The 72,089-nt window shown below is 40.7% G+C and overlaps 2 long non-coding RNA genes across 2 annotated transcripts; one reads left to right on the plus strand and one right to left on the minus strand.

Annotated features, from left to right (window-relative positions):
* Nucleotides 1-5,112: 5,112 nt before the first annotated feature.
* On the minus strand, nucleotides 5,113-41,691 carry LOC119088493. The gene is made up of 3 exons (XR_005092136.1): nucleotides 41,574-41,691; nucleotides 22,136-22,234; nucleotides 5,113-5,370 (listed from the first exon to the last, which is right to left on the minus strand). It is a non-coding gene; the product is annotated as an uncharacterized LOC119088493 (long non-coding RNA).
* On the plus strand, nucleotides 36,694-38,511 carry LOC119088494. Its single transcript, XR_005092137.1, has 2 exons — nucleotides 36,694-37,218; nucleotides 37,333-38,511. It is a non-coding gene; the product is annotated as an uncharacterized LOC119088494 (long non-coding RNA).
* Nucleotides 41,692-72,089: the final 30,398 nt, after the last annotated feature.

The raw sequence follows: 72,089 nt of genomic DNA on the forward strand, positions 1-72,089 counted from the left end.
TTTTTGGTTCTAGGATTGAAAAACTTTAACAATCTGGAAAGGACCTTTTAATCTAGTGAAGTAAATATATTATAGGGAGGGTTTTTTTTTTTTCCATTTTAAGTTTTAGTGGCTCCCCTCCCAAGTTCATTTTCTCACCACACTAAGGGCAAATCTAGGATGGATTCTGTTTCATTAGTGTTGAAATATATATCCCTGAATATTGAAGCCACGGTGCCATATGTCGAATGGGTGCTGCCAAAAGCAGGGAATTACACTTCATAACTTTACTTGGTGAGGAAAATCTTGTGTTTGTAGAAATAAACACAAGATTTAAACTAAGAAATTTTCTTATTTTTCTCTCCTAAATCTTAAAAGTGGACCTAGTAAGGAGGACTTATGTTTCTTTTCCCTGCCTTACTTCTTCCTAAATGAGCCCAATGCGTCTATCATTCTTTTTTTTTTTTTTTTTTTTTTTTTGAGACATACACTGGGCATCTTTGACCCTTTCTTCAGTGACAGCCACCGCAGGACCCTGGCTCCTTTATGCTCCCTTCCACTTAAAACTCTTGTATAATATTAGAGGGACCAGCCTTAATATTATATATCCCAGGGGCTCAGGAGAGAGAACTACTAACAGCGAGGACTATTTTCAGGAAATAGAATCTCAGCACACGGAGCTCTATCGTCCACTTGCTTTAATTCCTCTGGCATAACATCCTTTATACACAGCTTCAGTTCTGTTCTCATGACTAGGTCCTTTCTTGCCTGATTTCTCTCTATATTTATCTACTGTCCCCTCTAGGTTCTATCTTAATTCATTCATCTAGTTCTGTCCCTTCTAGGTTCTCATCTATCTAGTTCTTTCCCCTATCAGCTCCTCTCTCATCTCCTTCTCTCTCATCTGGCTCTTCCTCATCTTGTTCTTCCACATCTGGCTCTTCCTCATCTTCCATCTTATTTCTCTAGTCCTCTCTTTTAGCCCTTCAATCTAGTTCTTCCCCATCTCAGTTCGTTCCTCTCAAGTTCTTACCCATCTAGTTCTTCCATTCTCTTTTCTCTTCTCCTCTCTATGCCCTGGAAGTCCTGGTATATAAAGGGAGGGTCAGAGCTAAATTGTGTAAAGCTATTACTTAACGTCCACCTCTCCTAGGTGGTGTCCCCTTGTGGAATTTACCATAAGTCAGGAGACTTACATGTGGGCTGTTATCATTGTTAGTCCTTGGAAGTTGGGCACCCACCTGGGTGGTGTTTCCTGTAGTCCTTGAAAGTGGCTAAGGGAAATAATCTGATTCCAGAAAGCCTTTCCTAAGGCTGCTCTCCAAATACCTGGAATGTGTATGTCCAGAGAGTGATCAGACCACACTGTTAGCCCTTCTAGGGAAAAGTCAATTGGGAAAGCTATGAAGGCACACATGATTTTCATAACAGAAGAAAGCTGATATATAACAAGCCAAGTAACACCAAAAACTCCTTGGGATTTGGCTTCCTCTGGAGGAATTCCCTGATCCCTCCAGGTAGTGACTTTGCCATAACCAGCTGAGTTCTTATGATATATTCCTGCGGCCCGCAGCATAAAACCTTCCTCTGCTGACATGGTCTTCTTCTGTACTGTGTCCTCATCTTTCTCACTGAGATCAGATTCAGGCATTGGTTCTCTGGACATAGTCTCAGATATGTACATTTATCTGTGACTTAATCTGCTCTCCAGATCCTACATCACATTACTTTCTTTTCATCGCCTACGTCTGTTTCTCCATTCCCCAGCCTGCTTAGAGTTTATGTTCTATTGCTGTATCATCTCTTTAGACAGTATCTGCTCTTTATCCTCATATAATTCAGTTCACATCTACTTGGTAAAACACTAAGCCTGGACAAATCCACCCCCCAGTCTTCCACACCTGAGTTTTGTTTAGAAAATTACTTTACCAAGTGTATGGTTGCCAAAAAGTTTTAATGGGTTCAGATGGCTCCTCAGTCTAGTCACCTGTCACTTTGCAGTGGTGGCATTTTCTAAGAAAGGCGCCATTAGTGATTTTGTTGTTGGTTCATCATAGGATGTATTTATGTAAACATAGATGGAACAGTCCACTGCACACTTAGGCTATGTAATTATTTTTGTTTTGGCTGCCTGGTCGCTATCTATCATCTAGCTATCTTTCTGCCTGTCTATTGTATGACATTATTTTTAGGGCCAGAGTGAACAAAAGAAGATAAAATTAAAGCACAAACAAAATAATGCAAACAAGAGATGTGGGAAACATGAGCTCGATGACCCAGAATAACAAACAGTGAAGCTTTTTCATAAGGAATACACTCTAAAATAATTAAAGTATATTATAGTAAACACGCAGGTAATGTTGTTATCATTATCAAATACTATGTATCATACATAATAATATGTGTTATATTTCTATATATCTGTCAGCCCAGTAAGTCTGTTTAAGCCAATGTCACAACAAACACATGGCTAATATATTGCAATGTGACTTAAGGCAGTGTTTTAGGTAGGGTTACTATTGCTGTGATAAAACACTATGACCAAAGCAACTTGGAGAGGAAAGGGTTTATTCAGCTTACACTTTCACAGCACTTGTTCATCATTGGAGGAAGCCAGCACAGGAACTCAAACAGGGCAGGAACTTGGAAGCAGGAGCTGTTGTAGAGGCCATCATGGAGATGGAGGGGTGCTACTTACTGACTTGTTCCCCATGGCTTGCTCAGCCTGCTTTCTTATAGAACCTGGGACCACCAGCCCCAGGGATGGCACCACCCACAAATGAGATGGTGCCTTCCCCATCAATGACTAATTAAGAAAATACTTGACAACCAGATCTTATGGATGCATTTTCTCAGTTAGGTTCCCTCCCTTTAGATAACTCTAGATCAGCCAGCACAGGTGGTTATGATGTCACTAAGCTGTCAGGAATCTTCAACTAAATTAAAATTAATTTTAAATTTCATATATATGTACTATATTGATATCATTTCTTCCAATTTCCTTGTGTTCTCCTTGCTCTCTCTCAGATTCATGACATCCTCTGTTTCTTTAATCATCATCATTATTACACAAATGAATAAATATATAAATACAGCTGCTGAGTCCACTTAGTGTTGCGTGTAGGTATATGGTTTTAAGGGCTGATCACTTGATATTGGATAACTAATTAAATGGCTCATTCCTGAGGAAGACTGATTTTTCCCCTCTCAGCAGTCTTTACCTATAGCTCTTTATCTAGGGTTGGAACTTGTGAGATTTCTTCTATCCATGTTGGCATGTCAGCTAGTATTGTCATTGGTCAGGTCTTGTTTAGGAAACTGTATTTCAGAGATTTCAAGGGTGCAGTTTCTTTATCATATATAGAAGACACAATCTTGTGGCAGATGTCCTGGTCCTCTTTTAATGTTTCTGTTCCCTGTTTCTGTTCTGAGAGGTTCTCTGAGGGCTTGGTGTAAGGATAGTATTGTACATGTTGCAGTTTGGACTGGACACTTTGTAGTCAGTTTTCGACACATTTTTAACATAATTCAGAACTATTTTTAATCAAATGAGACAAGTGTCACACATGTGCTTTTAAATTTTTTATTATTAGTGTATGTATACATGTGTGTGATGCTTGTGTGAGCCTGTGTGTGTGTGTGTGTGTGTGTGTGTGTGTGTATGTATGTGTATGTGTGTGTATGTTGGGTGTGTGCATGCTACAGTGAACATGTTGAGGTCAGAGGCTAACTTTTGGAGGAGTTGGATTCAGGGATTGAACTCAGACTGTCACACTTGTGTGGCAAGGACCTTTACTGACTGAACCATCTGGCCCTACACATGTCCATGATGATATTCTGTGGGTCTTGACGCCTCTGCCTACCCCAGATTTGATTATTTATTGCCTTGTGTGCTTTTTCGGAAACTGAACTAAATAGTCACTGATTGTACAGAATTATACCTGTTGATTTAATTGTCTGACACAACTAGAAGATCCAGGAGGGCCTGGATGATGGTCTTTTCCCTGTAGTATTCTCAGTATGAGTAGGATGCCAGGCACTTACTAACACAGTCTGCAATGTTTCTGTCTACAATGTTTCCTGCATATGTACTGTGTAGCTAATACATATTGAGTGCTTATCATGTGTTGAACACTGTGCTCAACACTGATTATCTCATTTAACATTCAAAGCAACCCAGTACGTTTCTATTATTAACTTCATATAGATTAACAATGGGGCTTAGAGGAATTAAATAATTGCTAAAATACACAGAGCTAGAAATAGTCAGTTTGTATTAAAATTAATTTGCCTTCCAAGCAGATCAGGCTTACTCTGAAATTCTTACATACTCATTTCAGATTTTTATTATTTCTTGAATTACTTTATTGTTATTTCAATATGCATTTCTTGAAGAATTAGGCTTGACCTTTTAAAGTATATTTTATTTCTTCTTTTTAAGAATTATCTGTACATATGTACTTTGTCTCTTTAATTGTTATGGCAAACAAACAGGAGGATTTGAGTCTAATTCCCAATGCCTATGTAAAAAGATGGATCTGGTAGCAGGAGCTTACTATCCCAGGGCTGAGGAGGCAGAAGCTGAAAGCTTAACCTAATTGGTGAGTCCTGTGCTCTCATACCTATGCTCACACGTATGTACAATCACATACACACACCTGCAACATGAGCGTGTCTGCCCACAAAACCATTTATCTAATATTTATTATGAATATTTTCCCAGTTGGTGATTCATGTTTTACTTTTCCTTACCTCAATGTTAAAATACTAGTCTTTTTCTTTGTGCAAAAAAAAAACTTTTGTTATTGCTCAGTTTTAAAATTCTTCCTTAAAAGTCAGATGTCCTTGTACAGTGCAATCCCTTATACTTTGTGATTTTCTTAAAAATATTTTTACTTAATATTTACAGAGCTTATTTTAATAGGAGGTGCTCAGTAAAAGTTCAAATACTTTCCTCCTATTAGTTTATTTATTTTTATTTTTATACATTACTGATTCTTTCTTTACTTCTCACTCATGGGTGATGTCCTGTACATTGTAAGTCCCCCTCTCTGATGATAAGCTTGATTCTTCTTCTATGACTGATGTGACTTCATGGTATATTTTAAAATCCAATTGAACAAACTCTCTGAAATTTCTTTTTTTTTTTTTTTTTTTTTTTTTTTTGTGAATTTCCTTAGCTCTCCACATGTACTTTACTTCTAGGTAATGTATGCTTACATTTAATCTGTAAATTACCAGAAACTTGGAAAGAGTTGAAAGGTTCATGGTTGCAATATTCTTACCCAGCAATAGAATTTGTCCTCCTTTATTTGGGACTCTTTTCATGCTTGAGGTGTCCGTGTACATGGTCTTCATGTCTCCTCGGGTTATTCTTTGGCATTACCAGTTCTAGATGTAAAGGAAGCAAAGTAAACTGCATGCAGTCTCCAGGCTAGTGGGTGCTCTGCAGGGTGTTGGACTTAAAAGTCTAATGGGAGACAGTTTGATGGTGCTAGAGGTCTCCTTGGTTTATGGTGGAACCCCAGGCAGAAATGGAGTAATGAGGACCTCATAATAATTTGGGAAAGTTGTTTGAGCCCCAGGTGAGAGAATGTATTTAGGAAAAAGATTCAACCATAGTGAAGGAGCATGAAAGTGTCACCAGAAACTGAGTTAGAAGGCCAAGAACAATGTGCTCAGTAAGAGGGTAGGGTAGCATTAGAAAGGCAGCCCAGCTCACGTTCCCAATGCTCATGCAGGCACACTGGAAACTGGTTGTCTTATCAGGACCAACTTAATGCTTGGATAGACACCTCCTCTGTCAATGTTAGCTTGAAGTGTGGGGGTAGCTGAGAGTGCAGGAATGCAGGGTTGATGCAACTCATGGGGTTGAATAAAGAAAAACAATTTGGAGCCAGCATGCAGACAGTGTTGCCAGAGGTTCTATGTGGTAAGCCCTTAGAAAGAGTGACCTAATTGTGGGATCAAATTCAAAGGAAACTGAAAAAATATAAAATGTTCATATTTATCAGTTATATATATATATTATATTGCTATCATTTCACTTATATAAAAATGAGGGAACTTAAAAATAAGAAATCAACTTTTTTTTCACATGAGGGTTATACTTTATGGGAATTTTAGATATGTATATAGCTCCTTGAGTATCATGTGACTTCCTGACTCTTTGGCATATTAATTCTCTGGTTTCAGTACATTCAAGGAAAATAAACCAATTTTTATATTAGACTAATCAAAATACAGGAAAGCATATCCGCTGTAATAGCATAATGCACTATTATTATCTAAAGCTTAATATATTTGTACTGGTGCTTTAGGCAAATTTAATATGCTAAAAGATAGTTACATTAAAAAATCAATTGGATAGTTATTTGCCTTGCAAAATTTTCATTATATGATTTCTACTAAGGAAAAAGAACCCACAATTTCCTCTAGGGCATTTAGAATTTGATTTGGTGAACTAAATCAGATTTGACAAACACACTTATCCTGATTAATAATCAAGGGGTACTAGTTAATGGGATAAATGTATTTTTTTTTTATAGCTTGAGCTTATAAATGTCAGTAGAAGCATAGAGCTTATTTCTCTGGCCTTGGCAGATGAAGAGGCCAGCTTTGTTAACCTCAAGCTAAGCATAAGGTGACAGAATGACATGGATACAAAAATATGAGAACGCAATTTGGACCCTCCATTAATAGAAGTCAAGGGTCCAGAAGATGATTGGCAGGTGCTCCAGACAGACCACATAATGGAGTGAACTGATACAGACATACCTGTGGGGTCTAGTGTGCAGGATAGTGACTAGAGGATGACCAGAGAGTGTTGGGCTTGAAGGAGGGAAGGAGGGAGGGAGCAAAGGAAGGAAGGAGAGAGAGAGAGAGAGAGAGAGAGAGAGAGAGAGAGAGAGAGAGAGAGAGAGAGAGAAAGAGAAACAGTTCTTTAAACTCTGGGACAATGGGACAAGCTGCTGTCTAGAAGACCAACTTGTTGCTGTTTCAGGCTTAGAATTCAAGCCCAGGTTATGGGGAGGCAGTTCCTTGCTCTCACAGTGTCAGGGTGTTGGCGAACTCCTCCAGTGTGAGACAAGAGCTTCAACCAGAGGCTCCCAAGGCCCCTTCTACTGACTGATGAGTCCACACAGCTGTGATTGCCTGTTATTCACACTGCATACCATCTATTGGGTGTCTAGCCCTGTTCTAAGGACTGTATAAATATCGACTCATTTCCCCCATATTTCAGTGATCCTCTAAGATAGATGTTTTCTCCATCTTATTGAGGTGGATACAGAGGCACAGGGGTGTTAAGTTATTTGCTAAATGAGCAAGAACCCACAACTGCCTCCCCACTCTTCATTTTAGGAGGTGACTAGCCGAGCAATTGAATCAGATGTATGGATCCTCCATTCTTGGTATATTATTGAGCTGTTGTGTGCAAATGATGTTTATTGTTATTATAACAATACTTTAAACAGTTCTTCACCAAGGTTATCTGATTCTCCTGGAATTACAGAGGTATATTTTTTTTGCTAGAAAAAAAAATCTTATTTTTTACTATATTGTAACCTGAATAATTTCTAGATAGAAATTTAAATACTTTTACTTTGTCAACCCAACCCTTACTTTTTAAGCTTATAGTACATTTTAAGTACTTTCACATTATTTATTTATTTATTTATTTATTTATTTATTTATTTATTTATTTATTTATTTATATGCCTGCATGCTCATGTAGGGGTGTGTGTGTGTGTGTGTGTGTGTTTGCAGTACACATGTGTAGATGTTTGTAAACCATGGCGTGCGTATGAAGGTCAGAGGGCAACATTCTGGAATTGCTTCTCTTCTTCTACGTGGATCTGAGGGACTGAACTTGGACAGGCCATCAGGCTTTCTGGCAGTCACCTTTCCCTGCTGAGTCACCTTGCTGGCCCTTATAATAAAATAAAAAAAAGATACCTCTTATAATCTATTCCTTCATAATCCATGTAATTCTTTTGTAGTTGCACAATCTTTTCCTGAGCCACAGGGACTCCCTGCAAGAGAGTTTGCAAGAACTCCCTGCCCTCCAAGTTTGAACTCTCTGTCAGGGGTAAACTTGGTACTGGAGTCTATATGGATTATTAAACACACAATCGTGTTTGCCATTCCTTATGTTCACAACCTCAAAAACCTCATCTGGTAGCAGACAGCTGGAACACCCCATAACAGCTTTTCCAGTGTTTATGTGAGTAGTTCCTGAAGCAGGAAATATGACAGGTTCTGTATCACCCCAAATGTTTTTTTTTTCAAACACTACTTAATCCACTGTCTTCCTAAGGCCAACAAAATCTATCTTTTTCTGAGCAGCAGGATGTGTTTATTTTCTGTCTTACATAGAAACTATTTGCTGATACAATTACTTAACCAACATGAATGATTTACATGTTGCAATCAATGGACAAATATACTTCAGGATATGGACTGATTTTTATGAAAAAAAATTAGTCACTATTTCCAAGTTTTAATCTTTTCTTTTTAGTAAAATGACTAAATAATTTTGGGTCTGGAGAAGTACTATCTTAAACAAGTCTGTGATAATTAAAATACATAAATGTGTTTGTTTAAATGAAGTTTGACTATTTAAACAGCAGTACACGTTGGCAGCTGGGAACACTGCTTGGAAAAAATGGTTTACAAATGGCATAGTCTTGACAAGTCAACTATGTATGCAACAGAAACAATGTATCAGTTAAACCACGCAAGGACAGGGGACGGGATAAAGGATGGATTGAGATCTCTTGGAGATGGAAAAATTGGCAAAGATTATGAAACTGATAAGGTAGAGAGATAAAAGTTCAACAGCTAATGGGAAGATAAACACCCCTAAATCGTGTGTGAGGGGCTGGTGCGAGCATGTGACATCTGTTTAGTGGGTAAAAGTTCAAGGGTTGTCTAGGAAAAGGCTTCCTGGCATGCCCTGAGAAAGTATCACTGGAGGTGAGGTCAAGGTTTTTGAGCAAGGAGCTAGACATGGAAAGTTCGGGAAAGAAGTGCTCCATAGATATTTCCTGAACTCTGTTTGGAGAAAGGTGGTCCACTGTTCTCAGAAAGATCTAGCTTTACCCTTGGAGAAGAAATGAGCCATGGGTGGGAAAATATGATGCACACACTCATGGCTCTTGTCTCCTGTGAGTCTTAGGAGCAATGAAGACTCTTTATCAATCAGAAATAATTTGGGCTGTGCACATGGGGAAAACATTAATATGGGCTGGGGGAGATGGCTCTGGTAAAATGTGAGGACTAGAGTCTCAATCCCAGAACCCACATAAAAGCTAGACAGGCATGGCTTTCCTGTAATTCCATCTCTTAAGAGGTAGAGAAGGGCATACTTGAGGCTGGGTACTTATCAAGTAGAGAGATTTATTTGTCTCACAGTTGGCCTTAGGTCAGCTCTGGTGAGGACCCCATGGGAGATGACATCCCAGTGGTGGAATCTTGTACAATGGGGAGAGATCTCATAAGACACATGTACAGGGAGCAGGGCCAGTACGGATTTCTTAGGAGGCCCCAGTTCTTAAAGGTCCTACCACCTCTTACCATTAGCACAGGAGGGACCAAGCTTCTAGCACTTGAGTCTTTGAGAACAAGCATGGCTAAATGTAAGACATAGCCATATATGTGGGAGCCTAATTTTAGGTTCCTCGTGGCTTTACCCAGCAGGTCTGCATAGAGAGGAGGATTAGACCACGGGCCTGAGTGCAGGTGTCTGAGATGGTCTGCACTTGGCTGTGCTGGGGGGAGATCTTTTGCTCCACCCCTTGGTGTCTCTATAAATACTCTGGGGCAGAGACAGCTGGGGGCCATTGGAAAAGGTTCCAGGCCCTCTCGAGGCTATCCTTTATTTTCTATCTGTTTATCTCCACAATAAATCCTTCTATGTAATATTTCCTGCTGTTCCCACTCAAGAAAACTCTGGGGGAACTGTGGGGTTGGTGGGTAGCCACCTCGCACATATATAAATTACTCTAAAGAAAGTTGTCAACAATATTATAAGGCAGGACTGAGTCCATTGAATAAATAAATGGCCTAGCCAAGGTCTCTTCTCTAGCAAGTGGGAAACTTTTGTCATGTCTAGTTGCTTCAATATTGCTCTTTCCCACATTTTCTTCTTAAGTTATTATGCTTTATCACACTCAGCTTCTTAACATCATGTTTTATTATCATTATTTTTTCCTCAAATGATAATTTATTGATCCATTCTTTCCCAGACTAACAAATTTACTCAACACAAGGGGGGGTATATTTGGAGAAACAGTATAGTCTGTTGGACAATGAAGCTGCCCAGGATAGAGAAGAGGCAGGCTGTACTCTCAGCTGGCTTTCAGTTCGGCACTTTTACTCTCTTTGTTTTACTAGTACACCTTGGTAACACTGTGGCATTGATCCTACTATATAGGACAGTTATATGGCTCCAATCTGTTACTTGGCTGCGCATTGGGACTAAAAAGATAGACTCATGCCCTGAAGGGATTTACCTCAGAGATCATTTCCTCCAGCACCATCAGTAAAGATGACCCATGGAATAGTTGAAGCCATGTTGAAGTAGAGATGTTGACTAGGATTCCATTGCATTTAATGTAGTCATGGTTCTTGCAGGATCACAGCTCTTCTTACTTCCTATATTTGACCATGAAAATTATACTATTTTTCCAAACCTGGAAATGCTGTTTTGGCCTTTAAGATAAAGTCTAGGTCTTTTGTTCCCAACCTTTGCATCTAGCAGAAGGTCCTACTTCTGTGGAAGACTCCTCATCATGTGTCACTTCAATCAGGACCCTACAGTCTCCTTCCACTTATGATGCTGTGACTCGTTTCCTGTCTGTTAGGCTTCCCCCTAGTGTAAATATCCATTAGTCCTTTGCTCCTCTCACTTATTTGCCCATTTGAATTCAGCTTCCTCCAATGGGCTCTCTTTGCTGTCAGTTGAACTTGTCAGCCCTTCCTTATGGTTCTCTAATATGGTGCATATTCTGGGGTGCTCTAGTGTTAGCAGATAGCATACGAGTCCTGTACTTTTCATACCATGTTAAAATGACCTTTAGGGTATTCTCCCATGGAGACGGAGCAGCTTCAAGGTGGGAGTGACATGTTGATTATTTTCAGATTTCCAAGTCCTAGTAGAGGACATATAGTTAATTCTCAATAAACATTTATAAAGCCTATGAAACCACTAAAAGGAAGTTCAAAAATACACTCCCACATATTCAAGTTGCAATGGATGGGATTTCTCTAGCCAGGACAGGGCTATCTGTATGCTGATGGCGGTAGCCCTATTATGGAAGCCTCTATTTCCTTTCCCTCCCCTTTATCTTTTATGTACAACCTAGCTCTGAAATTAGCAGCTAGTGAGTTTTGGCCAGTGGCAGCCATTGGTAATGTAACTGAGGATTATAATGGAATATAAATAAGGATTTGATTAGTTGTCTTTATTGACAAGGATATGATTTGTGTCCATGTGCCTTGCCTGGTGATGCCCGCTGTCACGTTGTCTGTCTTTCATCTCTGACATTTATTTTCTTCAGTGACTATAGTCCAGATCTGTTTATGCAGTACGTTACTCTGCAACTCAGTGAGAAGCACATTGAAAGTTTTAATACCAGTGAAGCTTAGCGGTTGTAAGTTTTTTTTTTTTAGTAGTGTCTAGACACAGACTTAAAAGTTTTATGTGTTATATAGTTTGCCATCAGAAATCTAAGTCAAAGCCAAACACCAGGTCTTTATGGAATCTATTATGGGAAAAGTGCCACATCGAGAAGAAAGGCAGGTAAGGGATGGACTAGTGTGGGCAGTTAGGTGGGGGCAGGATGGAAGATGAGGGAGAGGGATTGAATGGAGGGCTATGGGCAAGTAGAGTCAAATAATAAAACACAAGTGGCCTTAACTTGGATAAATGTGTAGATAAATGACATACAATTAGAAGCAGGCAAGACTATAACACAAATTGCTAAATGATCTTTAATAAAAAACCTGGAGCCAGATAGTGGGGTGAATGCTGAAAGATCAGAGAGACAAAGGAACAAGCCTTTTACCTCTAGGACTCCTCAGTCAGAAAAGCTTTCCTCAGCTGGAAGACTTTAGTTCCTGTCTCCTCATGCCTTATATACCTTTCTTCGACTACCCATATCATTTCCTGTCTCAACTTTCCTAGTGCTGGGATTAAAGGCATGTGACTCCCAAGTATTGAGATTAAAGGTGTGTGCTATCACTGCCTGGTTCTGTTTCTCTCCTAAACTGAGTCAATCTCATGTAGTCAAGAGTGGCTTTGAACTCACAGAGATCCAGATGGATCTCTACCTCCTGAGTGCTAGGATTAAAGGTGTGTGCCACCACTGCCTGGCCTCTATGTTTAATCTAGTGGCTTGTTCTGTTCTCTGATCTTCAGGCAAATTTATTATGGTACACAATGTATCACCACAGAAGACCACTGAACTGGGAAGCTTCAGAGGGGGTGGGCTCTATTGTGTTTTTAAGAAATGGGCATGCTACCTGCAGGTAGAGAAGAAGGGAGTAAGTTTTGCAGATGATTGACTTGGGTAGAGGTAGGACCAGGTAAGGAAAGTCCCAGAACAGATGCTGGCAGTCGGATTGCAAACAGAAGTTTCCTGGGTGCTGTTTCTCTCCTGCCGTCTAGTTAAGCTGCAGCTTGTGACTCACTATTTTGGTCTTAATAATGGGTGGACAGTGTCTAGACCACATGTGCCACAGGGAGAAATGGAGGACTAGATGAGAAACTGTGCAGATTTAATTGAAAAAACAAAACCATGGTTAATGACATTCTTATGTAACTGACTATTTTGGGGTTTTACACAGTACTTTGGAGGCGTGAAAGAACTATCATTTCTAAAGGAGTACAGTATTCAATCGGGGAGCCACACAGACACAGTCCACATGCAAAGGCATTGGTATAGTTCCTTGGAGCTTTCCTGGAAGATGAAAAATTAATTAAAATTGTTTTCATGAAATTTCATTATAAAATATGTTTTAGTGAAGACTGGAAAAGTGAAAACAATCTAAATAAATTGTTTAAAGTAACTTGCTGTAAGTTTTCTTTTTTTTTTTTTTAAGTATTTGTGGCCTCTGAGGCATTGCTGAGTGAGGAATTGTTTTTTTGCATGTTGGATGGGGTTGCAACATTGTGAGTTGCTTAGGTTAGCTTAGGGATTTGAAACTTAGACAGGTCCTTTGGACCAGGTTTATAGCTTTAAAAATGCTGCTTTACCCTAGAATAAGTAAATCATAAATTCAGGGTCTGGTATTTGGGGGATTAATAGCTTTTAAAGACTTCCAGAAGTTCCACATATGGGTTCAAGACTGAGCTCTGTTGGACTGATTGATCCAACTGTTTAATGCTGAAGTACAAGCGTTGGGGTTGACTCACAGACTCCGAGCTTGGTAGTTTGCGGCACAAGATGGTCTAGGATTTCGGGGGGTGGGGGGTTCACATCAGTGGGGTCGGTCGGAGGCGCACTAAGAATGGAAGGGCTGTAACTAGGGAAGCAGGCAAGGTAACCAGAGACAAGCTGTGGGAACAGTTGCTAGGGAGAGGCCGCAGCATCCTGCCAGATGGTGCCTGGCATCTTCATGGTACCAAACTGTTTTTAACAGACCGGGCTGGTCGGTTTTTGCAGCCATGGGCTTACAACCACCTTTTCAGGAAGGTCAGTTCAGAGGTCAGAGTCAACGTTTGTGGCTGCCGAAGTGAAGGTTTTGGACAGCCAGAGATCAACATGAAGATGGGATCTGGGAACAGACAGCAAAGAGAAACTTTGAAGTATAAGAAATTGTGAAGACAGGGCAGACACCAAACATGAACTGTACACTCTTTAGTCCTCCTTGGGGGTGCTGTGGTCCAGGCCACACCCCAGGCTGTGCCAGTGTGCATGTTCACTTATGAAACAGACAACGATACCCAGACCCTCTCGTGTGCCTGTGTCAATGTGAGAGGATGGTGTAGGGCCTCTGACAAAGACATTCTTAAGTTTTAATGAACTTCCTGTTAGAATATGCACGAGCATTTGAAACAGAATAAAGTAGATTTAAACTAGTTTTAGTATAAATCTTTCCTTTAAACCTAAAAATCTTATTTCTTATAAGAAGTATTATATTTACAGAAAAAAAATTATTTTTTTGAGGGTTTGTGACGGCAAACATTGGAAAAATCTCCCACTTCCCAGCACCAACACCTTTGAAATGAACGTGAGCACCCAGCCTGAATTTCTGGCTCCTCCTACATGGTGGTAATGTCAATTGCCTGGGCTCCATTGAAATAAGAGGGACAGCGTTGCCATGGAGCAGATTTAATGTATGCTTCCCCACCAGGTTCTGAAGAATAACAAACAAACAAGCCGAGAGATGAAGAAAAGCACTTTCCAGGCTCTGGACGAGTCAGACAAACATAAATTATCGTCTGTTTCAGTCTGAGACTGAAAACGGCCCACGGGGCACGGTCCTCATTCTTGGCAGAGTACCCAGACCTACGCTGAGCTTCTCTGAGATTCATCTGAGCTCCTCTAGAGTGGAGCCCCAGAACTGACATCTTTGACGACAAAAGAAAAATATGTCAAACTTTAGCTTAGTGGGATGATAGTGGCCAGGAGCTGGGGTGCAGCTGCTCACCCCATGTTTTGACTTTTTTCCTAGGATGTTTTGGATTTGGAGAATTAGGTAGGACCAGAGGCCCTGGGGACTAGGAATGGCACAGTTAGGCTTTGGTGAGAGAGGCCAGCGTTGATTAAAAATAAACATTTGGGTAGAAAGATGGTCAGGTACCTGTCAAATCATGTCTTTGACTTTTCTAGTAAAGATTGATGATGAACTTGGTTTGTGGCTGTGAGTTGAGAGACCTTGACAGCTTTAGTTTTTAACTTAGAAAGCCTGCCACTATTGGGAAGAACCACTATTTAGCAAAATGTTTGAGAGGTGTAGGATAAACGATGTTTTAGAGAAGTGAGTTCTCCCACCACGAGGAACCTGGGAAAGCCAGACTTAGGGGAAATCTGTTGTCACAACTTTCTCTTCTACTTTTATTGATATGGTCCTGACACTCCTTTCATTGAAATATGTACCTTAGGATAAGACGAGAAGGACTGATAAATGTTCTCTCTCTTCAGTGAAGAATTTAAACAACAACAACAACAAAACCCTTAGTGTACCTATTAATTCCAGATCTGACTGACAGGACTCTACTTAGGGTGCCTCCCAGTCTAAGAGCTGAAAACTCCCCAGTATATACTGTTTAATCATCAGGGTCTTTATTGTTGGTGGTGCCTCTTCTTTTGCCTTCTGATGCCAAACAACTTCCCTTTCTACCCAATGTCTTTGGAGAGGCCAAAACTTCCCTTTAAAAACTCCAACAATTCCTCTCTATAGCAACAAGGGACAGTGTCCCAAGAGTGTATTTTAGCTTCCAGGAGGTCTCTAAACTGAAAACACAAGCAAGTATTTTTTGCTTGTTTTTCAAAGAAGAGAATTGATAGCTTCCATTACACTCTGGAAAAGCCCCAAGACTCCCTCCACACCTTTATGCTACCCCCTGTCAAGATCCCAGATGCTCAGTGATGGCATTTCAGGCAGCAGGGATCAGATGGAAGAAATTATCTGAGGTCCCTGGGGTCTTTCTGGCACTCAGCTCTTAGGGGTTGCAGTCAGGTCATACCAATTCTCAGTGATGCAGTCATCACTACTGTCCTTCTACCATTGTTTGCTATTGAATGTGGATTCAGCATTCAATGTGAGCCTTTTAATTGAGCCTCCCAGCCCCAGGAATCCCAAGATTGATACCCCGAATTATCCAGCATTTTGCAGCTGCAAGTTAGTTTAAGCAGGAGAAAATACTTGTTGGTTCATATAAGGAAGACATACACTTCTGGACTGACCCAACCAGTGTTCTCGGGAAGCATTTTTCTTCCCTAAGACAAAGATGGCTATTATGGCTTCAGGCTATTATTCTGTTAATTGAGCAGCCACTGTGGAAAGATTTCTTTATCTGTCCCATCCTTTCTCCCTTCCTGCCCCGTCCCTTCCTTCTACCCATCTAAACTCCAGCGTATAACCTATAGAAGGCTTTCATCATCACCACACAGTTCCCCGGTCTCTTCATTGTGTCCAAGGTATGAGGCAATCTGACTGGTCACGCTTGGATGGCATGCTTACCTCTGAAGACGGGAGCAGTTGAAACATGTTGACTGAGAATAGGAAAGAGGTGGGTTTACAGGGGAAACTGTAGTAGCCATGGCTGTCTGCTGCTGTCTGCTTTGTAGCTCAGGTGTTTTCACCACGCTAGATGTGAAAGGCTTGCAGAACACCTTAGAGTTCAGGGGCTTAGACGCTTCGGCCTTTTGTGGACATCCAGAGGCAGTTGGTTTATGACCTTCATCAGCTTTTCACAGTGACTTTGATGTGAAATTTGGTAAGAACCTCTGATTAAATGTCCTCATTTGTCAGCTGAAGAAACTGAGGGCTCATAAATTCCAGCTAGCTGACTTGTTCTAGAAGACAATGTCCATGATTTACCTACAACCCCAGAAGTTTCTAGAAGGACACTAGTCTCTGCATACTTTATTAAAAATACTTGGGGAAACAGGTCACATAGTATCCACACCTGGAGATTCATAATGCATTTATACACATTAAAAGTTCCGAGGAAATTATTGTACAGAAATTGGTTTAACTCTGCTTAACCCAGAAACCCATTTGAATTCTTCCTCCTAAACCACCTGTATCCTACTTTAGGAAACTTGTTATAGCACTTGCTACTCCTTTAGGCAGTATGGTGTCTCGTGGGCCCACATAAGGAATCCAGGACACCTACTTTACAGGGCCATGTGCTTCCTAGTTATCTGGTTCAGGTTCAGATTCCGGGACACAGTTGCTTTCTGGTTCACAGAGGTGTCCTCTTGTTCCATCACCTACATTTTATCATGCCACACTGCCCCTAGCCAAGAAGTTAGAAGAATGGATGTTGATCAGTCTAGAAGAGAAATGCTCTCCAGAGTTTAGAGTTGGCAGACCTTGGAACATGCCCCATGACTCAGATGTTTGTAAGGAAGAGGAAGCTTTCTGTTCCCTTTTGTCCCAATCCCCACCTGTTTCCTCTTTGGCCCCTCCCCTTTGATGTCTCTCCATGGAGCCCTTCTTCTTCTAGATCTCTAGACTTGTCTCCTACAACTTGTGCATATTCTTGGCCATTAATAACAGTAATAGTAATAAGCCAGGATTTACTGGGAGGCTGTGTTTCAAGTGCAATACTTTTCCTATCAGTGTGATGGTCTAGGTATTATTTTGTTCCATTCTGTAGTGGCAGATTCATATCACATTGATGTCCAGGGATTTGCACAGCTCTGAGGTTATAACAAAAAACAAAACAATCCTTACTGTGGCTGGATTATTGTTCCCTTGGGACAGTCATTTAAGGTGACGACCAGTTAATATAACCTCCCAAAGAGCATGAAAATATTACTGGGCACTAAGGATGCAGTGTGCTCCTTCCCAAGAAATATTTTGCTTTTATCAGTTGTCCTGGGGGAATAGATGTCTTTTGCATGAGAATGGTCCTCATGATGAGAATATGAGATCCTGTGTAGCTTACGGGAAGATGGCTGAACTAGGGTTGTTGTTCACCCTCATTACAATGGGCCATGGGCAGGACTGTAAGTGGGGATATTTTTCTGAAGTGTGTGGAAAGGCATGTGTGTATGTGTCTGTCCCCATAAGTGTTTAAAGAAAAAGGGTGGGGGGATAGAGAGACAAAGGCAGAAAGAGACACATAGACATGAGCAGAGACACAGAGAAAGACACACACAGAGATAGTGAGACACAGAGAGAGAATATGAGGGACAGTGCCATCTGCCTCTATTGTTTTGTAGGACCTTTAGCTTATGACAAGAATATGGAACTTATTTCAGTTTACTAGTTTTTCTCCACCATATCTCTGCATACCTGCCCACACAGCAATACTCTGTTTCTTGTGCTTGTCTGATGTGCCAGAGGATCCTGCTTCTCTAATAGTGGTGGGTGCCAACCTTTACAATCCACAGGAAGCAGTCGGTAGAAAAATGTACTTCTTTCCCCAAGTTTTTATTTGGCAGGCGAGGACTTTGGCTCTAGTGTCAGGATTCGACCCATTCTTCATCTCTCGGGTTCTCCCATTTTTGTCTAGATTTCTGCGGTTTAGTGAAAGCCTAGGGATTTCACTGCAATGTGTTTTTAGATTCAGGAATCAGATAAGAAGAGAGGGCAAGAGGGGGATATGCCATGACTACAGGACTGACCACACCAGGCCAGAAGTGGGGGGTGGAGTGCTCAGAGACTGAAGGTTGTCATCAAAGGCCAGAGATCAGAGGGGAAGCACAGAGGGCTAAGGAGCTTTCTGAGTTGTGTACATATACACCTATGCATTGTCTAAACATTCATATTATATAAACCTTCCCCCTTATTCTGGAAACTGATAAGGTAGAAACTGTATTCTAAGTGAACTGGTTGTTCACTGTGGAGGAAGGATGTTGTTCTGGGCAGTAAACCAAGGACATATGCTATGGATTGCAATGAAAAGGAGATGGGACATCTAATACTTCAGAAGGAGGCTCCATCTTTCAGAGTTAATCGGGTTATCATGAGGCTATTGGGTGTAGCTACAGTTTTCCTGCTTTGCCCACAGTCAGGACAAATCTCTCTCACCCGCCAGCCCCACAGCCGCTCAGACCCAACCAAGTAAACACAGAGACTTATATGGCATACAAACTGTATGGCTGTGGCAGGCTTCTTGCTAACTGTTCTTATAGCTTAAATTAATCCATTTCCATAAATCTATACCTTGCCACGTGGCTGGTGGCTTACCGGCGTCTTCACAAGCTGCTGGTCATGGTGGCGGCTGCAGAGTCTCTCTGCATCAGCCTTCCACTTCCCAGAATTCTCCTCTCTCCTTGTCCCACCTACTTCCTGCCTGGCCACGGGCCAACCAGTGTTTTATTTATTGACCAATCAGAGCAATTTGACATACAGACCGTCCCACAGCAATTGGGTGGTAAGTCAACAGTACTGGTGCCCTTACAGAAAGAAAAGTTCAGACATAGAGATGCCATGCACAAAGGCATGATATGAAGAGGCACAGGGAAATGTCATATGAAGATGGTAGCACACACTGGCACATCGTTTCACAAGCTGAGAAGCATCTGGGGATGCCAGGAACTGGGAGAAGCCAGGAAGCATGCTTTCTCTCTGGATTCCAGAGTGACTGTTTGGGGTTTTTGGTCTCCAGAACTATGAGACAATAGATTTCTATTGTTCTATTGTTTTTTGTTATCATGGCCCTAGCCAACTAGGGCAGGGCGAGAAGGTGAGTCCACTTGTGAGTCCAGGTACTGCCATGGGAAATTCCTACTCAGTGTAGCTTCTTACCAGGTGATAGCCTGGGTGCTTGCTGTGGTTGATACTCAGGTTAAGGAGCCTCTTAGAGTCCATAACTAGTTCACAGTGGACCTGGGGTTCCACACCAAAGCCTGCCCCTGTCCTCACACCCACCGCATCACAGCCCTCAATCTTCTGGGCAGCGGTGAGGGAATGCATGGTTAATTTGGACCGTTTTCAGTTTGAGGCAGCCCTGGGAACTTGAGCTGAGACCTTCCTGCTTAATCAGCATGGTGCTCATCAGCCTCTTCTATTTTAGTCTGAAATTGTCATTCTCTGCTCGTGTTCTCCAGCTTGAAACTCTCCAGTCTGCCTCGTTAGAGCTCATCACAATCTATAGCCATGCATGTTTGGGTTTACTGTCTCCCAAATTCACTCCCAGTCTGGGCAGGCAATATGGATTTCAGGAGCTGTTTAGGAAAGAGGATTTGATTTGGCAATCTCTAAAGTCTTGTCATTCTTTATGCTAATGTTTGAACTGAGAAGGGTCCCTTCTCAGAGTCTAACCTAGGCTTAGGCTGATCAGCTTCATCACCCTCATCAGCAATATCTGCTTTACTGCATCATGCCTGCTCCTGTTCTGGGATTGGTGCACAGCAAGTTAACTAGGCTCAGCCTTTACTTGCAGTTAATATTCTATTAACTAATTAACTGCCTTTGAATTCTACAAGCAAATTTATGGAAACCCAAGAAAGCACATATATCACAAAAATACTAAATATGGTTGAGTTGAATGGCATAGCATATTTGCATAGAAGTCAGGACAGAAAGGCAACAGACACTGTACATATGCTGAGTGGATCTGAGGCACAGATCCAGACCTGCTTGGAGAGGATGCAGCTGGGGCTTGCTGGGTAGCAAGAAAGTTCCCAAGATGCCGTGTTGGCAGAATTATCTTGAGTTTAGCCCCCAGGAACTTTCTGGAAATCTGCCCTCTGGGGTATTGGGGAAATCTGTTCACAGGAAGGGGTCTCATTAGGGGAACTCTGCTACAGATCTGCTTGGTGGGGGTGGGGGTAAGTTCTTGCTGCTGGGTCCTATTTACTGCAGTGCATTGTAGGAGCCAGACACAGGGGATGCTGCCTAGGCTGCAGGTGCTGACACTTAGGAAATCCCCCACCCCACATTGTAGGAGGAGCCTGGACAAGCTGTGAGCCTTGCAGGAGGCTGTAGGGGCAGTTACCAGAGCCAGGACATAATTCTGTTCTCCATGATGCCTCTTCTGAGCTCATTATTGACAGACTAACAGTGCCAGAAGCCAAAGAAAACATTTAAGGGGCCCATATTCATTTGCACAGAGCAGACAAAAAGGGTGCGTGTAGAGCTGGCAGGCAATTAAATGACAGCTAGCATACTGAGCCTGTAGTTCCAAACAGTTCCAATGATAGTTATGTTCAATACAGATCCAAACGGAGTTGGCCTGCAAATCAGCACCGAGTTTTCTCTTGGCCAAGATAGCATGAAGAGATAATCTGTCTCACTGTCTTCAGAAAAGTTAAGGACTTTTCTAGAATGAAAGTTGTGGCATCTGCTTCCACTGGAAGATGGAAGACATAAAATGTCCAGTTATCCGTGTTAAAATGACAAAGAATAGTGTTTAAAATGCCATACTTTTGCGAACGTTAAAAACCTAGGATAGTCATTATGTTACTATTTATCTGACAGTGGTGATTAATTTCCGATGTCAATTGGACCATTAAGCAGATAGCTTGATGTAGTAGGCAGGGTTCTCCAGAGAAGCAGATCCATATATATCAGTTTAACAGTGGTCAGCTTCATGCTCCAGAGGCAGAGAACCTGGGAGCTTTCAGTCCATGGATGTGGATGCTCCAGCAGCCACACCTGAAAGTTCCCAGCACTTCTGCTATGAGTCCACTCTGGAAGGCTGGAGGAGGGGCAGCCTGAGGTTTATCCCATCTAGAAATGCCCTCACGGATATGAGTCTAGTAGATTATTGTAAAACTTTTAAAAGCTGACAGTCAAAGTCAACCACCTTGAGCCTTTTAATTTCATGTGGTACCATTGTCAATCAGTGGCCTTTTTTATGAGAGTCTTGTTTAGACACTCCTTTGCTGTGTCTGTAAGTTCAAGCATATCCTCTATGTTATCTTCTTCCAGACTCAGGTATCAGAGCTTGTGCTGAAGCACTTGATCCACTTAGAGTTGTTTTTTTGTTGAGGGAGAGTGATAAAGGTCTAGTTTCATTTCTCTACATATAGCTATCCAGTTTAACCAGCACCATTTAAATGCTGACATCCCATCTTTCTTCCAGTGTATATTTTTGACTCTTTTGTCAAAAATCAGGTGGCTATCCTTGTGTTGACTTATATGTGAGTCTTCAGTACTAGTCTTCAGTACTAGTCAATGTATCTGTTTTAATATCAGTACCATGTTGTTTTTATTATAATAGCGCTGTAGAATAACTTAAAATCATGAATGGTGATATCTTTAGCAGTTCCTTATTTTGTTCAGGATTGTTTTGCCTATCCCATGGTTGGGTCTCTCTCTCTCTCTCTCTCTCTCTCTCTCTCTTTCTCTCTCTCTCTCTCTCTCTCTCTCTGTGTGTGTGTGTGTGTTTGGTGTTTCTAAATGATATTTAAGATTAGTTTTTTTCAATTTCCATGAAGAATTGCATTAATTGTTTTATGGGGATTGCATTGAATGTGTAGACTGCTTTTGGTAGGATGGCAGAAGTGTGGATTCACTCTCCTACCTTGAGCTGACATCAGTACCTTCTTTCCCCTTTAAGCTTTCAGCATCATTGGTTCCTTGGAGTCTCAGGTCTTTGGAGTCAAACTAAATCTCAGCCTTCCTGTTGTATGAAATAAATGAATGAATGAATGAATGAATAAATAAATAAATATCTCCTTACATCCCTATATAGTCCTATTCATCCTAATTTTTCTGGGGAACCTTGACTCACACAGTCAATATTATTCAGTAATTTAACTACTACCTTGGAAATGCTGTGGTTGTTACAAATCAAAACTGTATTTCTGGGGATAAAAGAATATCAAACACTTAGAGATGAACATTAAATATTGTCCTTGGGTGAGCACAGCATTTTAGAGCAAAAAGAAAAAAAAATGAAGAACAAAAAATGCCTTTGATTAGGATCACTGCAAAATCTTATTTTTGCCCACATAGCTTCTTGTTATAAACATTTGGACAGAAAAATCATTATGTATATTATATTACATCAGAATTGTATATATCTCTGTTGATTTTTCCTGGATTTGTTCAAATTTATATAACTTTTTTTTTTTTTGCAGAAACCCTTCTATATGGAGCATGTGCAGGCTTGTATTCCTGTCACTATTTTCTAAGCACATAGTGTGACAACTGTTTACAGACACTTACATTTTAATAGATATAATAAGCTATCTAGAGGTGATTTAAGTATACAGGAAGATGTGTGCAGGCAATATACAAACACTATAATATTTTCTGTAAGGATGGACTCTGGACTCCATAAAGGGTTCTGAAAACTATTCCAAGGCTGAGGGAAATGGACCTTATTTCTAGGGTGTAAATATCCATCTATCCCACACTCTTACCATTCTTGGAAACCGCTGCTTACACCATTGAATTGAGGGAGGAGGGAGGCTGCGTTTCTTTGTATAAGCTTTGAATTTATGAGATGAGATGTTTCTACGTGAATTTCTTTGCCACAGAGAGGTAGATAGTTCTCTGATCTCCCGTATATACTTGTATCTTGCAAGAAGGGCGAGAGAACAATGTTGCTATCCCACTTCCACTCAGCAGTGAGTGGCAGGGAACTATCAGGAGATTTTCCTCTGTTGAGTCATTCTCTATGTTAAGGGAAAAGGTTCTATGAAAATTTCCTAATAGATTCTTAGAATATGCTCTTTCCAGAAACTTCATAATCATGTCTGCTTTATAAAATGGAGGTGTCTAAGCCACTGTTTCGCTGGGGATGTCTTTCTGTATGCTGTGAATGTGTTGCTCTGATTGATTGATAAATAAAATGCTGATTGGCCAGTAACCAGGCAGGAAGTATAGGCGAGACAAGTAGACAGGAGAATTCTGGGAAGTGGAAGGCTGAGTCAGGAGATGCTGCCAGCCGCCAACATAAGAAGCAAGATGTAAAAGTACTGGTAAGCCACGAGCCACGTGACAAGGTATAGATGAATAAAAATGGGTTAATTTAAGATATAAGAACTAGATAGCAAGAAGCCTGTTGGGGCCATACAGTTTATAAGTAATATAACTCTGTGCATTTACTTGGGTCTGAGTGGCTGCAGGCCTGGGAGGGACTGGAAAAAAAACTTCAGCTACACTGTCTAGTGGTTAAGAGCTCTGTCTCAGGAATAATTCTGCCCAGGTTTAAATTCTGAGTCTTTCCTTTGCTCTTTGTAAGACCACAGTTGCCTCAACAGGCTTCCCATCTGTAAAACAGGAATACTGACACTGACTCAGTAGAGTTGTCATCAGAATTCATCGCTCTCAGAGTATGCCTAGCACCTAACCCATACTCTTCATGTAAATATGGAACACACGCTCCTAGATTAATGAGCAGTACTGAGACATCCTTTTGTTTTCCGCCGCCATGGTCACTGGTGGAAGAATTAGCTGCTGATTTCTTTACTGGTTCCACTAAGAAAGATGCCTGACCCAAGATGCACTTTTGTCAGCACGGAGAGCCATGCTAATGAGTGTGGGCACCCATATTCAGAGATTCATATTTATGGATGAAGGATTACGGTAGCCAGAGAAGATGGGGGTGGCTCTGCAGGGACATTCATGAGTGACTGGCTTCTGTGGCTTGAACGTGAAATGTCCCCCATAGACTTATGTGTTCAAACTCTCAGTTCCAGCTGGTGAAGCCATTTTGGAAGACTGTGGGACCTTTAGGAAATGGGTCATTAGTAGTGGCCTTGCAGTTAGAGTTCACCCCCACTTCCTGTCTGCCCTCTGCTTCTGAACTGCAGGTGCAGTGTGACCAGTTGCCTCTCACTCCTGCTGCCCTGCCTTCCCTGTAGCTAGAGTTTTCCTGCCTTGCCCACAGTCAGGACAAATCTATGTCACCCGCCAGTCCCACAGCCGCTCAGACCCAACCAAGTAAACACAGAGACTTATATTGCTTACAAACTGTATGGCCATGGTAGACTTCTTGCTAACTGTTCTTATAGCTTAAATTAATCCATTTCCATAAATCTATACCTTTCCACGTGGCTGGTGGCTTACCGGTGTCTTCACATGCGGCTTATCATGGTGGCGGCTGGCAGTTTCTCTCAGTCTTCCACTTCCCAGAATTCTTCTCCTCCTTGTCCCGCCTATACTTCCTCTTGCCTGGCCACTGGCCAATCAGTGTTTTATTTATTGACCAATCAGAGCAACAGATTTGACATACAGATCATCCCACAACACTTCCCCATCATGATAAACTGCATCCTTTTAAACTGTAAGTCAAAATTAAACACTTTCCCTCTAAGTCACTTCTTGTAATGTATTCAGTAACATAAACAAGAAGATAATGAATTTGATGCCTAGGGCAAATTTGGTTTAGGGGCTCAGGAGAAACAGGAGGAACTAGCCATCATGGTATATTAGGAAAGAACATTTAAATAAGTAATTAGAAAAATAACTAGATGGAACACCATTTAAAGGATAACAAAGGAGTCTGCTATTTATTGTGAAAGCATGGGATACTTTTGATTTTTCTGAGCCTATATGTTATAATTGGCCTCTCTTAGGCCTTTAGCAAGGACAGGACCTGGTTTTCTAGGTAGCTTTATCTGAAGCATTTTGTAGAGCAGCAAGAGTATCAGAATAGGCTACTGGGGCATCATCCTAGACACCCTAGACTACTGAATACATTTTCCTGGATTCTTATGAGCAGATTTATCTTTAATAAAGCACTTTTTTTTTCTTCTGCTTATGGGATTACTAAGAGGTAAACTAGCACCATGAGATGCTGAGGGAACAGCCAGTAGCATACACTCTCTGTATCTTGTCTCCACTTTGGGAATGGCCATATTTTTGCACACTTTATTTGCATCCATACTCTCTCTGTTCTTCTAGTGTTGGCCTTCTTGACAATTTACAGACCATTCGTTCAGCTGTCTTGGTATCTTGATAAGTTTGATCAATGCTCTGTCTCCTACTGATTTTATGTTTCCTATTTGAACATTTGACTCACTGTCTTGAACATGTAGTGTGTGGAGCCTAACATTACACCCAGCATTCCCGGTGTTTTGGAACCTCTGGCTGTGTGGGTACACATCACTAATCCCATCATTGGAGAGACTGAGACCAGAAGGGTCCAGAATTCAAGGTGGCTAAGATTGTGTAGCTGCAATAACAACAACCACAACCACACCCTTCAAGCCACCACACAAACAAAACAATAAGAAAAACAAGTCAAATTAAACACAAAAACAAAACCATGAACCCATCACAAAACAAAACATTAAAAAAAAAACAACAAAATATTGAGAAAAAGGTAAGAAGGGCATGGAGAGTTGACTCAGCTTTTAAGGTACTTGTTGCTCTTGCAGAGGACTTGGAGCACCCATGTGGTAGTTTACAACTGCCCTTGACTCGAGCTCTGAGGGATTTGATGCCCCCTTCTGGTCTCAGGCACCCTGTCGCAGGCATGTGATGCTCATGTGGTGCACATGCACACATACCAGCGGAACACTCCTGCACATTAAGTAAACTAACTAAATAAAAAATGAATAAAGGAAGGACAAGAATCCATGAAGTGAGTAGACAGGCAGACAAAAAGGACAATGAGAGTTAATGAATGCCTCTGAGAGTTAATGAATGCCTGAAGTGGGAAGGGTTGTGTGGCTGAGGAGCAGGGCAGAAGGCAGCTTAGGGCCAAGCAAGGCTTGACTCACATGGTGCTTCTCCTGTCATCCCTTTTGTTGTCCACAGAGTACACTGCCCCACACCCCCATTCAGCCACCTCAGTCCCCCTTTGTCAAAAATTGAGTTGATGTTTTTACTCTGGCTTTCTTGTCCCCTCCAGAGTCCCTGTCAGAAAACATACCTGATGGTTTTTTTTTTTTTTTTTTTTTTTTTTTTAACCAAAGCAGTTCTACTTTTACTTTTCACTTTCTTTACTAGTATATATAAAGTTGGGTTTTATAAAGACAATTTCTTTCAATATGACATGTGCTTTGGTCACATTGAATTAATAGCACCAAAGAGCAGGGCCACCTGGACTTTGGGGTCTTTTGCTGAGGATGGCTGGCTGAGAGAAAAGCTCCAACAGGAAGCTTCTGGGTGCACTCTGAGAGATGTCATCCAAAGCAGGTTTGAGAGGAGGACAGTTGGAGAAAGTCCTGGAAGCAAATATTAGCCAAATGGCTGAGCTGGGAGTCTGGTGTCAATGCTGAGAGACCTGGAGGCCAAAGTAGAGCCTGCAGCAATGATGCGGGACAACGTGGAATGCCCTATTCTTTTCTAACATCTAAATACAATGTATTTTTATTGTAGTAAAATGTACATAATGTAAGACTCACCATTTTAATCCCTTTAGGTATATAATTGAGTGGTACTCAATATTTCCACATTGTTGTGCAACCATCACCCCCACAATCAAGAACTTTGCTTCTAGTCTGACACGCTGTACCCCTAAACTCCAACTCCCCTAACTCACTCTTCCCAGCCACTGGGAAATGGCCATTTTACCTCCTGTAACTATGAGCTGACTACTCTGTCCACCACATGGAAATGAAATTGTTACAGCATTTGGCTTCCAATGGCTGGTTTATTTGACCTAGCTAGTGTCTCTATGGCCATCCATATTGAAGTATGTGTCAGAAATTCTTTCTTTCTTAAGTGAATGGATATTGCAATGTGTTTACACAGTGTCTTTCTTGATATGCCCATTCATCAATAGCTGTTTGGGTTGTTGCCCCTCTCCCACTTCCTGCAAATGCCTCTTGGCTGTTGCAAATAATCATGCCATGCACATCAGGGTACATGTTTATTTGTGCCCCACCTTTCCATTCTGCTGAGTATACTGGGTCATATGGACATTTTGTTTAATTTTAATGAACTGTCATTATGTTTCCAAATATTTCTAATAACATTTATATAATATTCTTAAAAGTTTAAAAATGCAATAAAACAGAGAGGATAATTAACATTCATGTGGTTTCAATAGTTATTTAAGGTGAACTAACTTATTCATATTTATTTTTTCTTTTTATCTGGTATCTATTGTACATAATGTTTGCTTTGATGATATATATATATATCATATATATCTGCTTTATGTAGCTATATAAAATCAAACATCTATGATTGAGATAAAAGGTGATATTTATGATGGAATCTGCCTTACGTCACTTAATAACTCCATGTACACACATTGTTCCATGAATGAGATAGTTTCATTCTTTTTTATGGTCAAATGAAACTTTATTGTGTTTATCCACTACATAGTCTTTAATTTTTTTTAGTTTTTGAAATTAAAATATATTTGCATCATTTCCCTATTTTCTCCTTTCACTTTCTCCCATGTACACTCCCCTGCTCTGCAATCTTTTCACATTCATGGCCGCTGGCCTCTTTTTCTGCAGTTGTTGTTCATACCAGCAGTTTGTAGGACTGTTCTCCTTCTCCTTTTCCCTCCATCATTTGTTTTCTGGTTTTAGTTGCTTGTGTAATGTAGCTCGGCCTCAAATTCACAGCAATTCTCCTGCCTCAGCCTGACAAGTTTTGAGATTAGATTATACCTGGTTAATTTTATTTTTATGATACCCATTCTAGTTTGTGTGAGGTGGACTCTGATCGTCATTTTAACTGGTGTTTCCTGGGTGGTGAAGGAGGGTAAATCTTTTATTTCAGCACTTAGTAGCCATTGCGCCTCTCCGTCTGAAGTGTCTTCTGGGCCAGGGGAATGGCTCTGCAAGTAAAAGTGTGAGGACCTGAATTTGAATTGCTAGAACCTATGTAGAAGATTCATGCATAGTGTGAGCCAAGGCTCCTATGGAAATACGGGAGGTAGAGATAATGGACTCTCTGGAAACTCCTGGACCAGCTGTCCCAGTGTACAGTAGAGAGACTCCAAAAACCCTGTCCCTAAAGAGGTGGAAATCAAGGCCTGATGCCTGAGGTTGTTCTCTTCTTCCACAAGTGTGCAGTGGCACACACACACACACACACACACACACACACACACACACTCCTGTACTCACACACATGAATGTGTATTCACACACAACATGTACATCTTTCCAGACACACAAAGTTAAAAAAAGAAAATAAAAATTTGTTCGTCTCCTTAGACTATTGATTGTGTTGTTTGTTATTTTGCTACTTTCTTGTGTTCTTTATTCTATAAATAAGTCATCTATCATATGTATAGCTAGCAAAGACTTTTCTCCCATCCCTTGGGCTGTCTCTTCACTCATTTATTTCCCTTGCTCTGCAGAAGCTTTTTGCTTTCAGAAAAGCAAGATGGGTCAATCTGTTAACTTAGCAAACATTTACTTGTGAGAACCAAGTGCCACATCAGACCTGGGTAGGGGTGATGAAATGTGTGGTTCTAGCTCTCTTCTCTGGGAACATGGCTACATGATGGCCCTAGTTGTTGCCTTTGTGGATCTACCTTCCTATTTGTGCTGGGAATGCTCTTTCCATGGACTGTTGGTTCCAGAAATAAATGGGCATGGTGCAGGGCCTATTGCTCACTGTTCCTGTGAGTTACAGGCCCCTTTCATTAGTGACTTTGGTTCAAGATCTTTCCATCCACAGGGATGGATCATCTGGTGATTTCTCCACCTAACTTCTCTTCCTTCTTTCCTTCTTTCCTTCCTTTCTTCCTTCCTTCCTTCCTTCCTTCCTTCCTTCCTTCCTTCCTTCCTTCCTTCCTTCCTTCCCTCCCTCCCTCCTTCCTTCCTTCCTTCCTTCCTTCCTTTCTTTCTTCCTTTATCTTTTCCAAGAAGCCAGATAGGCCCTACTCTGTGAAATCTTTTAGCCTTTTCCAGTTTAATAATCTGTGAATAGGATTCATAGTCTCTCCCTGTAAGTCTCTTATACACTGGATCCTGTCTTTCCTTGGAGGGCCGCTGCTACATCACTCAGACTTTATGACTGGAATAACACCCCCATATGATGTTTCTTGTGTACACCAGGAAGTGTAATGCTCTCAGAAAGATTTTAACACATTCCCAAATGTCTATTTCATTCTACTACAGGTTTCAATACCCTTGAACTCCTATACTCAGTTCTACCTCATTGTTCAAGTGTTAATCTCACTGGTCAAGACTAAGACCTTTACCACAGTATAAAGTCAAATTTAAAGCAAGCATTAATTAAATACTGGCCAGGTGGATGGGCTCTGCCCAGGTCCCAGGAAATGGTCCATAGTGACTGTTTTCATGGGCTTAAAGTATTTTCCATCAGATTCAATCAGGAGCAAGAATACATCTTGACTTATTTCCTGCCCATGCACCTCCCACACTCATGCGATCAAGCATATCCAGTGTAGTTGGATGTGTAGTTGGGTCAAACAAACTTGTTTAGGAGAGTGAAAACATGTGGTTTGTTATCTCCCATAAACAATAGCCTCTAGTATTTCAGGGACTTTCTGCCCTTTGGCAAAGGGCTTGCAGATCAGAGACATTTTTGTTTTATGGATCTCTCAAGCATAGCAATTGAAAACTAAAACATAACTTTGGCTGTCACATTCCACCTTGAGTGGTATCCTGAGTCAAATCCTTGATATTGGGATCTAATAACCATCAGTTTAATGGTACCCAGACTGGATACTATCAAGTAGTTATTACTGAGAACAGTCGTTACAAAACATGTTCCTTTAGTGGAAAGTCACATCTGAGATCTGTTTATCTTTTAAAATGAAGTCTGTTAGCAAGGCAAGCCTGTCTATCTTTTCTCAACAGGAGACCTAGTAACTCTAGAAAAAGCAAGGCCTAATTTTTCCACATGAAATGGACTAAAAAGGTGGCTGCAGCCTTGGAAGGATCTGGGTGCCTGATGCTGCTAACCTGACACAACTATATCATCAGAGCTCTAAAAAGGATGCATTATAGAAGAAAATATAAGTGCCCTGTGTGTCAATTAAAATGACAGAGACTAGTCCATTATCCAAACTGTCATTCTAGACTCCTGTGGTCTCCACGGCATTGGGGGCAGAAGTACCAGGACAGCATCGGTCTTTGGCCACCAGATCCAGACAGTTAAGAGGCTTTTCTGAGGTGGAAGAACATGTGGGGGACTGATCTTATTTGTCTAGGCAAAGTGGCGCAATCAACCCTCCAGTGTCCTGCTTGTCCACAGTTTGGGTTGGGTCCTGGCAGCAGGTGCAGCATTGGGGCAGTATTGCCAAGTGGTTAGCATTACCACAATCTAGGAGAAGTTGTGGTAGTTGCCTGTGATCTTCTTTGGAGACTTTGGGGTCACTTCTAGGAGCTGGAGGTCTCTGTCATAGTAAGCCTCCTCTATTAAACATATTAAATACCGTATTTACCAGATCTCTGACAAGTTTGAGGACCATTATTGATTAAGTTGTATCTGAGCTAAATAAACCTAGAATTAATCTTGAAAACACATAAAAGAAGCTAAATAAACCATTCTCCCATGATTAATTACATTAGTGTTTAGTGTGACTACAATTATAGTTTTGAATGTACTAAATAATTTAACCATTTTAAGGTGACTATTAACTTGCATGTCTTAATTATCTTTAACAGTTTACAAATATAAGCTTTTATAAGATTAGGACCTTATAGCTTTATCTCTGTTAAGTTTAATACTTAAAAAAATAACACTTTCTGAATTGATGCTCCTCCTAGTATCAAAATAAAACTTTTAACTCATAAACTCTGTCTACAGCAAGACTAGGAACTTCCTGACCCATTTATAGTATTCCATTACAAAATGTAACAGTTTCTTGTATGACCTATTTTTTCAAAACAGCTTAAGCTTAACAAATTTAGTAAAGACAAGGAGGCTAGACATATAATCCTTAAGCATGAATAGACCTCAGGTAAGGAGAGACATTCTCTAAGGCAGTGGTTTTTAATCTTTCCAATGCTTTGACTTTTCAATACAGTTACCCACATTGTGGTGACTTCCCCAACCACAAAATTATTCCTTTTGACATTTCACAACTGTAATGTTTCTACTGTTATGAATCATAATGCAAACATCCAACATGTAGGTGGTCCTAGGCTACCCTGGTAAATCCCCAAAGGATCATGGCTCATTGGTTGAGAAGTTGCCCCAGCCCTTTCCAGATTGCTTAGATAGGAATACCTCAGTTTCTACTGTTTAGTAGTTGGTGCTCATAGCTGTGGCCCTAATTTTTTTAATTTACTTTTAAGTTCAAATAATAATATAAAAAATTTAAAAACTTAAAATGCCCCATAGCCTTATAAGTTTAAGTATTTTAAAAACTGCTCCTTAAAAAATATCCAGTTTTAATCTAAATTTTCTGTAAATCTCCAAAATTTCCTCTTAAAAAGTTTAAAATCTTTCAACTGTGTGCTCCTACAACATCAAAAAATAAAGTACTATTTTTCACTTCAAGAGGGAGGAAATAGGGCACAATCACAATCTGCAGAAGGCAAAACCAAGCTGAACAGTGCAAACAATTCAAAGCTCAATATCTGGGATTTATCCAAAATCCTTTGGGTTTTCTTGAGGGGCTTGGATCCCTTCTTTGATCCCACCCTCAGTAGTAAATACAAAGCCTCCCTTCTAGATTTCAGCCTGCTCCATTTTATTGTGGCTGGTGTGTCTGGTGACTATCACATGACACCAGCATTTCCAAAACTGCTAGAGTCCGTCATTGCAACTGTGATCTCTTTGAGAACTTTAACTGTGCCACATATTGGCAAGTCTCAGCTGTTCTTCCTAACCCCTTAAAACCAATACCACCTGGGTGACTCTTACATTACAAAGTTTGGTTGTCAGCATTCTTGCATATGAAAGCATAGAAGCAGCTTTAATACCTTATTAAATAGGCATTGTTTTAAAAACGTATCTTTCATAAATCTTGTTTTCAGGACAGGATAGAAATTGTCATACAAAGATCCACCCTAATCCAAAATATTTGGGGGAACTGTTGTTGCCTCCTTTGTAGGACCACTCCATGTGGTCACTTTTAATCAAGATGGTGATGCAGTCACATGACATCTATCTTCTCTAATCCTAACAAAGATGGCTGTCAGCCAAATGGCTGCCTAAAGATGGTGAAGTCACATGACATCCCTCTCCATCCCTAGCAAAATGGTGACCAGTCATGTGACTTCCTAAAGAGGTGGCAATACATTGCTTGCTTATATCCATAAATGAAATTATGCCATATGGTTCCTTTAAGATCACCTATGCATAGATTTTTAACTATCAACTCCTAATATTACTAGTTTTAAGTTAACTTTTTAAATGAATTTTACAGATTTTTTGGCCATATCCAATAAAAAAACTTATAAAGCTTGAGGTACAGAATGTTCACATAAACCAAGTCTAATATTTTTTGCCTGCTTTGCCTTGCTTTCTTTTCTCTGTCACAGTGTCAGTTGGCTCTGCTGACTCAAGACATAGAGGAGACTTTTAAATATGCTTGGGTCTAGAGAAGGAAGAGTCACAACCCAGCTCTAGAGCCAGATTTCCAATAAAATAGAACAGCATAAAACAACTTTAATGTTATCCACAACCAAAAGCCATTTGAACTCCCATTACCCCGAATCCACCAGAGAGCTCAGAGATAAATTCTGAGCTCTGGCCATAACAGTAGCCATGGCAGTGGTGGTGACTGGCATCTGGTGGTGATTGGCAGCTGATAACAGTGGAGACAGCGAAGATAACTGACCCATTTCTGTCTCAGCTCCATGTTTAAACAGCACTTACAGAATCGGAAAACATAGACAAAACTTTCCAAGAAAACAGGCAGATGTAACTTTCTCAAGAAACAGACAGACAAAACTTTCCAACAAGACAGACAAAACTTTTCCTGGGAAACAGATAAAACTTTCCAACCAACCATAACCAGGTGGGTGGGTGACATGTCACTATTTTTTCTGGATGGGAGAATGTTGGGGTCCCATAGAGCTCCCTCCATACCCCAGATAGGGATACCACAAAACAGAACCAGACGATGACTCACCAGAAGGCCTCTGTAGACGCTTCCTGCTTTTTTCAGCATGGGAGTTCATTCTGACAGTCTGTGAACTGGAAGGCATCCTCGGAGCCTTGGAACATCTCAAGGCACACGCCTTCTGAAGTGGCCTTTCAGCCCCAGAGTTCTATAGTGAAGGTCTAGCTTTAGAATTTGGGTGGGTAGTCTGGATATTGCTGGGGTTTCCAGAAAATGTTAATCCCAATGGTAAGAATGAAACCACTACCACAGTTTCAAGTCAAATTTGAAGCGAGTTTTAATTAAATATTGTCCCGGTGGATGGGCTCTGGCTGGGTCTATACCCAGGTGCCCAGGAAATGTCACTGAGTCACACTTTGCAAGAAATCAAAGTATTTCCCATCAGGTCCAATCAGGGGCAAGCATACATCCTGATGCATTTCCTGCCTATGTACCTCCGGCCTACACTCAATCAGGGGCAACCATGCATTCTGATGCATTTCCTGCCTTTGAACCTCCCATCCACATGTGATAAAGCACATTCAGTGTCAGTCAGGTCAAACAAATTTGTTTAGTGGAATGAAAACATGTGACTTGTTATTTTCTATAAACAACAGCCTCCAACATTTCAGGAACTATCTATCTTTGGGCAAGGGGCTTGCAAATCAGAGGGATTTTTGTTTCATGGATCTCTTAGGCATAGTAAAACTTAAAAACATAACTTTGGTTTTCACACAGGGTTCTTACTTTTCTTCACCTCTACATGGAACTTTGCCCTTGTGGTGGTTGGTTTTAAATTTCAACTTGCTTCAACCTAGGATCACCTGAGGAAAGAGTCTTAATTGAGGAATTATCTAGATCAGATTGACTTGTGGGCTTGTGGAATTTTCTTGATCAGCTTGATTCAGGTGGGAAGACCCACCCTGGTAGTGGGCACACCTATTTCATGGACTGGGCCCCGAAGAGCTCAACACTAAAGAAACTTAGCTGAGCAGAAGTCCCAAATGAGCATCATGTGGCATCTGATTCTTTCTGTTCTTGACTGTGGATGTCATATGTCATGTGACTGGCTGCTAGAGTCTGCCTTCATGCTCCCTCAATGGTGGATGGTAACCAAATAAACTCTTTCTTCCCCCAAGTTGCTTTTGGTCAGGCTGTGCTATAGCAGTAACAGACAGGAAACTAGAAGTGCCTCCACTTCCTTGGTTTCTTCCACATACAACACACTGCAAGCCTAAACATGCATCAGGTTTATCTGATTTTCATATTTTAGAAATGTAAACCATCTGAACATCAGTTGGCCTTATTTCCCTCTCAAATGTTCTTCAACCCCAATTACCAGGAATTCCCCCACTGACCATCTTTAAATGCAAGCTAAAACCTTTTTTTATGTTGCTTAGTTACTTTCTCCCATCTTGGTTTTCAGTGATTACCCCAAAGCCCAAATACATATTTACCTCTCACAAGGAAGAATTAGCTCTCTCTTTGTTTATTCTTTTCTTAATGATCAGAATCTTTGGGACTCATCTTTACTGCCGGATTTTACCCATCAAGGTGTTTTCTAAGCAAAGGAAATTTCCCATGTTAGAAGTCAGATACTACCCATTATATTGCTTTCAGCCTCACTGTATGGAAATATAAATATAGCAAATCTACTGTGGGTTCTATATTAGAAATGTTTACTGAGTAGTGTAAGCCACAAGAGTGGATAATCAATCTGAAGTGAAACTGAGTAAAGGGGAACAGGAGCAGGAACCCCTCCCTGCATCTTGTTGGTTGAGATAACCAAGGGAAGTAGTAGGGGCTGAGAAGAAGCAGAGATAGGGATACCAGTGGGAAAACGTCATTGTCATGCAATGATCTAATGATTTTATAGACTTTACTGTACGCTAGACACTATTCCAAACGCTTTCCACGAATCTTGCCAAACCTTTCAATAGGACACATTACCACCCCAACTTTACAGTGAGCAGAATCAGGTACAGAACAATCAGTTAAACAGCTTTTCAATCAGAAAATTATTAAAAGATAAAACTGGGGTATGGATGTGGGATGCCATCCTCTGGGTGCTAAGGCCATGGGAGGCACCTGGAAAGTATTTAGATATGAGCACCAGGAAGAAGTGTGCATGATTCATCTTCAAATACGGCACACTAATCTTTTCACTTGACCTCAAGTGCAGAAGTAATAGCATCATTACTAGTGTGTACTCTAAAATAAAAGACAGCAGTCTGTATTTATCACAAACCTATGCCGTTTATTTAAGCTCATGTGGTGAGTGACATGAGTGTGCTAATCTGTTGCAATACCACATCCAGAGAAATGATGTTTTTAAGGGTCATGCGTCTTTCCACATTGCCACCCTGTATCACCCACAACTCAGGCAACTTTTTCCTCTCTGAGCTGTCATGTCTTCTCTATGATGTGTCACTTTGTTTTTATAATTTTTTTTATTTAAAAAAAATTATTTCCGGGCTGGAGAGATGGCTCAGCCGTTAAAGGCTAGGCTCACAACCAAAAATATAAAAAAATTTATTTCCTTTTACATACTAACCCCTGTTGCCCCTTCTCCCTCTTCTCCCGCCCCCCCCCCCCACCTACCCCTATCCCACCCCTATCCCCTCCTCATAGAGGGTAAGGCCTCCCCTTGGGTAGTCAACACAGGCTGGCACACCAAATTGGGGCCGGACCAAGCCCCTCCCCCCTGCATCAAGGCTGAGTAAGGCATCGCGCACCTTAGGGAATGGGATCTAAAAAGCCAGTTCCCATACCCGGGATAAGTCCTGGTCCCATTGCCAGGGGACCCACAAACAAAATGTGTCACTTTCATTTCAATTAAAACACAATAAGGTTATATGATTCAGAAAGTACATTTTTATGCTTTTCCAAGTCTCATCTCTATGAGCTATGAAATAAGATATAAAAAATGACAAGACAGTTGAAATATGACTCTGTGGATTGATTCCTGAGCCCCATTTCTAAATAGTCCAGAAAGCATTTGTAACTAAGGTAGATTTCTTTTCCAAAGTTACATTCTAAAAGATTGGAAGCTATTGACCTCCAATTGCTTGTAAGAGTAAAATTATTTTAAAAGTAAAAATAGACTTCCAATTTATAAATTTTCTGTGCTATTACTTAAAAGCCTTATTTATTCTCACTAAAAGCACTCAGCAAACCATGATTGCAATAAAAAAAGAAAAAATGAGTGTCCTAAGTGCAAGTTGGACTGAGGGCAATGGCCAACATCAGTGATGTGTGATATATGGATTCTGCACACCATCCGTTATTTGTAGACTTTATTCACAATCACTTGACTCTGTCTAATTGCTTTAGAAACCAGAGGTAGTTTTTGTGTTATGTAGAGAATATTCTTGATAAAAAGTTTCTGAGTATTTTAAAAAGTATTCTCATGCTTGCGTGCTCTTTGGGGAGGTCACAGGTTAGTGTGCAAATGTATCTGGTCATTTTTATGCTCACTGTTCCTTCCTTTGTTTCATTCTTAGACTAGGGACGACTGTTATGATTTAGTGAGTGAGGCCCTGCACCGCTGCGCTGATCATGCTCTGTGGGCTTGATGGTGGGACCAGGAACATACACTGCTGGCAGTCATGCTGTGACTCACTTGGTGACCAGGCACTCCAGCCACCCCTCCCCCAGCTGGTGTCATGCTCGGGACGTCATCATTGCACCAGAAGTCCATCACCCCTGCCGAGAAGGTTGTGTGGATTTTTTTCTCCAGCCTGTCAATTTGGCTCTGAGCTTGGTAAATTATGACTCAGAGCTGGTTGGTTCCTGGTATGGTAAGCAGGGGATGCTTCTCTGTGTTACAGATACTTCTTCCTGAAGCAGTTGCTTCCTGAAGTCACTGAACATCTCCTGCCACTTGACCCTTTGTCTATACCTACCAGCAGAAGCCAGTTTGTAGGAACCCTGCTGTCTCTATCCCCTGGATGACTTCCTACAGCAACTCTCTGTTGGACATCCTCTATGGACAATTTCGGTAAAACACCCTAGGTGTTTTTCTAGGATACTTCCTGATCATCACCATCATCATCACCACCACCATCATCATCACCACCACCATCATCATCATTTTCTTCATTGTAAAGATCACATGTCCATTAGGTAACTAATGCTGAGTGGCTATTTTATACTGAACCAAAAAATTAAAGAGTGTAAACTTCTATTCTAGCATTATAATTTAAGCAGGTGCACTGATACACACGTAAGTTTATAGGTACTACATAACAGAAATCAACCTGCTAACTAGCTAGTCCGGATTGCTCGTTATGAACTAGATCTGTGACTGGATCATGAAGAGAACCTCTGGGAATCATAAACAGAAGGAGGCTGTTCACCTTTCTTTGGTTAGTGTTTTAGGTAAACAATGATAATAGATTCACGTTGTTGACTTTGGGTCTCTGTGGTCAAAGAGAGTGTAAGGTGGGTAGTGGTACTGGGATTGCTGCTTTTTTGTTTGGTTGGTTTTTTGGTTTTCTTTTTTTTTTTTTCTTTAAGGGAAGGAGATACAAGATGATCAAATGCGTTTTGACCAGCTGTAGCAGAGAGAGTGAAAGGGACAGGATGATGGAAAGAAGCCGGATCCAGAATTATGCCCAGAACCCAAGGGTAGCTCTGTTACCAGATGCAAGATCCGAGTCAAAGCATACACCTGGAAATTCCTAGTGTCCCCTTTTCATCTGTATGATGGGAGTAATAACATCTGCCCTGATGTGCTAGAGTTAGTATGCTAGTCAGTTTTGTGCCCTGGAGATAACTTAGAAAGAAAAAAAAAAAAAGGGCTGGAGCTTAATTCAGTGGGTAGCATGCTTGCCTAGCACATGTAAAGCCCTGTTTGATCCCCAGCTCTACACAAACCCTGTGTGATAGCACATGTCTATAATATCTGCCTAAGAGGACCAGATGTTTAAGATCATCTCAGACATATGGCAAGTCTAAAGCCAGCCTGGGACACATGGGATCTTGTCTAGAAACAAAACAAAACAAAACAAAAACCCCACTAAACTTGTATTTGCTCCCAGTTTTGGCATTCCAATCCATAACTGCTTGATCCTGTTTCTTTGACTCTGCAGGAAGACAGCCCCATGATGGTGGGACAACACAGGAAAGCAAAATGGCTGACCTCATGGACAGGACAGGAGGAGGGAGCAGGGAAGAGGAGAGAGAGTAGAAGAGGAAGAAGGAGAAGAGAAAGAGGAAGAAACTCTCTCACTTCCCATTATCCTTCTTAAAGACACACCCCAGTGACCTAAGGGACCTGCCAAACAAGCCCCATCTTTTAAAGGTTCTACCACCTTGAATTGCTTCCTGAGGACACACAGGTCCTTAAGAGGATACTGAAGATCCAAAATATAGCCCTCGGTAGGTGCTAGAGAGTAATCACCATTTTCTCTGTACATGGGAAGGAGCAAGGCGAAGTTAACTAACAGCTGGAGGACCCACAGGAAATTCTCTATGAATATGCATTTCCTAAAGATAGTGTGGCTGCAAGTACAAGTCTGTGATCTGTTCTATACATTGATACATAATCTGAAGAAGCTTTAAAGAATGCTTTATAAAAAACCTTATCAAAACCCCATCTTTGATTAGTGTGGACTGTGTCTGTCATCAGCAGAGAAATCTCTCTTACATCTTTGACCAGTGGCCATGAGAGTGGGTGGATGGGCGTGAGACTTGTTTGCAGATTTCACAATTCTGAAGTACTCAGCGTTGCCGCTCTGAGTGTGGGCTTTGAGTGCTGGACCACAGTTTCCCTTTTACGGGTTTCCCCATGGTTACACTGCAGCAACCGGCTGTCTGAACACTGTTACCGAGGGATCCCTCCCCTGCACCTAGCGAGGGATCTGAGCTTTGTTCCCACTCCAGACCCGTCGGCGCTGGCACCTCTCCAAACAGTGCTGTCTTTGGTGTAGCAGGCCAGATGCCTTGGGGGGCCTGTGGTCAGTAAAGATAAAGTTGCATAGTTCCTGATTCAGAGAAGCCTTAGGCTAGACATTCTCCAACTTTCCAGGGATTAGATGTGTCCTTTCTCCCCTTCTTCTTGTACAAGAAGAGGTGAGGACTAAGCAGTAGGGATTTTATCAGACCTGGATTCTAGCACTGGCTCTGCCCAGTGTAATGCTGGGCCCCTGAAGGTCTCTCCAGGATAGTGTTTTCATCAGTAATGGACGGTGGCCAGCGATCTCTGTTTAATTGCTAAGGGCACATAGAACCCTGCTCATGGGTCTCACGATGTTCCCCCACACAAAGCCTGTGTTTCTCCATGGTGGCCCGGTGTCTGGTGTCTGGGTGCGCATGCTCAGGGCTCTGCTTCTCCGCTGCCCTGACTGGCACAGGGGCTTCCTGTTTGCTTCACCGCCCACTCCTAGTGTGGAGCAGAGGGTGCAGAGAGCGCTGTGTTCAGGAAGGAAGTGAGAGGACCGAGTGTGGCAGAAGCTGGGCTTTTTTTTTTTTTTTTTTTTTTTCCCCAGAGGATGAACAAGGAGGTCAGAGTGTCAGATGATTTCCATCTGTTTCTATTTCTTGTTAGAAAACAGACCAGGTTACTCTGTGACACGTACCAAGCACCTGTTCAAGACAGGAGTTGGGGGCTTCCATACCTCCGCTTTCTGACAATTTCCCACGTTGCTGTAGGACTTCTGCGTACAACGTTTCAGCGGAAACCACTCAGCTCAGCGTGAGGTGGTGTCTCAGCGCCTGGTCCTCTTTGGACAGCCATGGGGCTACAGGCTTGTGTTTTGGGACCGCAGAGTTTACCTGAAACCTCCAATCTCACACTCAGGCTTTTGTCCTCAGCGTCTACCTTCCAACAAGTCTCATGCCTAATGGGGAGCCACAGGAGCTGAAATGTGAGATGTGTCAATGATTGGGAAATGAAACCACGGGTCAAGGAGTTTGTTACAAAAAAATACCCTGGGAGCTAAGGAACGCTGAGAGTGGGAGAGAGAGTCTTCCCCAGGCAAGAGCACACCAACTGACTTCATTCAATACCAAATGGTCAGCCCTGAAAGTGTACATACAAGGGACCTTATCAAGACTGAGCGGGTTGTGTTTATGTTACGTAATACGTACACATATATTATAACAATTAATGTAAAAAGAAGTCTTGAGTTCGAAAGAAAGAAAGAAAGGGTATTTGGGAGGGCTTGGAGAAAGGACAGGAAAGGGAAACATGATGTAATCATAATTTCAAGAAATAATAATTAAAAAAAAACCCCACTCTGTTTGTGTGACCCTCATAATCTAGATATTCCAAACACATGGCATGGTTTCTTAAACATAGACCCATCTAAAACAATGAGCCTGCAGATGGGCTCTGCAGAGGCTCGAAATGCAAAGAGTGTTTGCTAAGTTCTTTTTCTTTAATGGTTTCTTAGGAGTGACTGCTGTCCGCAGCCCTGAGTGCGTGGAGAGGCAGATGGAGTTGCCGCACATTCCCTGGGCAGTCAGGGTAAAGGCACGGGTGGAGCCTTCTTTCTTACTCCAGTGACTTTCTAAATAACTCAGTGAGGGGATCACAGATTTTGCTGCTTTTGCTGCTCAGTGTTCAAGACAGAAGTCGGTCCAAATTACTACTGTTACAGAAGCGAACTTAGATCATTCTTTTAAAGAGGCAGGGAGAAGAAACTCCCAATTTTCTGCCACAGCTCAGTGCATCCTGCCTGAAGGGCTGTGGGGCCTGGATGCTGAGCTGGCCACTGACGTGGTTGGGGCGGAAGATTGGCATCAGCAGATTTTCAGGCTCAGCCCTAGTGTGGAAACAGATGCCCTAAAGCAGAACAGAATCCACCCTGATCAAGCTCTTGGCTGCTGCCACCGCTCCCATGGCCACCATCTGCTATCTTAATGCCTCCCCAGCCCCCAGTGACACTCCCTGCTTCTGGTAACCTTCCCTTGTGAGTAGTATCACCGATTTGGGAGACTGTAAGCTATAAATAATAGCTTTAGCAGCCTAACTCAAGCCAAGAGCAGATCCTTCCTCTCTAGGAAAGGGAGAAGTAGGCTGTTACCCTCATCTGTCTCCTTTCCCCTCTTTTCATCTGTCACTTACCGATTTCCTTCCCCTCCACCAGCTCCTGGTGCTGCCTTGGCTTACAAGTTGCATCGGAGGAACAACTCAGAGCTCTGAAGTTCTAACTCCCGATTGAGTGAAAACTTAAATTAGAAAAAAAAAAAATAGGAAGAGATCAGTACTTACTTTAGAAGGCTTCTTCTTTTTTTTTTTCTTTTTTCTTTTTTTTAAGGCTGGCTTAAGTGCCAAGTACTATTAGCTCCTGAGATATGGTTGAGTGGGGTGCCCTTTAGAATGCTGCCCTTCACATCAAACAATCGAGGTGATTTGTCATACAGTTTTGGGTAGACTGCATGGATACCAATTAATTTCTGATCTGGCCTTCAGCGTAAAAGCACTAAAGTGTGGTGAGTGTTGGCTTTCAAGAGGCTGCACTGAGGACAGCTTCTTCAGACGCTCTGATGCGCTTTCGTTTGGCATGTACTTTTAAAATAGAGTTCAGATCTGGTTCTAACTTTAGGATGTCGAGTGTCTTAGCTGATCTGCTACCACAGAGCACTGTAACATGGGTGGCAGAAGGAGAAACATGCATTTCATACTTACAGAGTTGAGTCCAAGATCAAGGTGCTGGCTGGCTTGTTTCCTGGCAGGAACTTTCTTCCTGGTCTTACAGATGGCTGATGGATGTCTTTCTGTATCTTCTCATGGGGTGAGTGAGAGCATGTGGAAGAGCAAGAGAGAGACACAGACATAGCTCCTTTGGTGCTTGTTAAAAACAAAGGCACTGTGATGGTTGATTTCCTTTATCAACTGGGCAGGATTTGGAATCTCCTTGGAGACGTATCTCTGGGTGTGTCTGTCACTGTGAGAGTATTTCCAGAGAAGTTTAAATGATGGAAGAACCACCCTAAATATTAGAGACACTGTTTCCTGGGCTGGAGTTCCCAACTGACTGCTGATGCAAAGTGATTCCACATCTCACTCTTCTGTTACCGGGTCTCTTGTATCCATGTCTTCGGTATCATGATGGTGTGAGCCAAAGCCAACTTTTCCTTGGATGCTCTTGTGAGGTTCCTAATACAAACACTAATCCTGTGATTACAACTCCACTCTCATCTTTTCTATTTAGAGATATCAGTGGCTATAATGCCAGGTACCTTCACATTAGGAGTTTGTGAATTAACATATTTGGGGGGGGTAGGAGAGTAATAAGCACTTAGCCCATGGCATGGTACAAATGATTTAACTTCTCTAAACTTCGTTTTTCTTCATCTGTGGAATTCAGCAGTAACAGGAGCTGCTACTGCACGGTTTTAAAGATTGAGGGAAGCAAACTGTGCAAAGTTTCCAGAACTTGATAAAGACTTTGCCACTTGTAGCTCCTCCCAGTTTCCTTTCCTTTCAGCAAGTTTTTATTCTAATAAAAGAGCATGTCATCCATAGTATTCTAGAATCACTAAGGTTTTGAGCAAACAGAGACCCTAGTAATGACCTTTTCTAGTTCCCTTGCTTCCAGATAATGAAATGATGCTGAAACTTTTCTGAGAAAGAAACTTCTCAGTGCTTTCTTGGCTGAACCGGGTTAGGAATCCAAGTGTTATTGTTGCTCAATTGTTGTTCTTTCAACAACCTTATCATGGTTCAAGTTCTAGTTGCTTTAGCTATAAAATCTGCCATTCCAGACTTCTCCTTTGGCAAAAGAACAGCACTTATGAGGTCAATTTAATAAAAAAAAATTGTATCTCAGATAAAAATTGGGGACATAACAATCCATGGATAAGAATATTAAATTAGTAAGGTTTCCATCTAAAGCAAGTCAAATACACTCTTCGAGGGGAAAAAAAAACTTAAGTTCTTACAGGCAAAGATGACTTTGAATAAAAGCATCATACAACCCTAGAGATCAGATATTAGTGAGATTCCCCTTGGATATTACACACCAAGCTTGTGACCAGTAGGGATTTTGACTCTATCAATATGAGAAGGAATGGCTATTCAGAAATGGATAAGAGAGTGGAGGCTGTAAGAGTGTGGGATGTGGAACTACAAAGAGAGTCCAAAGCCTGACCTGGCCATTCAGGCTGTCTTCTAGAAAGGTGGAAAGCCACATCTTCCATGAGGCAGGTGTGTTCCTCTCATAAAGATGAACAGACTTGAAGACACATAGTCCTAATTCTACAATTGGAGATGATGCCATGCTCATAAAGCCTCCAAGTTCCCTCTGTGTTTCTATTCTGTCTTCAGAAGAAGGGAGATTGGCTGACTGTAAGAGACAGACGTAGGGGTCCACATGGACTTAAAAGCTCACAGTTGGGGTTCTTTATTTATTCTCCAATATCCTTTGAACTTAAACCTACCATAGACACCGATTTTTTAAAAAAGCATTGAGTCTTTACTTGTGCCTACAAGGTAACCTAAAGCAAAATGGAAGTCCAACATCTCTGCCTTCACTTTGTGTCTATCTTCCTTACTTTGGCACCTGCTTATCTTCGGACAGTGGCATATTAACCATTCCAGAACATCTATGTGGAAACTGGCGATGTTTATCTATTTCATCCTCCATCAAGCTTGCAGTCAGCTTATACTACAGGAACAGCAAAGTTTTATGAGACAAGTCCCCAGACTTGCCCAGGCTGTGCCCTGTAGCGGGAATAATCCCTAAGGTTGTTCCCCTCTAGCAGTAAGGTATTCTTTGAATTACTTTATAGAACCAGAAATGAGCTGCCAGGCCACACCTTGAACAGGACTGCCTCATAATGCACACACCTTTCACCCTACGACAGTTCTCCCTCTGTTTCAACCTGAAGCAGTACACCACGTCAGTGTGTTAAAGGTGAACTTGGGATCACTGGGTTTCTTCATTTGCCATCTTCTTCCCAAGGTGCCACATTGATGACTTTTTGGTAGTTTTTTTTTTTTTTTTTTTTTTACCATTCTCCATCCCTTTGATTATTGTATTGGGGTGAGTGGCTGAGCCTAGCCTTTTGGAGTTGCAGGAGCTGCAGCCTTTAGTCTAAAACTTTGTTAACAAACCCTCAGGAGGTGAATTTCGGGTGCTGGCCACATCAAATATCAGAGCCTGCAGAAAGGATTTTCTTTCACCTAAGGCAAAAACCTCCCAAATAAGTGTCACTTGAAAAGTTGGCTTGGCTCTAAACATGGTAGGTCTTCTGGTGACACTTGTAACTCGATCACCTCCTATTTTAGCTGCTCCTAGATGTAATCGGGGCAATGATTTATGTGCAGACTAAATGAACTACATTTCCTCCAGCTATGTCAAAGCTTAGTTCCAACCTATTTTTCTCATCTGGGCTCCTGCTCTACTCTCCCCTCCCAGTTCCTGCTTTTCATTTCCATGGCTGCTTATGAGTCTACTGAATGCTGAAACAATGTTGAGAAAGTGAAATTTGATTTATCACCCACTAACCTTGCCTGTGTGTGATACAGTCATATCTTGAACGAAATGAAGTATTTTATTATGGAATTTTTAAAGAAATGAGTCATGCTTGGATGTGTTTCCAAGCAGCAGTCAACTTAATAATAAATGTGTTTGTCTTTATGTAATATATTTGTCTTTATATAACATGTAACATAGATTTTTTTCTTAATAATATTTTAATTCATGATTATGCCTCTAGCAGGGAAAGACTGTGACATAAGATCTTCCAGCCAATGAAGAGAAAAGATAAACTACAATAATACTGATGCAAGAGTGACTTTTGTAACATCAGTTACATTCCTCTGCATATGTGTAACAGTTTGAATCTATCATGGAATTTGACCTTCATAACTACTTTGTGGGATAAATCTGAATCGCTTATCATTAGGTACAGGTGGAAACTGGATTATCTTGACATTAGTGTTTTGAGGGTGGTGGGGTGTGGTGCCATGAAAATACTATGGGGGTTTCTGGAGTCATTGGCTGCTATCCATCAACTTGGCATCTAAGGTTTCTCTCAGACATATCTCTATGTAGCAGTGACGGCATCCCACCAATCCAGATGACCAGAATCATGCTCCCTATCTATCAGAAAGGTCTTAATTTATTAACTGCTTTTGTTGAGAACCTGTTTGGTGTAGATCATTATTATAGCCTCTAGAGAAATATTTATAGACTTGATCCACACCTATGTACTTTTGGAAGTCACAGTGAATAACAAAACTGGCACTAAACACAGCTTCTCTTCAGGGTATGACAGTCACCATTCTAAGCATGGGCATTCCAAGACCAATTAGACATATGGAACTCACAGTGTGACATCCCAATGATATGCCATGTAATTAAAAGTAAATAATGCAACCTTCCCAGTTTACCTTATGAAGTTTTCATGAAGGTTAATCATCACAATAGTTGTGAAGTTACAGAAACATATTTATACAAAGTGCTCTATACTTAAAAGGTACAGCCAGACAGTGACTAGTCATTATAAATAGTAATGATAATGGCTTCTATTTGTTAGTGGTCTGCTATGTGCAGATTCCTTATCACAGATTTCTGTGATAAGTGATTTGATTTTACCCCTTACAACTCTATACCAATAATTAATTTGGTTAATTGGTTATCTCAATTTCAAAAAGTGTTTTGAGTCAGAAAGATAAAGAGTTAATGTGTACCACATGGGCAGAATATTTTGAGATAGGGATTTCAATCTAGTCTAATTTCATAGATTATTTTGTTTAGAGCCCGATGTTTAGTGAAGTTTTATCATCAAAAGGCGGCAGGTTCTTTCGCATTATCTGCAGTGTTTTGGGAGCACAAATCCCCAGGGAATTGTATTAGTGCGCAGTGGCATGGGACAGTACAAGACCTCCATTCCAGGCACCTTGAAAAGAAGGTGAATATCAAGGTAGAGCTTGAGGAACAAATGTTTGTCTCAAGTATAATACATATTTATTTCTTATGTAATATCCCCAAAGGATGTTTCTTTGTTTTTGTAGAGTCCCACACATGCTAAGCATTCCCTCTTTAGCTAACCACATTCCCAGATCCTAAATAGTGCTTTGGGTGAGTGATTACTAGTTGTGTGTGATTCAGGACCCTGACCCCTTCTATCTTGTGGCTTTGCCATCTTTGCCAAGGCTGGCGATTTCCAAGGTTGTAATGTCTGCTGCCTCAGACTGGTACATGGAGCAAGTGCAATGATTGCTATGTGTGATAGTTCATGGGTCAGACCTGTGAGTGGCATACAGTCCTCACAACTCATTGGTTGGAGTTCAGTTTCATGGCCATGACTAACTACAAAGGAACTAATGAGTGAGATCGGGCTACGTGTGCCTAGGAAGGAGCCAAATGCTTCATATCTCTTGCACCATGTGGTCTTCAACGTTGAAATAATGAGTACTACAGTTAACCTGGCAGCATGAGGGCCTCCTGCAGAAGGAAACAGTTATTCTGGTGTAATAGCAGCAGACTGTCCTGAAAGTTTTGACTAGCCAATTTTATGAAAAGAAGTAAGGAGGAGGGTGTGAGTGTTATGAAGATTAGGTCAGGAGAGACAAATTCTACCCGATTTGTATATCTAAGATTCTCTCTTCTCCACAAACTTAGGTTATTCTCTATTGGTTTGTAGTTCATAATGTCTCTATATCTGACCCAGATTCCCAGTAAAGTGTGAAGATATGCTTTCTTATGGAGTTTTCTTAGGGGTCGTTCTTGGAGAGTGGTGGAAGGCTAGTATGACTGGATTCTCATCTTTAGACCCGCTGTTCCCTTAACTTTCAGAGTCAAAGGCAGAGGACTCATCATTTGGTGGGTAGAGAAGAAATGGGTGGTAGAGGGAATGAGTTGACTGCTGGGGCATGGATAGGACATAATATCCCCCACCCACCCACTTTCATTTCTCTGTTCTTTTTCTCACTTCCCTTCACTCCATACGACTTGGTTTTCTGAGAGTGGGTAGATCTCTGAACTCGTGGCTCCTCTCACTATTCTTTAAGTTAAGTAAATGCATCTGTGGACATGTTTTATGGAAATTCCAGGGGGAGATGAGTTCCCAGATCAGCTCTCCAAGGACACCACAGCTACAAATGAGTTAACAGGAGGTGGTACCTTTGCTTCTGCTTTCATTCTGTGTCCTCCCTTGGTTCTGTTTTTAGCTCTTTTGATTATAGAAATGATCCGAAAAAGGAATTCTTATACAATTTTATCTGTTGTGTAGGAGCTAGGGTGGCCACTATCGTTGTACCAGGCAGCTCTTCATTCACCTTTAAAACGTCTTAAAAATCATTATCCTCAGTATGGGTGTGTATGTGTACACAGTGTGTGGGAGGGTATGTGGTGGCGTGCACACAGAAGCCAGAGAACACCTTGGAGGAGTCAGTCCTCTCATCTTTATGTGGGTTCTAGGGATCAAACTCAGGCTGTCACATCTGTGTTGCAAATACTTTTACCCACTGACCCACCTTGTCAGATCCCCCCAACTTTATTATTACATTTTTATAACTTTTAGTGTTTATTTTAGAGATACATGTTATAGTATATGAAAAATGGAACAAAATTTTGCAGAGTTTTCAAGTTTTTAAATATGTTTTTAATTAAAACAGAATCCCATGACTTCCGTTCTCCATTTCCTCCAACTCCTCTCAGCCCCCCCCCCACTCTCAAGTTAGTAGCCTCTTTTATTTATCATTGTTACATGTGTGTGCGTATGCACAGATCTAAAAATATAACATTTGATTCTGTTGTGTAGTTTGTGTAGGCGGTTTCAGGGCTGACCACTCTGCACTGGACGGAGGGTTAATCCCTGGGAGAGGCTAATTCTCCACCCAGCAGTCCTTAGGTGCCCGCACTTCTTTGTCTAGGGGTGAGATCCCACAGAATTTTCTTAATCTTCATAAATTTGGGGGCAAAATTCCTATTCACAAGATTTCAGTAATTGATGACAGCCTCAGATTTTTGGGACCAGGATTTTTCAAGAGAAGTCAGGTGACATCATCTCAGCCCTGAGTGAAATCCATTTTCCCATATACATGGAACACTGCACTGGGTAAATTAGAGAGACTATCTGCTTACACAAATAATTCCCTTTCTACTCCCGAGGTTTTCAGTTTTAGATATTCACTAAGTTCATCATCTTCAAATACAGAAGACATTGTTCATGAGAGTGGTGTTGGGGATGGGGCATTGGATCCATGCTTAATCATGAAAAGGAAGGTTCTCAACAGTTCTCTGTGCTAGGCATGAACAGCTTTGATGGCACACTGAAAGAGATTGAGCATCTCAAGACAGCACAAGCAAGTAGCTAGTAATTGGAACACAATTCCCATCACACTGTAGTGATGCTTCCCAGGGTGCATAACAACCGTCTGCAATCACCACGCTCCTCGCTATAATGCTCCAGTGTTGCCCGTTTTGACTGGACTCACTGATTTCCATGACCTCATTCTTTTATATACTCGAAAGGCAAGATTTTTTTTTTGTGTGTGTGTGTGTTCCAGTGAACAGCCAGCCTTTATTTGGATCTGCATGGATTAAGTTTCTTACCTCTTATTCACAGTAAATTGTCCCCTGCTTTACAAAATCAAAAATAAAATATGGCAGCACACCCACACGAGGCCCACAGTACACGGTGACTAGCAGTCACTGACTGAGAACCAGTGTCCCTCCAGCATCTGTTGATTTACATGAATAACTCTCCTAGGAAGTCAGTACTTGAAGAATGGTTTCTAAAAGTGCTGTATGTGTGGAGCTTCTAGAAGGAACTGAATACACAAAGACAATAATAAAGAGCAGCTAGTAACACAAGATACTTGTATCACAAGAGCATGTATGTTGGACTTCCCTCCTTAGTAGATCTTGAAGCTCTAGTCCATGGTACCTATGATTATTGGGAAACAGTCTTTGCAGATATATTCGAGTTAGGATGAGGTCATCCCGGATTATGGCATGGCATACTTGAAGGACCCTTTAAGAGTGGCGAACTTGTTCAAAAGAGCATAGAAATACACAGGGAGAATGACAACCACTGCTGGAGATGGAGATCAGAGCGACGTGGTAACGGAAGAATGCAGGGGATTGCCAACAACTGCTAGACTTGGCGGAAAGGCTTGGGACAGGTTCTTTCTCAGACTCCAGAAGGAACCAATCATACCAACATCTTGATTTTGGACTTGTAGCCTCCAAAGCTGTGAGAAACAAACTTTCTGCCATTTGAAGTCACTCAGTGTGTGGTGCTTTGCTGTGAGAGATCTAGATATATAACTGTTTAGATGAGTTTCTTCCATCAGCTTAGCCTCTGTTAGGGTTTTTGCCTTGTATGGATATCACAGACCCCCTTGAAATGTCTGTTGGAAAAATTACTTCGGTGTCAAATTGCTCACATTTGAAATCAAGAACCACGCCCCTCCCCCTTCCTGGAATCTTAACAGCTCACGCTTTAGTAAAAGCATCACAATAATTGCTGTGGTTTCTCTGAAAGAGTGTGTTGTCAGGGGCTCATGGTTTTCTCTTTCTTTTTCAAATGCCGCAGAGACCTTTCTTGTCAGTGCTATGGGGCTGCAGTCAAATAGCACTGTGAAGTCTTTTCAAAGACTACAAGACTGGAAAAAAGATCCCAGCCTGTAAGGAAGGAGACTAATAGACTTCCCACTTCCTCTTCACCCCAGTGTCTTCTCTTCCTTTGCTGGCAAGAAGTATGAAAGACAAGGGGACGTGGGCTTGGAAGGGATGAGTGGGGCGTGGTGGTACACAGCTCTCCAACGGGGAGAGGCACTGACACTCTGTGGATTATGCCGATTTACTGGTTATCTCAGAAAAGGCTGTCAAATCCACAGAGCCTGTTGAAATCACCCCGGGGATCCCATGGCTGCCTTTGATATTTAGAATTGAGGAGGCTGAGGTAAACCCAGTTCAATTAAGCATGTGCTACTTTAATCAAATAAGGATTAAGGGCAGGCAAAGACAAAAATAGTACCTTTACTGATTTCTGAGAGATAATTAAATCAGATTTACTATGCAGGGGGTGAAAGAATATTACAAGTCTATAAAAGAGGAGACCTTAAATTCAGCAACATTAAGTTAATGCTTCTGGATCAGCAAGGCAAAGAAATCCCCTCATTGTTGGGTGATATCAGGGAATCAGCATAGTTAGGAGCCATTAAAAAGATTGTCAAGAGTGAACAATAACTATTCTCAATCATTCATGCATAATAGGCCACACAGATACAAAAGTGTTTCATCATATAGTCTTTAAACTTGGTGCATAAAATACAAAAGTCCTCAACTTAAGAGAAGAAATCCACTCCTCTGCCATTAAAAGTCTCGTTGAGACCCTTGTTGGCAATTTTACATAAATACATACTTAATATGTAATATAGTTGATGCCATTTCCCCATAAAGAAATCATGAATCTTTATTATCGGTCTCTCTGTCTCTCTGTCTCTCTGTCTCTATCTATCTATCTATCTATCTATCTATCTATCTATCTATCTATCTATAATTTATAATTTTCCTTGTATTGCAATGACTATTCTGTGGTCTAGGTCTTGATGTCTGGGTGAGCTTTCACGTGGATTTGTGAAACTTCCTTTTTTTGTGTAATTCCCTTTCAGGCCTCCAAAAACCTATGATGTGGAGGCCCAAATTACTCAGGATTAGAGAATCTGAGCTTGCTTTACCCAGTAGGGCTGCATAAGGAGATGATTTGGTCACAAGCATGTTTGCCAGGTGTTTGGAAGTGTCTACACTTGGATGTACATGTGCTTTGATTTTGCAAGGCGGGGAGGTCTTTTGCCTCTCCCCTTGAAATGTTCCAAAAAGCCTTTTGAATAAGCCTTCAAGACTGTTGGGTAGTGATGCAGGCCCTTCTGAAGCTTTGCTGTGTTTCTGTCTTTCTTCTCGTCGTCCAGGTCTCTCTTTCTACCTCATATTTCGTATCCCTCTCTCTTCCTCCTAAAATCCCCAGAAAAGGTAGGAGCTGGACTCCCCACTGACTCCCACAGATGGCACCAGTATGTGGGACTTAGGTACAAAGGATAAAAGAGAGGGAGCACTACGAAGCAAGAGGCCATGCCGGTAATGAATTAATGAATTAAGTTGAGGTGGTGGTATTCTATTTTTGGGGAGTAAAATTGTAAATATAAAGCAAAGTAAAGTTAGGCTGCAGCAAGTATCTATCTCTGTCTATTTCTCTCTCTTTATTGATTTAGTAAGTTAGATTTAAAGTGATAAAAAAGTTTTGGTGAAGTTTGGAGAATAAGCTTTAGGTCTAGGAATATGGTGAAGGTGTGGTGATATTGTGTTCCCTAAAATATTATGCATCCTAATAAACTTATCTGAGGTTAGAGAACAGAAACAGCCACTTGATACAGAGGCCAGACAATGGTGGCACTCACACCTTTAGTCCTAGCATTCCAGAGGCAGAGATCCATCTGGATCTCTGTGAGTTCAAAGCCACATTGGAAACAGCCAGGCATGGTAACTCATGCCCTTAATCCCAGGAAGTGATTGCAGGAAGCAGAAAGGTATGTAAGGCGTGAGGACCAGGAATTAGAAGCCTGGATAAGCTTTTAGGCTTTAGAGCACCAGTTCAGCTGAGATCCTTTTGGATGAGGACTCAGAAGCTTCCAGTCTGAGGAAACAGGATCAGCTGAGGAATTGGCAAGGTGAGGTGGCTGTGGCTTGTTCTGCTTCTCTGATCTTCCAGCATTTACCCCAATACCTAGATCTAGGTTTGTTTTTATTAATAAGACCTTCTAACAATTTGTGCTACATGAAGGTTTAATATAAAGTAATTTAGAGTAAAGTAGGTTTTCTCCAAGCATGGATAGGACCTGGGATGCAGAAAACAATGTCCAGGACCTAGCAGCCTCTGTGAACTTAGCAGTCTGAGCAGCTTCAGAAGCTCCAGAAGATGCCAACAACAGCAGATGCTGAGCAAGCCAGGCCCTCCTGAAGCTTTCCTGTGTTTCTGTCTTTCTTCTCATCACCCAGCTCTCTCTTTCCACCTAATATTTCTTATCCCCCTTTCCTCCTCCTAAGACCCCCAGAAAAGGTGGGAAAGATAGGAGCTACACTCCCCACAGACTCTCACACTATGACATGTCCAAAAGAGATTATTTTTCTTTTTGCTCTTTCCCCTTTTCTAGAGAGAGCTCACAGCAGCCTTCCTACCTCATAATTTAACTTTCCTGGATCCTCCTTACTTTGTGATTGACAGACTGCATCTTCCCATACAAAATAATTGCCTAGAGCAAAATATCTCCTGTCATGGTATCCCTTACACAAAATACAAATCCTTCTAGATTTTCTAGGTTTCTGGCTCTTTGTAGAAGGTGAGAAAAGTTGGCATATTCGACATTCTTAGTGGAATGGAGGTAACTGGACTTACTTTCTACCAAGATAATCTAATAGGAAAGAGTGAATTCTCCAAAAGACACTGTGTTGTATAGAGTGAGTTAGAGCTGCTACGGTACTCTACCCAGCTATCCAGGCAGTAGTAAATATGTACATCTTTATACTTCACTTGTTATATTTATGTGTATTTATACCATTTTAAAATTTGATTTTATTTATATTTTTTGAGACAAGGTTTCCCTTATCCCAGGATGACTTTGGAATTCCTACGTAGCTGAAGATGACTTTGAACTTATGGTCCTCAAGATTACAGGCTTGTGCCACCACATCTGGGATCCTGCATGCTAAGCAAGCCCTCTACCAACTAAGTGACATCTTCAGCTCCTATGCAGTGGTTTTTGAGAATTATACAATTTTAATTAAAATACAACTATGTCATTCTTCCCCTCAGTCTTCTATTCCTTTCATGCTCCCCACCTCCACTCCTTCCCAAATTCATGGTCTCCTGTCCTTTAACCATTGTTGCTACATATACATATAAAGAAATAAACATAGAAACACAACTTGCTGAGTCTATACAGTGTTGCCTGCTTGAATATGTCCTCTGCTGCTTTTTAATAGTACCTTGCAATGTTAATGTTTCATTAACACCTCAAAATCAGAGTTTTACAAATTTGATATGAAGTTTGAAGGATGTGAAGCATTTCTTTGAAGAGTCTCTTCTGGAAATGACTTCTAATTAAAATGATTTCTTCTTTAGGGTTTAGCTGAGAAGGAATGAGGGCAATTCTACACATCAGGAGTATGTCTGCTGACTTATAGAGTGTTTGCTCTATAAGTTATTAATTTGATAATTATTGAAAAGTTAGAAGTGCATAGGGAAGGATAGATTGGAATTACAGTAGGGTCACTGGCATTTTGATACAGTCAAGGGAGGAATCTCAGAGAGCCATATGGCTTAGGAGACAAGTAGGAAACGGAGGAAAAAGAGAATGAATTCATTTTTTATTTTATCTATTTTTATCTTATTATATTATTATTTAAAACAAATTTTAAATTTAAATATATTTTAATTCTATTCTTCCTTTCCAACAAATCCTTCCAGATTCTCTCCCCTTCTCTCCCCATCAACTTTAAGTTCTTTCTCAAGAAACAAACAAGAACCCAATACAACAACAAACCACCAACCAAGAAAACAAAATAGAACAGCAGCCAAAAAGAAAAACAAACAACAACAAAAAACCAAATACCAAACTATAACCCAATAAAAGCTCACAACAAAACTGTGGAGATTATTATATATTGATCAGCGACTCATGAACCTGAGGCCTGCCCTGGAGGTGTTTTTTAAGACTTACAAATCAAACCCAAAAGTTGTAAGATTTTATATGTAGTTAATACATGTTTTGCTGTGAATAGAGGAAAGAGTAACTAGTTATTTAGAGATGGTGTATGGATATATATCTTGATCAAATATGTAATTAAGTAGTTTAGCCTTTTTTTTTTTTTTTTTTTTTTTTGGTTTTTCGAGACAGGGTTTCTCTGTGTAGCTTTGCGCCTTTCCTGGAACTCACTTGGTAGCCCAGGCTGGCCTCGAACTCACAGAGATCTGCCTGGCTCTGCCTCCCGAGTGCTGGGATTAAAGGTGTGCGCCACCACTACCCGGCTGTAGTTTAGCTTTTTTAAGTGATTGGTGTTGAAGTATGTGTGTTAATTTGAAAATACTAACATTTGTGGTAAAAAGCAAGTATTCTAACTGGTTACATTTTGAACCCTGATCTTTGTTGTTAGTAAGTTGTAGCTTGATACAATTCCTGGTGTATCTTTTCTGTAAATGAAACTTGCTTTCAGAAGAAAAAAATGGGCAGTTCAGACCTATTGGTGAATTCAATATTGCATATTAAGGTAACTTACTTTTCTCTATATAATTTCTTTTAAAGTCCAAAATGTTGTGCCTCTCTTACATGATTCAGAGCATGGTAGCATCCAAGGGAGGTCAGTTTCTTGTTTTCCTTTGCTCTTCAGTAGGAATTGTTACTTTACTACCTCAAGAGTGACCTTGTATGTAAGAATTATGGGCTGGTTCCCCCTCAGGTGTTGCTTTAATAAGGTAAAACTTTTGTCGACCATTAAAAAATGAAATCAGAGAATGAAAGGTCATGTTAGAGTCCAACATGAAAATCAACATACTCTACTTTGCTGGAATTTTCTTAAAAATTGAATGACTATTGCATTAATAAAGATTGCATGGTGTTGCAGGCAGTGATCCTTTTCAGAATATGAAATTCTCAAACAAAATTCCAACCGAGGGCTTTAATGTCCAAATAATAGCTCTCGAGGATCTGGAGGAGGGCTGTCAGAGAAACTGCTGCATCAAAAGAAGAACTAGATCATAGAAGAGACCTCCTGCTAGAGAAGATTCCTTCCATCCTTAACTTGGCCAGAGGTCACTGGGCTTCTCTCGGTATCCTTCTACTACCCCACTTTCTCTGAGTTCTCTGACATCTAAGGGGCCAATTGCTAGCCATTACCCTTACAAAATCTCCCTGGAGTGGGATAATATTATCAACATTTTACAGACAAGGGAACATATGCCAGCAGCCGGCAATTATAAAGAAAATGGCAAAGCAGAGATTTAAAAAAAGTTTTGTTCTGTTCTTAGTTACTTAAAATGGCCCATGATATTTATGTGATTAATCCCAGAGTAAATGGTGTGAAGGTCCAGAAATATCTAGAAAATTTCAGAAAGAAAAGTCTCTGTCTATCCTACAGATTTTTTCTTTTAGTCTTAAAGCATTTTAGTGGGGAAAATCAAGAATACTTTCAGAGAAAGAAATATTCCCTGTGTCTGCTCAAGTATGTCTTAACCCAGAGAATGGAAAACCAGGGACTTACAGAATATAAGAGGGTTCTGTATGGTTATTAGAAACAGTTTTATAGAGTCGGGTTTATGCTGAATGGAACAGAAGGTGAGGCCATGAGCAAATGTTGAGAAGCCTTGCACTGTTCATAGACTGTATGAGTGTTTATACTGGTCTATATCACAAATTACTTAGGTCAGGGTGAGGGTTGATTGCCAAGAGATGTTCCAGCAATTTGTCATTCAGGATATGTTTGTAGCCACCTTAGAATCAATCCTTCCTCCCTCCCTTCCTTCTTCCCTCCTTCCCTCCTCTCTCTCTCTCTCTCTCTCTCTCTCTCTCTCTCTCTCTCTCTCTCCTTCCCTCCCCTCCCCCCTATTTCACTTGTTAAAATCCAGGGCAGGGAAAATACAACTTTGTAATATTAAATCTCAGAGCAGAAGAGATATGATAAACATTGAAGAGTATAGAAGACCAAGTCTATTACCAACTTATTTCTTTCAGCTAGCACTTACATAAACTTCACAAACTCACAAGTCTTCAAGCCTCAGTGATGTCCTCTGTAAAACACCCCATCATCTTGGGTATTTTGAGGAGTAATTGAGTTCAGTGGGTGAAGATGCGATACAGGGTAGAAACTAGAACTATATTGGATGCTTTGGTCTAACCTGGGATTATGACACAATCCTTTCAGATGATGTCAGATCTCACTATTTAGAATTACATTATAGAGACAGCTATCTAAATAGCAGTGTATAAGTGTCCTGATGTTTCTGTGGGTTCATAATTGGCAATTATTTCAACCCCTCCTATGACAGCCGCAAAACCATTCAAAAGGCGATCTCACATTCTGTTTGTCAAAGCATCACGTTCACAGCTAGGGCTTGGTATATTGAAAGTTTTCCTGTTTGAAAATGATCAGGTGTTAGGAGAAGCACGGAGTGTGCTACCATTTTCCAGAGGTTAATAAGCCCTTTCTGCTCCTGTGTTTTCTTCAGAGCACCGTCACGTCACTGGAGCCTGCTTCTCCAGATGAAGCAGAGATTGAAATGTCACACCAGCATGATCAATTAGATGATGCAGAACAGAGAGGCACTTGCCACCTGACCTTAATCCACAGGGCAAAAGAACTGAACGGAGGAGATAGACTCCAGAGACTCAATGGGAGAGGAATCAGCAGAGCATAGTTTAAACAGACACAAAGCAGAATAAACCTTGAATCAGGACTCTCTCTCTCTCTCTCTCTCTCTCTCTCTCTCTCTCTCTCTCTCTCTCTCTCTCTCTCTCTCTCTCCTTAAGTTGAGTGCTTATTATGGTGTGAGCAGGTTCATATATTTGTTCAGTCCTGTGAGACAAACAAATGAAATAGATATCTGGAATAGAGAGACATGCTAGAAAAGGGAGCAGGTAAACTTTTTTTTCAAGTTTGGGTTTGTATCATTTAACTTATTTAAGAAATGAGACAAGAAAAAAGATAAATGTAAGATAAATGCAGTCCGTAGGGTGTCTTCTGAAGAAGACAGTGGCTGACAACTTGTAGGGGGCATGTTATCTGCCTTACCCATATTTGAAGGCTTGTCACTGGGAGAGGGTTTAGACATGCTTTGGTAGGAATGACAGAGGAGATTTGACTTAGTGTAAGGAATGGCTTCCCACTATGAGACACTTCTAGACTATCCTTGCAAGAGCTCTGCTTAGCTCCCTGCTGCTGGCTAGAGTTGGAGAGGAATTCTGACATCCAGAGGACCCCGGACCCTCTATAAAAGACCTTCTCTGAGGCTTTCTGTCACCTTTAAGGGGCTTGGAATGGTCTTGGGACCCATTCAGCTATAAACCTGCATGAATTTCAGCTTCATAGACTTTGATAAGATTAATGCTTCTCAGCAATTTTATGCACACTGAAGGCTGGGGGATGGTTGCTGATATATTTAGATTATGGGCAGCTGGTGTTAGCTAAGGGATTTATTGGCTTAGTCATCCTTGGTAACAAAGATATGAAGTGTCTATCTCTAATTATTAGTTGATATCTACTACCTTGGCTCTTCAGTTTTAGATTTCTTTTTCTCTTCCACTCAAACACAACTTAATAGAAAGCTATTGTGGTTAGGGATCTGCTAACTCCCCCTAAACTAGTAATTTTCTAGAGTCCATTAATGGTTGTGTCTATTTGTGGAGTTCAATTTTGAGATATCAATTTATCATAACTCAGAAAAAATAGCAGAAGGCTCAGAGGAAAAACCATGGGAACAATGAATGCCTAGGAAAGGAGATGAGAACGTGTACCCTGGGAGGCAGGGTCGGGTAGTGTTTGATTTTTTGAGACAGTCTTACTTTGGATCCCAAGCTAGCCTGGAACTTGCAGTGATACCCCTGCCTTAGTCTACCAGTTCTGGGATTACAAGCATCAAGGGTAATGTTTATGCTTGTTTTCCAAGCAATTTGCTTAGTGTAGCTCTTCAAATATGAAAACATGGGTGTTGATCAGCTGGTGTACAAGAAACTGTGATTTTTCCAGTTTACTAAGTCCAGTTCTTTAAAGAGCATTTTCTATGGAGACACACGAGTGTGAACTTCAAGATGGCCACATAGTAGGCACTCTACATTTAACAAACATTCTTAGGGTGAAATTCAATTCACTGCTAGTTTCAACATAAGCATCATGCTGATAGCAACGATCATTAAACTTTAAAACATGTTTGTAAGGAACACTGTGCCATCTTCATTCAAGAACATCTTTTAAATTGGATAGCTAATTATCTATTTAGACTGAAAGTAGAGGAACGGTTTGGAGTACTCTCTGTGAAAGCACCCTGTTCCTGATTTCACTTTTGTGCTGTCCTTGAGTGCTTGCAAAGCACCAAGTCCATAACTCAGGAGTGAAGTAAAAAAAAAAAAATGTACATAAGATGAAGAGAGGAAAATGAGCTTCTCATTTGAAATCTCGATCTTTCTCTACAAATGAAGTTTACATTAGTCTTGATTTCATATGAGATCCCTGATAAAACATTACCTCACCCACTTCTAGCATGCCCGACATGAGCTGTAAACCTGTGATAGTTCCTGTGGGAAATGGATTCGAAGGAAGAGGCGATGGAATGAAGATTTGGTTTTTCTTTGAAAAGCAATGGCATAAGAATTACAGTGTTTCAGAACAAACCGACAGGAATTGATAGTTTCCAGGTGGAATATGATCACAATTATACTGTTGGAGAAACTTCCTGTGTCTTGTTTCTTTCTGGCTGATGAGTGCTATACTAGAGTACCCAGCTTCCTCACTCCCCTTCTACCTGACACCTTCACCTCTCTCTTACTCACAGCTAGGATATTTAGGTGGTGTGCACCTCACATATGCCTCCAAATGCTACTACTGGTCTTCTCTAGGCAAGACACTGCACAACTGAGTTACATCTGAGCCCTTCATTGTCTATTCTGATTAGCAAAACCCGGACTTCCTGTTCACACAGGGAAAGTATGTAGCATGTCGGTGAGATGAGTTTCAACAGATGTTTTCTTTTTCACTGAATGATGCATTGAGAATGCAAAGGCTGGAATTGCTGCAGCCCTTTTGCTGCAGGGAAGGGGAGGCCAGATCCCACGCAGTTGAAGCTAATTTGCCTTGTGTTTGCTGGATTCCTCCCCCCTTTAAAGCATGGGTGACCTATTAATAGCACCTTCCAGGTAGTACGAACTTAAACCAGTCAATCTATATTAGATCCTTAGCATAGTTAGCAATCAACAACTGATGAAATCCTTCTTCCTCTCCAAGCCCATTACGATCAGGTTTGTAGGATATGAGATGTATGATTCACTGAATTTTATTCCCTGGATTATTTTTCCTATTTCCCATATGCATTAGAGATTTCTGCAAAATCTTCACTGAATTTTTTGAATTGGTTTTGCTTCTTAGCTTTATATTTATGTAATCCCATAAGGGCTTGAATTTGGCAAAGCCATCTCTTCATCTTTAGGATGCCCAAGGTTCTCTAATTCTTCCTCTTGGACCTCCAGACCTGTCTGGGAATCATTTGCAGGTCTTTCAGAATGAGCAGGGAGAATCGTGGTATTGGTTCCTAAAGCAGGGTTCCACAGAGAGATGCATTTTCAATTGGTCGTAAACACTGTGACATCTTTTGAACTTGGCAAAGAGTCTAAACAAACAGGTCTGCATACCCCATTCTCCAGGAGGTCAAAACCTACACACAGATGGTCCCACACTGTACTAGCTGTCCTACTGAAAGCTGACCCTGCAGAACTGAGGCCTATTTGCCTATTATGTCAAAAACAACAAGATTAGCAGAGATGGAGAACCCTGGTTAGAATCAGTTCTGGAGGGTATAAATAATGGATTTTCCTTTGAAAAGCAACTTTCAGTTTTAGTGAGAAATTTGTCAAGTTTTTTCATTAAAATTTGACAGAACAAAGACATCTGATATTTATAGATATTCTTGTAGTGCCTTGCAGGAGACAGATAGGAACAGTATGAAGCTGTGTACATCTAGAACAAAGGGGTTTAAATCGTTGGTTTCTGTAGGTGGAGAAGTGGCATGTAAGGGTTTAGTGAAGGGGAACTTTGTTTTTTTTTTCACTGTCTGTTCAACTGTCTGGTTTTAATTTCCTTTGCAATAAATTCATGTGTTATTTATATAATCTTTATTTTGTATGTTGGATTTTAAATCAGTTCTTTCTTTGAGGATTTTGTACAATGGGCTTCAGTCACATTCACTCTCCCTCCGCCACTGTTCCCACACCCTACCTCACTTCCCCTTCTACCCATCTCGTGCCCCTTTTCTTCACATCTGGGCGAATTTGCACTGTCCAAATATTTGTGGATGGGCATCTCTCCATTTAAACACGGTTGGCTGATCTGGATCTGCACTGCTAGAGAAACTGACCCTTCCTCTCTCAGCAGTTAGTAGTTGTAACAGCTCCTCTGCTAGGAGCAGAACTTCTGGGATTTTGTTTGGCTGGGGCTTGTAGAGGTCCTGTGGATAGTGCCACAGCTAGCAGCTTGGAGTTCATTATGTACAGCTGTCCAGCTATGTCCAGAAGACACTGTTTCTTCTAGTTGTTTTTAAAAGCCACCTCTGGCTTCTGCATTTTTTTTTTTTTCTGCTGCCTCTTCTACAATGATCCCTGAGCCTGTGGGGGAGGGAATCAGGTATATATGCTCTTTTTAGGGCTTAACTTTCTACAGTCTTATATTCTTTGCACCTTCGTCGGTTGTGGCTCTTGGTGTTGACCATCATCTTTTGCAAATGGAAGCTTCTCTAATGAGGTGCCTTAATCTATGGATATAATGATGAGTCATTAGGAGTTGGTTTACTATTACATCTATTTAGCAGAACTTAAATAATTTTAAATTGACTTTTAGATGTCCATAAGTACCTCCAAGTAATGGTTGGATTTCTCAGATGAAGATTACATTATTGTAAACATTACAGGTATTTATAAGTGTGTTACTTATTCAGATGAATTTAGCTTAAACTTCCATTAAACTTAAATTTTGGATATGCCTCTAACTCCTTACTTATGCTTAGAGCATTATATAATTTAATGTTTCTGAAAATACTTCTTCAGCTCCCCCCAACCCCATTTGTTTCCTGTAGATATTTGGGTTGGATTTACATCTGGAATGGATATTTTGCCTGGGACATTTGTTCTAATATAAAACAGCATGCTGGATCCCCTGGCTATTTATGATTCTTGGCTTGCTTCCCTTCTTGTTGAATGAGAATTGTTTGCCTTGTAAATGGAACTCTGCAATCATTTCACACTCCGGCCAATTAAAACTTTCTACTGCAATTGGGTAAAGAGCTCAAGAAAAAGGAGAAATTTCCAGATGCGTGGGTCTCTGGGGTCATTCAGCCCAACCATATAGTTCATATATGGCGAGAAGGAGACCTGGGAACTTAGCGGGATTTCCAAGGTCTCTACATTACTGTTGGAGGAGGGTAGGAACAAGGAGCCAATTCTTCTGTCTCATGCTACTTCCTGTAGCAAGAAGTGCTGGAGTCATCCAGAAGTCAGCCTGCTCCCTAAATTTACATTCTGGAAGCAGCATTTTAGGACATGGGGCTTGAAGATTCTGGAAGGGAAGTTAATGGCATAGAATATCTTGCAAATGGACAAGAAAATGTGGGTGGAAATGGAGGAAAATCCAACATATGAAACTAACAAGGATGGCTTTTCAGCTTACAAAAAATAATACATACTCAATTTAGAAATTTTCTAAAAGCACGAAGAAGTAATTTTAAGTTACTCCTGGCCTAACTCCACTGTCACAAGAGGATGACAACTGATATTTTAGAATTACTTTCTTTTAACAAGGCAGACACAGATGTTCTATTACGTATACATAAAAGGTTCTCTCTGTTTTTGTCATAAGTATTGTATAGTAAACATTTGCTTATGTCATTAAATATTATGTTAAAATTCAGTTTTTAAACTTCTCTTTCTAAACGTTACTCAAGCAGAAATAACAATAAAACATTCTTTTACAATTACACACACATGCACACATGCTCACGCATACATGCTATTTGTAGGAAAAATGATCTTGTATGTGGATGAAACAATATAAATTCGACACAGATAAGGGCCAGCTTCGTCTTGTATCTCCCTCATTTTGAGTGTTTTTGATGCAGCATCTCCCCTGGAGCCCAGCCTGGCTGTACACTCATGGCAGTCCCTTTGCCTCAGGGGTCAGAGGCATGAACCATCATGCCAAGTTCAATACATACGGTGGGTGTGCTATGTTAAAAACTGGCTAAAGAAAATCCCAGGTCATCTTTTGTTGTTTTTATTGTTTTGGGTGTCAAAAAAATATGCTCTGGTATAGAATTAAAGGAAAGGGTAGGGGGAACCAAGATTTTGTGCCGTGTCTTTATATATGACCTGAAGAACAGTGACAATAGAAATTGAGAGGTGTCAGTCATGTGTGAGCATCAATATAAGGTATTTTAGAGGCAGGTGACAGGAAGTCAATACAAAGCCACACACTTAATGTGGTAGCTTTTATTCTTCCTCATCAGTAATCTTCATAATTAAATACTAACTTAGGTCACAGACTAGTTAGTCTAGGCTGCTGCTGGGTAAAGCTGAGGTCTTCTCATTATACATCATTCAAATACATAATGAAGTTGTCAGAATTTTGGTATTGGGTATTCAGCCAACCTTGTTCCCTTTCAACACTTGGACTTTAGGTTGTTATGTACACAATCCCATCAGAGTCAGGCCAGTTAAGCAAAGAAGAAGTAATATGTACCCCAATCTACTCTGTCTCTTGTTAACCAGTGGGCTACAGGGTGCACTGGAGAACGTTGTAAAGTACTTGGCTTTGTTTAATTCCTGTGTTCCATGATGTGATTGATAGTTGGGAATTTGCAGAGTTGGAAGCAATATTATCACCTCAAAGATAAAAGTCAAGTCCAGCATCAAGGCCTCTTTCATGTGAGACTGAGACAGCTTACCAAGCAGAGAACATCCTCTTCTGAAAATGATACAGAGAATAGGGCTGAAACATGAATGGAACCCAGACCACTGGTGCTCTGAGCAAAGTCTTTCTTTTCCCTTTTCCATTTCCACAGATTTTAGTGCATTGATCATTAAAGAAGCTCATCATACCCCTGTTTTAATAAGTTAACAGGCTTGTGGTAGGGAACATAGCACTTCAGGTGAACAGAGAGCTTATGTAACACTTCTAGGGATTGTTCTTGTGTCTGACAAATACTCATGAGATCCCCAAAGCAATAAAGATGCAGGCGTCCTTTGCTTTCTCTGTGTTTTCATGGTGGGTTGGGTTGAGGATGAGTTGGCTGCCAGCGGGGTATGGTTTCCTCCTGTGCTGAGGATGCTAAATTTGTAGCTCATGGTGGGGGACGAGCTTGGAATGTAATTTCTTCCTTTCTCCTGTAATTTTCTGCCTGCCTGCATGAATGCTAATGAACATCTCACACATGACAGAGCAATGAAATGCAGCCTTATTTTACTATTTTTGGCAGATTCTGAAGTTGCAAAGTCTGTGTCTTAGTGCAGCAGTGACAAAATAGTGTCAGCAGACCCTCTTTTCCCTTCCTTCAAACTTGTCCTGTATACACGTCTTCTTGTGAGGAGCTCATGGGTGTTGTCACTAGTTTGAACTGTTCTCTGTATTGCTGTGACAGCTCCTGCATTCCGTCTTACCACCTGTGTGTCCAAGACTCTGGGCAAAGCATTTCTCCAAGCATTGTAAGTCTTGACCCTCAATCCCAGACCAACCCAGTCACTTCTTTTCCATTGTGAATGAGTAGCACGGAAACTAGATTTTATTTATTATTTTTGACTAATAAGAAGTGGGATAGGGCATGAGTAGAAAGTTAAACATGCCTATGGGCTGCAGGTTAAATGCTTAAATGATTTTATAATTACACCATCAAATGAATTGACTTATCAGAGTGAGGAAAATGAAAACAACACTTCTGGTAATCAAATTTTAATTGAGAGACTTGGCTGATTGATGACAGCAGCAACAGGGTTTAATTTAGGGCCTGGAATCCTTTGTTGGTGGAATCAATTGGTGGTTTGCTTATAGTCTGGCCACATTTGTAGGAAGGCCACCCATAGATCTTGTGAGTGACAGAGATTATATGAGGAATGAGGACAGAGGCTTGCTAACCACAGGGAATCTCTTTCACCTACCTAGACATGCTGTGTGGGGGAATATTTCTGTTTGTGTTGACAGATGAGGGACCCAATTATATGAAGTTGGGGTTCACTTCACTTCCTGTTTGTGACCTGAGGCTACTGATGGCAATTGCAGAGTTTATTTTGAGAGTAGAAAAGCAAAAGAGACATGAGAGGAAAGGGGTGGATTTTGGAAGTGCAATAAAACTTACATGGAGCTAGGGAAGAGAGAAAGGTAGACCTGGGGGCCCATTCTTTAGCAAGAATCCAACTTGTTGAAGTCCCTCTGGTTCTGAGGCTTAATTCAGGCTGTGCTTTGTAGGAGGCACACAGGGCCTTGTGCTAAAGATAAGCACTAGGGAAAACTAGAATGTTGGCATGGAGACTTGTTCCTTCAAGAGAAGAAATGCAAGACCTGTTATCTGTCCAGGAGGCTGGGAGCAGCCATGCATTCTAGCCTCTATCTGAGTCTCTGGAGACCACACATATCCTCCCCTAGACACTTTTCATAAGCTTGTTTTTTCTCAGTCAATCTGTAGAACCTTTTTTTTTTTTATGGGAGGGTCAAATATACTTTACAAAGTGTTTCAATGTCTGATCTTCATTTAGCCTACTTTGTCCCTCAAAGAGATTTGTGTGTGCTTCATTGTACATATGGGACTGAGTGAGTTATCACCAGAATAAGTTTTTACCAAATTGTGCTGTTCTTAAATATGCCTAAGACAACTACTTGGGGTCAGGTTCCTTAAGTATGAACCAAACACTGGTTATTTAGTTGTATTAAACCGAAATGCCTTTTTACTCTGCTGCCGCAGAGGTTGCAGAGACTCCTGCAATGTTTCTTTATTTCTATTTCATTCTTATGGTCTACTTTCTAATAAGCTTCCTGCCCCCCACCACGACCCCATTATAAATTTCTCTGCTGATGCAGTAAGCCAGATCAAGCCAAACTGAAAAAGTGTAACAACAGGTATATTGAGCAAAACAACTCTCCAGTGGGTTCTCTGGTCCCAGAGATTGAGGTCAGAGAAATCCAGCCCCCAAACTAAAGCAGGGAGATTTTATAGGTTGTAGGTGAGGGGTGATGATGCATGGCCACAAGCTGGGTTTGTGCCCAAGTATGGTCAAAATCTTCGTGCTTAGGTGGGGATTTGAGCAGCTGGTAGCTTCAGGGAAGGAAGCTGCAGTTGCTACCAAGAATGGACCTGGGCTTTTTGGTGCCTTCCCTTTGTTTGGAGACTCTCTGAGGGGGTGGGGTTTGGAGAGAGAAAGAGAGAGAGAGAGAGAGAGAGAGAGAGAGAGAGAGAGAGAGAGAGAGAGAGAGAGAAATGGAGCTTCCCAGATCATGCAGGGGCAAGCCAGGGGCTCCAACCAAACACTTTCCTTATTCATCTGTGTGAATATGAATATGATATGCTAGTGCTTGATATCAAAGTTACTATCTGAATGTCCATGGTTACAAAGGTGTTGATTTAAAGGATCTTTATCACTAATATACTCAGAAAAATATGTGTTTTCCCCTTCAGTTTTTCTTACATAGAAATCAAGATATGTTAAAAAATTTTGGAAATATACTTGGTGTCCTATAGGCCTGATCTCAGAAGAGCCTGAGGTGTGTCGATAAGCTCAAAACAAGTAAAAGCCCTAAGAAAGAAGAGTTAGTCATGGAAAATGGGGAGGGGCTTCTCACTGAACTGGAGATAGACTACCATTTTCCCGAAAGTCTCATTACGTGATATATATCCAAAGGAAAGAAATTCTGCGTGTTCACAAGATATCTGAACCCTTGTTTTTACTGCAGCACTGCTTATAACAGCTAAGATATCAAGTCAAGAAAAATATCTATCAGTGAATGAATACATTAAAAATGTGGCTTATCATTGGGCTACAGAGATTGGAGTCCTATAATTTCTATAAGAATGGATGGCACTGGAATACATTATGCTAAGTTAAAACCATCAGGTTCAGAAAGACAAACAGCACATGGGAGCAAAAGGGTGGAGGCTGGCCAACACAGGGACACTGTCCCATCTACCTAGATGTGCCAGTTGAGGGACGTTTACTGCCAGTTTTGACTGACAAGGTACCCAACAGAAATGCTGTAAAATGTAAATACACTACTCATGTATCAAATTCCCCTTAAATTAAATTAAACAATTAAAGTGAGGCATTTGTGGTTAAAATAGTAAAAGCTGAGAAAATTGTATTCACCATTGTCAAAGTGTGAAGAATATAGAAAGACTGGGTTGAAATTCTTTAGTTCAATCCAGAAATCAGGCAAGAGACAGAATTTAAAACTTTTGTGTCTATAGATGTACATCACAACAAAGAAAAAGCATGAAATACATGAAATATAAAGAGACTTGGAAAATAATGATAATAAAGGCATAGAACAGGTTGTAAGTACCTGGAGGATATTTTCAATATTTTAAATGTTAGTTTAACTAAAACACATTGTTTTGATAATAATTTAAAAACCGTGTAAGTGCATAAGAAAATAAGAGTTAACTGTCATCTCATTTTATAGACTGAAAATTTTGAATGATTGTACTTTCCCAAAACTATTATAAAAGGCATCACTCTCTTTACAATTTTGTGTTCTGCTTTTGTATTTTCATTTAAAGTAAAAATTTTCCAGAGTCTCTATGACATCTTTATTTTTAAATATAATATTATGATGCCATCAATCTTTTTCTCTTGTATATTACATTGCTACCAAAGTTCCTCCCCCCACCTCCTCCAGTCCCTCCCTTCCACACTTACGCCCACTCCCAATCCACTCCCCTCCATTTCCTTTAGAAAAGGGCAAGCCTCCCAGGATATCAACCAAACATTGCACATCAAGTTTCAATAAGAAATATTGGTACCTCCCCTTGTATTAAGGCTGGATGAGGGAACCCAGTGGGGAGAAAAGAGTCCCCAAAGCAGGCTAAAGAGTCAGAGACAGCCCTCACTCCCACTGTTAGGAGTCCCACAAGAAGACCAACCTACACAACCATAACATATATGCAGAGGGCCTAGGTTAGACCCATGCAGGCTCATTGATTGTTGGTTCAGTCTATGAGTCCAGGCTAGTTGATTCTAGGGGTGTTCCTTGTCTCCTTTGGCTTCTACAATCCTTCTTCCCCTCTAGGAGCTCAGCCTAATATTTAACTGTGGGTCTCTGCATCTGTTTCCATCAGTTGCTGGATGAAGCCTCTCTGATGATGACTATGTTAAGCTTCTGCCTGAGTATAGTAGAATATCACTAGGATATCATTATAAATCATTTCATTTCCCCTCAGTTGTTTGGTTCTATCCGAGGTCTCTGAGCTATCCAGTCTCTGGTTCCTGGTTCTCCAGGCTCTGTCTCATGGCATGGTTCTCAAGCTGGATCAGACTTTGGTTGGCTATGCCCCAATTTTTGTACCATGCTTACCACAGCATATCTTGCAGGCAGAAGAAATTGTAGGTTGAAGTTTTTGAGGCTGGGTTGGTGTCCCAATCTCTTCACTGGAAGTCTTGTCAGGTTACAGGAGATAGACGCCACCAACTTTAGGAAATCATTTTTTATATATTGCTAGAGAGGGAAAAATGAGTATTTCTTATGAAACCATAAGTCTTAATAATAACTTAAGTGATACCTGTGTTGTCTTGGCCATCTTTGGATGCTTTGGTGGTTCTTTCATATAGTTCAGAGATTCGGCAACTCCTTTGCTTTTACCTGCATTGCTTAGTATGTGGGAAACGTTCACTGGTGTGTTTCTCAGAAAACGCAATGGAAGATGGTGTCATCTGTTTACGTTCCTAAAATAGGTGATTCATTGCTTTAGAATGAACATAAGGTAAACACCAGGTTCATAATATGAAATTTGCCCATGGCTGCTCTGTTGAAGTGTCCTTTTGTTTACAGGATAACTTCTCATCTCAGTGCTGTATCACAGCATTGCTTTTAAAAGACATTTCATTGTTTTTTTATTTTGCTAAAGATTCAATTGACAAATGAAGATTGTTAAGATAGTTAAGATGTATAATGTGATACTTTGATGTATGTACACATTGTGTAATGATGACCGCACTCAGGCTAATTAACACATTTATAGTTACCCTGATACACATTTAATCTCCAGAATATGTTCATTTGATAACCGAAAGGTTTTTCTTTGACCAACATCTTCTCATTTTCTCCAACTCTAAGTTTCTGAAGATCACTAATTGCCTTCTATTGTTATGAATTCAAACTTTTGGATTCCATAGTTATGTGATATCATTCAGTATTTGTCTCTATATTTTGAGCCTACTTTTATTTATGTTTTTGCAAATAAGAACTCCTCTCTGATTAAAGGCTGAACCAAATCCATATATTATATTCTTTATCAGCTCATCCATTGATGGGTCTTTAGGCTGATTCCATTTCCTGACTACTGTGACTAATACTGCAATAGACGTGGAGGTTCTGGCATCATTTTGAGACACCAGTTCATTTCTTTTGAATATATGCCCAGCAGTGGGATTGTTTACCTGGAGGATGTGTTCTTTGTTGGCTTTTCTTCAGCTGTGCAGTCATTGTGAGGTATCATTTTCCTCTGTATTTTGGAGGTTTTGAATTTCTGTTTCATCTGGACTTAGTTATCACTACTATTGTTCAGAACATAATACGAGTTTATTTCTTACTTTTCTCGATACTTTGTGTTAATTTACAGGAAGGAGATGGAGAAAATTCTGACTTTGTATCACCTTTTTCAAAATGGAAATTAATTTAAAAAAATTTTAAATAAAATTTATGTGTCAAATATTTAATAGTTTCTGGGGTGAGCTAACCTGAATCATGTGGCCAGTCTCCATTTATCCCTTTTCCTAAGGTCAGCCCTACTCCTCTCTCCACTCCATAGTGATTATTATGTATCTGCTGCATGCCAGCTGCTGCACTAAACCTTGGGTAAGAAAACTAGACAAGAGCTCTAACCACAAACCCTGAGAGAGGTTATGAAAATTAAGCCGGAAGAAATGGGCTTCCTTTTTGAGATGGGAAAACCTTGTGCCTATTAATTGTTACTATAGCTACACGCTGAGGCTGCAGGACAGAGGTTCTTGCAAATGCAGGGTGGATAGGGTGCAGAGCTCACAGAGAGGATTAGCCTCCTGTGGAGCAGCAGGCATTGTGGAGGTGAAAATAAAGCTCTGGAGAATTGATCCACAACCCCAGCTTTCTTCTTTCCAGATGCAAGGGCTTGAGGACCTATGGGAGCCCTCTGCATATTAGCTCTCAGTGTAAACTAAGGAGCAGAATTCCCATATTGTGATGCTTTTCTCACAACTCAATATACTATGTCTAATACAAATACTACCCAAACCATGATAAAAGTCTACAGAGAGCAGACCAAGAATGCATGGAGAGAACATGTACTGATTTGAGCAGGATCTAAATTCAACTACAATCACCTTGCTTGGATGGCTTATCTTCTCCTGAAACTCCAGCTCCAGGATATCTAATGTCTTCTTCTGAATTCCACAGACACTGTATTTACAGTCACATACCCAACTCTCCATACACATAACTTTAAAAAGAATCAAAATAAGTCCTAAAAAGAACATATACTTTTGAGATGGTGGCTTATATGATGACTTTGGTTAGTTAGCCTAACCATGTATGTTTCAGGTATATTAATAGTAAAAGTGATAATAATATAGGCCTCATAATGCTCATATGAAAATGAAATGAATTATTATAGATAAAAATCTGACAACGAGGGGCTGGAGAGATGGCTCAGAGGTTAAGAGCACTGACTGCTCTTCCAGAGGTCCTGAGTTCAATTCCCAGCAACCACATGGTGGCTCACAACCATCTGTAATGAGATCTGGTGCCCTCTTCTGGCCTGCAGTCATATATGCTGTATACAAAATAAATAAATAAATCTTAAAAAAAAATCTGACAACGAAGTCTTGGTGACAATACAATCCATTTGTCTATTCTAGGAACATAGTAGAAGTAATATAGATACATGTTAAAATAAGGAATTTATCACATACCTGATAACTAGAAAACACTAAAATATCTTAGCTATTATAAAGGATGGGGAAATAAATGTGCTGGTCTTGTGGGAAAATCCTGGAGTCTACCTTTAGACACTTTCTACAGTTGGGCCACTTTTGAGAAGGAAAGAACAGTTTAGAGGTTTAAGGAGAAAGGAAAAGGTCTGAAGTATTATTGCTGAGTTAGTTAAAAAAGATAAAAGAAATGATTGAGTTTTGTTTCTCAGCTAAGGGTCAATAATATCATGGTTTATAGAGGTGCAAACCTAGATTGGTTGTCAAGTTTTACCTACCAATACCTGTTGGCCCATGTTTAGGCACAGGAAGTAGACTGATGAGATGTGGTCCTTCTTGTAGAAAAAAGTATATCAGAGCAAAGAACTGGCAAGAGCTGTCAAGGCAATGGACTACAAAGTGTATGCTGAACAGGGAGGGAAGTAAAGAGAAGCAGACAGTGGCAGGACAGAATTCTTGATAGCTTAGAAAAGCAACTGTAGAATCAGCAACCAAACAAGGAACTGGGAGTAAGAAAACCCCTTAGAGAGGCACTCTATGGAAACAGCACTTTTTTCAGAAGGAAGACCAACTGTAACCCATGTACTTCTCTGAGGCAGCTTAAAAGTTGAGTAGCCTCGAGGTTATCTTACCTTCTGTATCATCAAACTTTGATTCTAGCAACCTTCTTACAAAGAAAATCACAGTGACCTTGTTTCTGGGTTCTACAGTGAAGTTGGGATGCCTGCATTAAATCTGCATTAGTGTTGAATGGTGTTACATCTCTCACACAACTCGTACTATCTCATATATTAAGCAGAAGCAATGAAAGTAATTCACATATCTTTTAATGTGGAACATTTCTATTTTTCTTGAGTTGAAATGTCTGATATGTGTACATTACATAAAACATTGTAAGAGGTTGAACACTCAGAAGAAAGTACACAAGAGTCAAACATTTCTGAATTACAGATGAAGATCACAGAGAGAGGATCATTTAATTCAATCCAACTCAGCTAAATTCAATTAAAAAAATGTGTGTCACATATTAACTCAACATATGCCAGGAGGTATAGCTTGGTCACTCCAACTGCCTATCTCTTCTTGTCTAGCCTATAACCAAGCATCAGGATCAGACATCTCAACCCTCTTGCAGTATAACTCCATCTCTATGATAAAATGTTAGGCTATACAGGTTTATTTAGAATGAATTTATTGTTTCATTTTTTTTATGAGATACTTTTTTAAAGTTCCACAATGATGCATCAAACACTGTTAGAAAATATTGCCACCCTTGATGTCCAGATAAACAATCTGTCACAACTGGAATTTCCTAAAATTGTGAGATTAAAGCACAACACAATTCTATTTATTTATTTGTTTGTTTATTCATTTATAGAGGATCTCATGTTAGAGTCCAGGCTGTGCTTGAACTCTTCATCCTCTTGATTTATCCTCTTCAGTGCTCGGATAATGTTTTTCCCAGGTCATTGTTTATGCTTACACTGCCCCACTGTCTGTGTGTCATCCTCAGAGGTCATACTTTAGCTTCATGGTCAGTTTGAGGAATTAATTAGTTTAGGAATTAAAGAAACCGAGTTAGATTCTTCCATGTCTCAGCTGTCTATGATCTTCAAGAAATTCCTTATTTTTATGGCATCATTTTCCTCATCTTATACATAACAACCTAGTGTCTAGATAATATCTATTCATCTTACAATTCAGAAAACTGGT

Source organism: Peromyscus leucopus, chromosome 9 (assembly GCF_004664715.2).
Source record: "Peromyscus leucopus breed LL Stock chromosome 9, UCI_PerLeu_2.1, whole genome shotgun sequence".
Lineage (NCBI taxonomy): Eukaryota > Metazoa > Chordata > Mammalia > Rodentia > Cricetidae > Peromyscus > Peromyscus leucopus.